Source organism: Arachis stenosperma, chromosome 2, assembly GCF_014773155.1.
Source record: "Arachis stenosperma cultivar V10309 chromosome 2, arast.V10309.gnm1.PFL2, whole genome shotgun sequence".
Lineage (NCBI taxonomy): Eukaryota > Viridiplantae > Streptophyta > Magnoliopsida > Fabales > Fabaceae > Arachis > Arachis stenosperma.
Genome location: NC_080378.1, coordinates 10,475,636 through 10,547,724, shown reverse-complemented (window position 1 = coordinate 10,547,724; position 72,089 = coordinate 10,475,636). Strand labels below are relative to the sequence as shown.

General features: G+C 32.2%; 4 protein-coding genes and 2 long non-coding RNA genes across 12 annotated transcripts in view; 4 read left to right on the top strand and 2 right to left on the bottom strand.

Annotated features, from left to right (window-relative positions):
* LOC130960918 (uncharacterized) overlaps nt 1–1,620 on the bottom strand; it is a 5,231-nt gene extending 3,611 nt beyond the window's left edge. For all 5 annotated transcript variants that reach the window (XM_057886452.1, XM_057886454.1, XM_057886453.1 and 2 more), the window contains exon 1: nt 1,001–1,620. The gene's annotated coding sequence lies outside the window, so the exon portion shown is untranslated. The remainder of the gene's footprint in view (nt 1–1,000) is intronic.
* A 23,839-nt stretch (nt 1,621–25,459) lies between these two features.
* Nucleotides 25,460–49,441, top strand: LOC130961774 (uncharacterized). Of its 3 annotated transcripts, none has more exons than XM_057887779.1 (13): nt 25,460–25,786; nt 31,080–31,854; nt 33,135–33,440; nt 33,625–33,836; nt 35,599–37,422; nt 37,584–37,832; nt 40,301–41,038; nt 41,751–42,587; nt 42,718–43,470; nt 44,797–45,630; nt 46,311–47,696; nt 48,082–49,021; nt 49,243–49,441. In XM_057887779.1, the coding sequence occupies exons 2-12, from the start codon at nt 31,131–31,133 to the stop codon at nt 48,982–48,984; spliced, it is 8,766 nt and encodes a 2,921-aa protein (XP_057743762.1). In that variant the 5' UTR covers nt 25,460–25,786; nt 31,080–31,130; the 3' UTR covers nt 48,985–49,021; nt 49,243–49,441. The 3 variants fall into 3 exon arrangements, with proteins under 3 accessions (XP_057743762.1, XP_057743761.1, XP_057743760.1); XM_057887778.1 differs by having other exon boundaries at nt 40,298–41,038; nt 48,082–49,002; XM_057887777.1 differs by having other exon boundaries at nt 40,298–41,038.
* A 1,853-nt stretch (nt 49,442–51,294) lies between these two features.
* On the top strand, nt 51,295–52,782 carry LOC130963675 (uncharacterized). The gene is made up of 3 exons (XR_009079820.1): nt 51,295–51,452; nt 51,927–52,201; nt 52,314–52,782. It is a non-coding gene; the product is annotated as an uncharacterized LOC130963675 (long non-coding RNA).
* Nucleotides 52,783–53,510: 728 nt separating this feature from the next.
* On the top strand, nt 53,511–53,980 carry LOC130960551 (uncharacterized). Its single transcript, XR_009079158.1, has 4 exons — nt 53,511–53,525; nt 53,604–53,672; nt 53,748–53,822; nt 53,896–53,980. It is a non-coding gene; the product is annotated as an uncharacterized LOC130960551 (long non-coding RNA).
* Nucleotides 53,981–60,626: 6,646 nt separating this feature from the next.
* On the top strand, nt 60,627–63,440 carry LOC130960675 (elongation factor 1-gamma-like). Its single transcript, XM_057886123.1, has 8 exons — nt 60,627–60,832; nt 60,933–60,999; nt 61,252–61,401; nt 61,479–61,539; nt 61,640–61,692; nt 61,807–61,908; nt 62,302–62,821; nt 62,930–63,440. Exons 2-8 carry the CDS (start codon nt 60,991–60,993, stop codon nt 63,307–63,309), a joined length of 1,275 nt encoding a protein of 424 aa, XP_057742106.1. The 5' UTR covers nt 60,627–60,832; nt 60,933–60,990; the 3' UTR covers nt 63,310–63,440.
* Nucleotides 63,441–67,811: 4,371 nt separating this feature from the next.
* On the bottom strand, nt 67,812–70,607 carry LOC130960676 (F-box protein PP2-A13-like). Its single transcript, XM_057886124.1, has 3 exons — nt 69,828–70,607; nt 69,351–69,469; nt 67,812–68,554 (listed from the first exon to the last, which is right to left on the bottom strand). Exons 1-3 carry the CDS (start codon nt 70,158–70,160, stop codon nt 68,131–68,133), a joined length of 876 nt encoding a protein of 291 aa, XP_057742107.1. The 5' UTR covers nt 70,161–70,607; the 3' UTR covers nt 67,812–68,130.
* Nucleotides 70,608–72,089: the final 1,482 nt, after the last annotated feature.

The window sequence follows — 72,089 nt, the reverse complement described above, 5'->3', positions numbered from 1 at the left end:
TTTTCAAAAAATAAATAAATAAAAATCAGACTGTAAAAAAAAGTAGGTTCATCATACATTTCAAGGCTTAAACAGAAATAACGGATTTAGGTTGAATAAACACAGATGTATTATAATCGGCAAATGCTTCTTGATTAATACCATCATCCATAACTAAAATCGATAAATCATCAAGATAATCACAATCTAAGCACAATTAAATCACAAAACACTAAAACACAACACAGCAAAACCAGCAGCACATCACCAATCATAATCAATAATCAAAAGACATTCAATAATCAATTATCACAAGACCTTCAATAAACACTAATTAGTTCTTTATGTTCTAACTTTCTTTTTTTCTTTTAGTTCCTTATTTTTTTTTAATCCAAACAAGATTCAACAACAATAAAAATTCCATCATTCATTTTAATCAGTTCAAAACAAGATACAGCTTAGCAAAAGTCAATAAATAAATTCAGTTCAATGCAGCAAAGAAGACTCAATCATCCAAATAAAAGCTCATACTTTTATATTGAACAAATAAAAGCCCATGTTTTACGATGCAGCAAAGAAGACTCAATCATCCAAATAAAAGCTCATACTTTTATATTGAACAAATAAAAGCCCATGTTTTAGCCTAATTTTAACAAAGATTAGCAATATTTTCAACATACAACTGATCATAATTTTAACAAAATTTCAGCATAATTTTAACAAACTTTTCCAAAGATTAACAAATATTATCAAGATTTCAGCACAATTTTTTTCAACACAGCACAAGAAAAAGCAACAAAACAGAGTACAGCATAGCACAGCGGCAGAGAGCAGAGGTAGTCATTCAACAACTCAATCTGGCACTAGCAGTAGCAGAATCCTAAACGGAAGAACAAAGAAACACACATAAACATTCAAAAAAAAATCTGAGTAGCACTAGTAGAATCCTAAACCTTCGTTCTCACTTTGGAACAGAGCATTAAAAAAAAACGAAGAACAAGCCCTAGCAGGGAGCACTGACCTTCGATCTTAGCAGTCTGGGCAGACAATGACGGAGAGCAGTTGAGCGCGACTGTGACCAGACAACGGCAAGCAGACGAAGACCAGACCACGACCACTATTATTCCTTCTTCTTTACTTCATCACTGACGACTCACGAGTCAGCTTCCAAGGGCGGAGACCGAACAGACATATTCAGAAGACGACGGCGGCAGCGGTGGAAGTTCAAGGTCGTCCTCCTCGGCGCAGCGACGGCAGAGTTCCGCAACTAGTGCTCTGTGATGCAGTTAGCAGAACGGATTGGGGGTGAAAAGTGAGCACTCTGCCAGATCGAACGAGAAGCAAGGGGGAAGAACTTCAATCCGCGAAGAAGAAGGGATTCAATGGCTTGGGTGGCGGAAGTGCGGATGAGCAGACGAAGACGACGGACGCCGAGCTGACCTCGAGGAAGAAGCTGCGATCGGTGAGAGCGAACAGGGGTTGGAGACTTGGAGCAAGAGGGAAGCTAGACGGACGGGCGGACGGACGGACGGACGGCTTTTAGTGCACGGACGGCGGCGATGTGCCACTGCTTGCAGCGGTAGTGATGGCTAGGGTTTTTTTGGGCTCAATTTGTTTCTGAATGAAAGAAAGAAAGGGAGATAGAGGCTGGAGGAGAAGAAACAAAGCAATTAGGAATTAGGTTTTCACCGTGTCTGACCCATTTTGTGAAAACCGGTCAGGGTCCGGTTCGATCCAACCGTCCAATTTCTCGCGGTTTTTGGCGGTTTTTTAGGATGGATTGAACCGCAAAGCCATTTGGTTCCCGGTCGAACTAGTTTGATCAATCAATCTAGTCCGATTTTCAGAACCATGGGTTAAAATGAATCGTTCCCAGAAGTTCACGTCTATGAGAGTTTTGAGTGATGGTGAAGCTCGGAGGGTTGCGCAATGGAGAAGACACCTTCTACAGCGGGCAACAGTAACTTTGACCGTTGAACACAGAGCGGTGGATGGTGGAGAGGAGACAAAACCTGCGAAGTTGCTGCAACCGTTAGAGGTGATGGGTTGGCGAAAATTACATAAGACAGAATACTAGTCAAATTTGTTTGTTAACTTCCAGGAAAAAATTGGAAGCATAATTGTTATAATCGAACCGATAATCAAATCTATCATATTACTGGTCATCGCTTGAATCGGTAGGTCACTAATTGAACCGATTGACCCAATCCTACTTAAATAAAAATATAAATAGTCAAAAACTTAAAATTAAATTTTGAACTATATATCTTCATTAATACTTTAATAACAAATAAATCTCAATTTCTAAAATAACTAATACAAAAATATACATAAAATTAGTCAATACTACAATAATATCTTAATTTGACACAATAATAATAACAATTTGTTAGGTAATTTGCAATAAATTTCAATTAGGCAATTAATAATCACACTGCAGCAACGATAGAGTCTATTAACAATTAATTAATTAGGCAATTAACAATCAATTCTAACAGAGTTTAATATCTAATTTTAATCACATTATCACATTGATAATCAATTAGACAATTAGCAATCAATTCTAACTAAAAAATTAACAATCACATTCTAACAACAGAGCCTATTAACAATTAACAATCGATTAGGCAATTAACCATCAATTCTAACTATAGTAATTTCAGGCCCTCAAAATTGAAATTGAAAATAAGGTGCATCTGTATTAGTCTTATTAGCAGAATCATAATACCATGACCACAAAGTAAAACTAAATTACTAAATACCAATCTTCAAACATTTTCTTTTCAAATTCAAAATTAGCAAACAAATTGGTAATTAACAAGCTTTCTATTCAACAAATTCAAGTCTTCTATAATTAAATTGACAAAGTCAAATCTCATCATAAATTCATAACCAAACAATTAGCTAATTACATTGCATATATAACATCACAAGAGATTAGAGTAGACACAAAATTAACTTATTATTTTTAACTAAATTATTTTAAACACATCAAAAATTAAATTAAACAAATCACATTTTTGTACGAACAACATATTAAAAATGAAAAGACTAAGCAAGAAAATTACATAATCAAACATCAGAATTGCTACATATATAAGTTATTTTAGTTTACAAGTCATACAAGTTGGGTCAAACCCAACAAAAAGGACGCTCTCCAATATGAGCGTGTTAACACGTGTGCTACTCAATGGCATCCATAGCGCACTTCACATCCCTCCTCCTCCTCATCTTGACATCTTCTTTCTTCTTCTCTTTCTTCTTTGTGTTTTTCCTCCTTTTTCTTCGCGTATTTCATCTTCATTGTCCTTTTTTATGCAAATTTATCAGCACACATACATAAAAAATTCTTAAAGAATACACCCAGATATCTTTTTGTTACACCCAAATTTACTGCAAATACAGAAAATTATTTTTTTAAGGCATAACTTTTATATTATATTCAATTCAAACCATCAATGATGAATAATAATTTTTACAAACAAAAATAACATTATTCACTTACAGAATTATAAACTACTAATGAAAACATTCACTAAAATCGAACCACACCTCAGCCACTTGATTGAATTCAAAATAATCAATTTTGTTTTGGTTCAATTGACAATCTGAACTTGAATTATTCATTATCTTCAACAACGAGATAACTAATGATGGAGGGAGAAAGAGGAAAAGGAAGGAGGAGAAGAAATTTCAACAAAAAAAAAATAGAAAGAAAAGGAGGAGGAGGTGGTGTTGGTGAGAGAGTAAAACAAGAAGAAAATTGAAAAGGTAAAATAAAAAGGAAAAGATGAATAAGAAAAAAGAAGAAGAAGATGGAAATGATGATGAAAAAAAGAAGAAGAGGAAGAAGAGGAAAAATTTTGAATTATGTAAAACTTATCAGCACACATACACCGAAAATTTTTAAATAATACACCAAAATATCTTCGTATTACAACCAAATTTGTTGTAAATACAAAAAAAGGTTCTCTGCATTTTTTTCTTCTTTTTTCTTATTTCTTTTTTTCTTTTAATTGAACGAATGTGAGTTCATCTTCTTCCAAGTAATTTGTACCATTATGTATTTTTTTCTTTATTTGATTTTTTTTTGTTTTTATTCTTGTTAAAAGAGTCAAAAAAGAAGAAACTTGAGAAGATAAAATAAGAAAAAAACATGAATGAGAAAAATAAAAGAATATGATGATGATGACGAAAAAGCAGAAGAAGAAGTAACAGAAGATGAGGAAGAGGGAGAAGAAGAGTTTTAAATTATGCAAAATTTATCAGCACATATACACCGAAAATTCTTAAAGAATACATCCAAATATCTTCGTGTTACACTCAAATATCTTCTGTTATATTCAAATTTGCTGCAAATACAGAAAAATATTTTCTTTAATTCAGAACTTTTACATTACATTCAATTCAAATCATCAACGATGAAACATTATTTACTTATAGAATCATAAACTATTAATAAAAAAATTAACTTGAATCGAAACACACGTTAGCTACTTGATTAGATTCAAAACAATAATCAATTTCATTTTTGTTCTGACAATTTAAACTTGAATTATTCATTATCTTCAAGAACGAGATAAGGAGGAAAAGGAGGAAAAGGAAGAATGAGAAGAAATTCGAATTAAAAAAAGAAGGAGGAAGAAGAGGTATTGGTGATGACGATAACGAAAGAGAAGAAGAAGAACGTGCAGCAAGAAGAAGACATGCGCGTTTTGATTGACATCTGTTAAAGTGAGACGCGTGAAATGTGCGTGTGCACGCGTGAGGGTAATTTAGGAAAAAATGGACTCTATAGACTTGTATTTAGAGAATAATTGATCAAATATAATATTTCAAAACATTAAATTTTATAACCAAATATAAGAATCTTATATGTCAAATAATCTCATTTCTAAACATTATATTCCTAATAATGATATTTTTAGTATAACGAAAACTAATCCTTAAACCACCAACACCTTAATATTTTTCATTTCTCGAAAAAAAAGTCTTTTAGTATTTTGAAGTGTTGATGATTATTGTGAAATGAAAGACTTTGAATTTAGGATATTTTACGCTTTGAGAAAACTCCTCAGTGTTGACATCACAATGATAAAAAAGAATATAATGTACATTTTTTGTCAATACAAACACATTCTTTCTCCAATGCTATTAACAAAGGGCATTGCCAGTAAAGTTTTGCATTGTGGAACGATCATTTGAGAAACTGTTACACAACAAACTTGACTCTTTTAAATGTATAAGCAACATTTGCACTTTGTCTCTGACTTTCCTTACTGTGTAGACGCCTTCAAAAAAATTCAAACCAATGCATAGTCTCACTAAGTTTGAAACAAATGCATCTAGACCCTTACAAGCACAAAGCAAAAAGATAAGCTTGAGCTCCTCATTTTCTAAAAGTTGATAACTCAACTTTGTAGAGTACTTTGGTATTCTTGTATGTTTTTGCCTTTCAAGCGTTTTAATAAGGATCTCCTCTCAAATTGATTGCATTGTGCCCTAGGATATAAGCTTTTTCTTATTTAATCTATTAGTACTTTGGTAGTATTATCTAATCGAGTGAATTTTACAAAGTAATAAAGGTATTTTTTTATTCAATTAGATTGGCATGGTAATACAATCGATTGAATTGTGTTGTTGAATGAATTTTTTCAAAATTCAATCGATTGATTGTGTCATAATTGAATTTTGTACGTGATTGAAAGTATTTTCGTATTCAATCGATTGGTATGATAATACATTAATTGAAATTTGTACATAATTAAAGTTTTTTATGTATTCAATCGATTTATATGATACTATATATATTTAAAAAACTCATATTTTTATGATAAAGTAATATCATTTTCATTTATTATTTCAACAACTATGTCATACAAATATTATGTCTTGTTAATTATATTTTATTTCATACAATTAATTTGTTTTTAAAAAATATTTTATATTTTTTATTTGTTTGCATATATTAATTTTTTTATTTTTTAGATGTTTGTAACGTAAATTGATATTTTTTTATGACTCTAACTTGATATTTTTTAATTCTTATTTAGATTTTTTTTAATTTCCTATTATTTTTTAGAATAATGTATTTTGCATTGATTAACTCTTGGAATAGAATTCTCTAGAGAATTGAAATTCTATTTCATGTTTTGGTATCAAATAGACTGATTCCCATTTTCATGCTAAGGCTATATACAAATCAAATTAAAATAGGTCTGATTTCTAATTCCATTTGATTTGTTTCTTTTCGTATCCCATTTTGTGTAACCGTTCAAGCACCCACACTTTAACAAAGTAAAAAAAAAAAAAGGAATTCCTTAAAAAAATTGAAAAAAAAAGAACAGAGAACAAAAATAACGGAATACAAAGTGTGAAAGCAAACAATTGAAGAAGAAAAACGCAGTAACGACCAAGATTATTCTAAATAATGAACTACCAAGAAAGAAAAGCAAACAAGCACAATTGAATTTTTTTATTTTTGTTTTGAAAATTTGTAATCTTTACTATTATTTATAAGTGGCTAATTGAACAGTTTTAATATATTAAAATTATACTTTAAATAATATCTATATACTTTTAATACATAACAAAGACTGTTATAACTAATAAAACAAAATTTTATATATACAAATTAGATACATTATTTTTGCATAATTATAACATTTCAAAAAAAAGGACGCAATACTAAAACAATCTATTATTTATATTGATAAACAAAAACAATACAAAATATCAATTTAGCTCTAAACTTCTTTATAATAACAAATAAAATTTATTCTAAAGATTGAATTAATAGTTATAAAATGCACCAACTAAGTGTGTGGCATTTTCTCAAAGATAGTAGGCATGCACTTCTCATGATCATGCTGGAAGATTATCAGAAAGAACTTTGTGATACATCTTCCCTTTCATTTTCAACTTTCTCCGAATTGCAGGCTCCAAATTCTGACACAAATGAACAAGAAAAGATTGTTTAGTAACACCCAATTTCATATGATGCATTGTATTTGAATCAATATATAGGAAACTGAAAATTTGAAACTATGTAAAGTTACAATTGATCAAACAATTCATTTAAGGTTCATATATTTGAAGACCATCAACTTGATGCAACTTCTCTTGCTACTTTCTAAGTCAATTTATGTTAATAATGAAAGAGACAAGAAACCCCACCTGAATAAAACTTTAGACAGTAACATTAAGCATTTTTGGGAGTAATGACTGCACAACACCAGCAATCGTAATTATCTAAGCAAATAAAATAACAGAACTAAAATTTAATATACTAAGATATGATATACTATCGGATATTCTCCTTATTTCTAACACTACATTTCTAAAAAAATGAAATCATATTGGAAAAAATAAATTAAGCAAATTACAAAATGAATGTATATAAAATCTACCAACCTTTATTAGTCCTTCTTGAAATAAAATCTCAATCACTTCCTTTAGAATTGGAATTAAACCAGAACGATGCACTCCTATTCTCCGTTTCAGCAAGACCAGCATGTTTGAAACCTAATCAAATCCATAAGAATGGAGGTGAAAAACTTAAATAGCTTCAAAATGATGAGCCCCACAATATTCGATCAAAATAAAATGATCAAATTCAAGACAAAAGCAAAAACAAAACCAACTTAAGAGAAAAGAGGTAAGCAGCCAGACATACTAAAGGAAGAAAACCTTTATTAGTTCTTTATGCACTAACTTTTTTTCTTTTAGTTCGTTATTTCTTTTTTTTTTAATCCAAACAAAAGTTCATAAATTGGTGGGGTATTTAATTTAAGTATTGTTTCAGAAGATTAGTTGAGTACATAAAGATCTTAAATTGGTAGGAGATCCAATATGATTCACTCTTGATCATGAAAAGAGTTAAAAAAAGAATACCCAAGTTTCTTATTAAGTTGGTGATGATCTAATCTGAATCACTTTATAGACTTGAGAAGGATTAAGGAAAGAATATTAATCTAACATTCTTAGGCTAGTAAAAAGTATAAGGAGCCAATGGAATGTTTGGAATGTTTGTACAATATGTACAATAGAGGTTTAAGAAGTATTAGAGATATAATCATTAATGTTACCTTTTTTCATTAGCTGAAACTTTTGGGATGAGTGATATCATGACATGGTATTAGAACTTTAGGTTTAAAAAGTGAATATTTCAATCCTTGGTAAATTCCAAAATGAATTAAAATTTTTTGGATGAGGACCTGAGATGGTTATCTATAACTAGGGTTTACATAAGAAAATTATAAGAATATCTAAAATTCTTAAATTATATTACGATCCAATCTGAGTCAAAATTTAATTTGAGAAGATTTGAAACAAAAATATTCATTGTACATCATTTTAGAAATAAAACTCCCAAATTATTTAAAGACTAGACATAGACATTTTAATCCGAATCAATATATATCACTTGTGTAGTTGTGTATATCTTCTAAACCTTTATCTCTTTGTTTTAAAGCTTTAGCTTATTTTACAAGTTTTAACTTTGCTTATGATATACCTCAAAAAATATTTTTAAAAGTTTTCTAAAATTACTTTATACCTCAGAAGATGTGTCTTTAAATCTAAGTACCTCAGGTCTACTCTAAAGAACTTGTATAAAACTTTTGAACTTACGTTCTAATATTTTTGCTGCGTACAAATCTTAATTTTATTTTTAAGTTTTTGTTTCAGATGTAGAAAAGTTTAGAAGTACGATTTAATATTCTTCCCATGTAGTTTTAACGACTACCAGTAATGATGTGAAAGAAGAGGGACAAAAAAAAAAGGGAGGAAATGAGGTAAAATAGAAAAAAGAATTGACTAAAAAAATAATTAACAAAATGATAAAATTGAAATGTTTTAAATATTTGGTATGAAATTAAATTAAAATAAAATAAAATTAAGGAATCCAATTAAAATTAAGTTTAATTATTCTGCTAGTCTCTATAATTTTATTAAATTTATAATTAGATTTTTATATTTTTTCTTTCAATTGAGTTTTTATATTATTTTTAATTTTATAATTAAATATTTTTTAGTGTAAAAAATGTTAGAGTAAATTGAATATTTTTTTACAAATTGAAAGTATTCATAATTAAAAACTTAATTAGATCTTTAACTGCATGTATTTTGGAAGAAATATTCTATTAATTTAGATTTTTTAATATAAAAATTACTTAATTACAAAATTAAAAATAATATAAAAATTCAATTAAAAATAAAAATATAAAAACCTAATTAAAATTTTAATAAAATTAGAAGGACCAACGAAATAATTAAATTTTAAAATTACGTAAAAACATTGGGGTATAATGCATATTTTTTCTTAATATTTTTTATGTTACTCTTGTTGATACTATTTTTCGTTGTCAATAATTGTTAAGAGTTTGACTAAAAAATTAATATTTTTCAGTTAATTTTTTAAAAATATTTTTATTTTAAATTTTTTATTTTTTTAATTTTAAATTTTAAATTTTAATTCTAAATTTTAACTCTTCTAAAATAAAAATTTTAAAAATTAATTTTTCGTACTCAATTATAAAAGTCCAATACAAAGCAGAAAAGAAACTAATGCAATACCTAAAAACTCGCAACAAGGGATAGGCAGAGGGTGTAATAGCAAAAAATAAGGAAAGATTCTTGTAATTTACTCAAGATTTTATTATTTATTATTTGTTTATTTAGAAACTTGTATACTTTCTTGAATATATAAAATCACTTCTGAAGTCGTTGTACAAATTTTGGTTGGTCTATTTTTATAATTTTCTCAACCGTTACATATGCATAAATATATAATTGCGGATATGAAAATAATACCCTTGATAAAATAAAAAAAATGAAGATAACGCTTGAACTAAAAAATGACGAGAAGCAAGAAGTCTTGATCATTATTGATGTTATATATTTCCTTTTCTTTTTTTTTTATAAAAAATAATCTTATTCGAATTCACTCTTAACGACTACCTCTTATGTCTTAATTATAAATATTATATTAATATAAAAACTACTTTCTTAATAGGTCTATAAATGTTGTTTTATTTATAAAAAAATATGTTTTATATTCTAACAATAGAAAAGAGTTTTATATAAGGGTAAGATGTATTTTTTGTCTTTAAAATTTGATAAAAGTATTAAAAATATTCAAAATTTTATTTTGTTTTAATTTTATCTTAAAATTTTCGATTTGTATCAAATATACCCTGGAAGCTAATTTTTCACAAAATTAGGACCAACTCGATAATAATTTCATAAGAACAACTTTTAAAATAAGCAAATCAAGCATAATTTTCATGCATTATTATTGTATTAGTCTTAAATTTTTTAAAAATTTAACTGTCAAAGATATATTTGATTCAAATAAAAAAAATTTGAGACAAAATTGAAATAAAATAAAATTTAATGATATTTTTAAAACTTTTACTAAACTTTAATAACAAAAAATATACTTTACCTTTGTATAAATATTAAATCATATATTATTTTCACATTTGTAAAAATAATTAATTCTTAAATCCACTACTTAAAACTCAGTTAAATGTATGAATTCAGTTAAATAACTACGTAAAATTATTTATAGTGTGAATTTATTAAAATTAATTTTTTTGTGTTAAATGAAAATAATAATGATGAATAAAAAAACAGTTATTATGGTAAATATTTTGCACTCTGAATAAGAAATTTTGAATTCAAATTTTAGACAAAACCCCTCTTAATTTTTTTGCATTCTGAATAAGAAATCTTGAATAAGAGTATTTTATTCAAAAAATTAAAATTTGTAGAAATCCCTCTCAATAAACATGACATCTTTTTAAATAAATTAGAATAATATTTCAATAATCTAGATGAATATCCCTAAAAAGATTTTATCATCTAAATTTTAATAATTATATCATGCCTGCAATCTTTTACTCTACTACTTATTGACTAATTTATTAATTAAAATTTGCATAAAAGTATAAAACTAAGGTACTTATTAACTGTAAATTTCTTAAAAAGGTAGTCAGAATATTAATCAATAAATTAAATAAATTTTAACAAGCAACATCTTTCAGTTAAGCAAAAGTATTAAAAACAAGACAGGATATTTGTTTTAAAATAAAAATATATTACTTTCAGCAATATACACCAAAAATAAGTTTTGGAGATGATAATGTCACTTCTTTTGTAATAGTATTATTTCTTTTCTTTTTTATAAATTCATATAAAATACAATAAAAATAATATTATCAAAAATAAAAGTTGCATTATCAGTTTTCTTAAGTTTACTTAATTGTCATGACAATATAACATGATCCAAATTCCAATGATTACATTAATAAAATTCATCCCACTTGAAAATTATTTAATAATATAAATTAAGAAGACTTATACATATAACAGATGAGAAAAATATAAAAATAGACCAATCAAAATTTCTACGACGACCTCAGAAGTAGCTTGAGCGAAATCCACGTGAACAATAAGCAAAGTCAACGTGTGGATCTATATATATAGAATAAAATATTTTTTTGTCATTAAAATTTGTTAAAAATTTTAAAATATTTTATTTTAATTTTTTCTAAAAATTTTTAATTTACATTAAATATATTTTTGACAACTAAATTTTGAAAAAATTTAAAATTAATTATTTAACAATAATTTATAATAAATATGTTTGATTTGTTTGTGTTAAAAATTATTTTTATAAAATTATTTTTAAATTAGTCATAATTTTTTTAAAAAATTTAGTCATTAGAAATAAATTTGATACAAATAAAAAAATTTTACGATAAAATTAAAATAAAATAAAATTTAAATTTTTTTTTTAATTTTTAATAAATTTTAAGGACAAAAACATATTTCACCTTAAATTATATAATTCTTTATGTTGTCCGAAAGAAACAGTACACAATAAAATCATCGTTAACAAAATATGTCTTAAAAGTCTTTTAATTAATATTACACTGCGGCCTTCTTATTGCGAGTTTTTAAATATAACACTTGCTTCTTTTCTGTCCAACCGGTTTACTTGCTTAATTAATTAATAACTCTTACCTTAATTAATTAATAACTCTTAATTGTAACAATGCAAATCACGGCACTTTAAAGAAAAGATTTAGTGACAGGCTGGTGATGAGATAGAAAATGTAATTGACAAAGCAATGGTGCAAGAAGAATAATAATATATTTTGAGTCGATTATTATCTAATAAATAAGTAATTGAAGGCGATTTAAAAAAGAAAGTAAAAGTCATTTTTTTAAATGTTTGTGCCAAAAACCATTCTAGAAATTCAACCAAATTTTAAAAGTATTTTTTAAAACAATGAGAGGAGACATAAGATTGATACACAATTTGTTAGATAGATTTTAGATTGTAAAATTTCTTTCAATATAATTATATCGCTATTTTTTTCAAGAGGCCTGCTACACATACAAGCTTTTTTGACTTATAAGTTATACAAATTGGTCCAAGTCCAAGAAAAAAATACGCGCACCACTCCTTTAAAATCGAGCGTCCAACGCACGCGTTCATTATGCCGCACTCTTCCTCTTCTTCCTCAATCAAAACGCAAAGCGACATTCCAAACAAACTACGATTCTGAAGACAGCGTTCCAACTCCTCGCAAAGAGTAGAAGAAATCAAGAAGAAAAGATACAAATCTCCATAAAAAATCACCAGAAAAAGCAAAGAAACATTATTCAATGTACTGTTTTACTGTTCTTCTAGGTTTTTTTTCTAGATTGTCTCTGCCATGTGCCTCATCCTTAACCAGCAAAAGATTAAAAGATTTCAAGAAGAAATATACTGTCTCCCCCATGTTTTGGGTGTATTTCTTAAATGCTTTGGGTATATTTCTATAATCTTTTGGGTGTATTTCTGTAACCGTTTAGGTGTATTTCTGTAATCCTTTCTGTAACTATTTTGATGTATTTCTATAAACGTTTGGGTGTATTTTTATAATCGTTTGGGTATATTTCTGAAGTTCCATTATCTTCAAAACAATTTCAAAGCTTAATTTCAGAAATCATGGAAATCGAAAAAAAAAAGGAAGCAAGAAGGAGATCCAACAAATTTGGCAAGAAATTTGAAAAAGAAACGAAATCTTTTAAAAAATGAAAGTTATATATTTGCGCGTTAATTGTTTTGAATTGATTTAAAAGTCTGTTAAAGAGGCACGTAACATAAGCAGCGCGTTTAGTGGGTTTCGTTCTCTTCAAGCTTGTAAAGCTTATAAGAGAAAAACACTTGTATATAGAGATTAATCCTTTTTTCAAATATGATGGATGGTGTTGTTGGTATTGGATTTAGTTATAGGGATCCTTCTAATGATAATTTAAGAGTTTATTTATTGGTTCATCTTAAAAGAAAATGTTAAATACTGGTTGATTAGTTATAGAAGTGTTTGGGGAGAAATCAAATGCATTTTTATGACTGATGATTCAACAGATCAAAGACAAAAAATATTGATTAATTTTTTGGTGTATTATTCTAAAAGTTTGTGCTTTATAAAATTTGTAGCTACTTTAAATATAGTTCAAAATACTTTAATGTTGTGTAATTTGTTTTCTAGGGTGATTGAATAGATTGACCATAATTATATTGTGCATGTTATAACTGATAATGTTGCCAATGGGTAATGATAAGGAGACAAAAAAAATAGATAGAACTTGTCTTATTTATTATTTATTAATTGTCACGATAATTAATGAATATAAAATAAGATAAGTTATGGCTATTTTTGCCTAATTTTCTTTGGTTACCAAACATTTCTGGTTACCAATTATGTTCCTGCTAGTAAGTATTAATAAAAAAATATGAGAATATCTATTGGTCACCATGTGCTGCTCATTACCTTAATCTTATTTTAAAAGATATAAGTAGCATAACAAATATTTCTAACCTTGCATCATGTGCTTCCAAAATTATAGTATTTGTGTACAATCATATGATTTTCTTATTTCGACTTAGAAAAAGATCTACTTAAAAAAAATTGTCCATCTTGGTACAATTTGTTCTACTATTGTATCACATTAAAGAGATGTTTAATCAAAACAAAATTACATATCAATCATATATAGATATTATCAATTCAAAATGGAACAAGCATTTGAAGAAATTAAGATCTTCTTGTAGAAGCCACTACAAAAAATTCTTTGAAAACCGTCGGATTTATCAAAAAAATCTACCGGTAATATGTTTACCGTCGGATTTAGCGTTGGAATAAATCCAACGGTATAAATCTCGTCGATAATTGTTTACAGGCAAATTTTTTCGTTTGTTATTAATTACCGTCGAAAAATTTTTGCCGGTAATTTTTACCATTAGATTTATCCTTCGATTAATTCGACAGTAATATATTATTAATAATTAAATTAATAACTATCGGCGGATTTAACTGACGGTAAAAATTTAATATATAATTTTAAATATTTAAATTTAATTATTTCTAAACTAATAAGTTAAAAAATATAACACTAATTAACTCAAAAAATAATTAATTTAGATAATAATAAACTTAGAAATTAATAATAATAAACAATAAGTCAATCATTTATTCAAAAAATAAATAAATTAAGATTAATTCAGAGAATTAAATCAAATTTAAAGCTACTACCACTGCTCACAAATTAGCCGTTAATGATCATCGACTTCCACTGTCAAGCTAATTCGAACTATATAGATTTATTTATTGGTTGATTCATTGATTCGAATTAGTGGATGTGTACGTATGTGTAGTTCGAATCACATTGATTCGAATTACATGTAGATGAAGTTCGAAACAACCTAATTCGAACTATATAGGTTTGTCCATTGATTAATTCATGAACCGGTTTTTGATTTGGCTAATTTGTATAAATTTCTCTTCCCCTTAGCTTAATTAAATAATTTGCCCTTAAAACTAAATAAATAATTATATAAGTCTCATTAATATTTTATCAAAACACAATTCTTTTCACTAATATTTTCACATTCAAAAATTAGAGAATGTATTAATATTAATTTAAATATAAAATAAATAATAAAATAGTAATTACATAATATTTCTCTTGTATAATTACCTAAAATATTGAGAAGACGTCACCAATTTTGGTTGTCCATTGCGATCAGTAACAGCAGTAGATGTGCCATACCGCCATTAGCTTCTTTTATGTGATGTCCCATATCATTACTACCATTTTCATTTGCAATCCTTTCGAATTACAACAGAAAATTCTATCAGTAAGAAAACATAACTAAAATTAAGAATAAAAAATAAGAACCAAAAATCAAGAACAAATTAAAATAAAAATCATAACATGATTAAGAAACAGAAAAAATTAAGAACAAACTAGAAAAAAATCAGAATAAAAAATAATGAATTCATAAATAAAAAATTTTAAAATTAAAATAAAACAATGAACCTAGAATAAATCCTAAAATTCAAATCAGAATAAAAAAATCAAAATTAAAACAAACCCTAAAATTCAATAAAAATAGAACAAAATCAAAATTAAATAAGAACAGAGACATACACCATAAATTAGAATTTAGGGTTTAACTACTCTAAACTAACTAATGAATGAGTTACCAAGAGATAATGGTGGTGCAGAAGACTTTCTAGCATAGTAACAGCACGGACGACGCAGTGGTGGCCGTAGTGACCAACCACCAGGTTACATTAGGTTTTTTTTTAATAAACAGCAAAAAAATATAGGGAGAGGGAGGAGGACAACCTACCTGAAGAGAGGAAGGGAGGAAAGAGTTCCGGTAACACAGGGAGTAGTGGCGGCGGCGGTAGCAATGGCAGGAGCGACAGAAACGGCGGTGACAGAGCAACCAACGCGACGCAAGGAGTCCATGCGGTCTTTGGAGACTGTTGGTGGCAACGGTGCAAGCAGACGGGGCTGCCGGAGGTGGTTTGGGGGAGAGATTAGATGCACAGAGAGAGAGAGAGAGAGAGAGAGAGAGAGAGAGAGAGAGAGAGAGAGAGAGAGAGAGAGAGAGAGAGAGAGAGAGAGAGAGAGAGAGAGAGTATCGTCTTTCAAAATGATGGGTGAGGCGCGCGATTCCAATAATGCATTTCACGTGACCAAAATGCAGCGTTCCATTAATTGAGTTTTACCAGTGGATATATCCGTTGGTAATTCTAATGGTAATGCTCGCGCCAAATTTTTTCCCTCCAAATATTACCGGCGGATTTACCATCGGAAAATTGAATATGACGATAACTTTTTTACCCGACAAATTTATTATCAAATTCGCTAGTAAACCTGTCGTTAACGTTCAATACTAAATTCGACAGTATTCAACATTTTTTTGTAGTGAACTTATTTTCTGAATCCTGCTTTCTTTTCTTATGAAAATTATATAAAGCACCTGATGTCATTTACTTGATCTTGTTACATTGCATTGTAAGTGTAACGATTTGAATTCAGTTGAGGCAATGAAAGAAATACACTTATATAAAAATCGGAAGAAAAGCTTGGATAAACTAGAAGCTATTCGAGTTGTAAAAAAACCTAAGTTTGGTAAGAATATTTGTTTAACAGAAACTTATTTTATGCCTTCATTTTCTCAATATATAGATAACTAATAGTATGTTATGGATTTATAATTGGTAGTAGATAATAGTAAAGGTTGTTCGGTAGTTCTGCTCCATGTTTAACAAAAGATGGTTGTTCGCATTCTTAGTCAAGCATTTGCTTCCTCCAAATGTGAGAGGAATTAGAATCTTTTTTTTTTATCAAATTCATATAAAAAGAAGAAATAAATTAAAGCATGATAGACTAAATTATATTGTGTTTGTTACTTATAATTTGCGTCTTAAATCGAAGTAATATATGTTTCATTTTATATAATTTTATATGCAAATTTTATGATAACAAATTTGTAAATCATTAATATTTTCTTATTGTATTTAATTTTTTAGAAAAAAAAATAAAAAAGGAAACAAAATGTGCAATATAATTCAATTGATTATGAAAGTATTAATTTGGTTGACTTTTAGATGACTGAACATGTTGTAGAGAAAGAGTTTGATCTTTCTAGTAATGTTGAAGACTTACTATGTGAGTATTATAGTTTATTTTGTGATGATGTATAAGAATGTTAGTTTTTAATACATTGATAACATATCAACATGTGTATTTTGTTAAGTGATATTAATGTTCATTTTCATCTGGTGGTGGTGGTAGTAATAGTCTTTGTGTTGCATCTTTTGATTCTTCTGCTCAAAATGGTGGAAATAAAGGTGAAGATAATCTCAACGCAGTAAATCTGTAACAAATTTTTGTGAATTTTGATAATTGATGATAAATTTTCATGTTGGCATCTCATATTTGGATATTTTCTTTTATGAGTAAATGAATATATATATATATATATATATATATATATATATATATATATATATATATATATATATTTGTACCCACAAAAGATACAAACGCTGACAAATGTACACATAGAAGAAGGAAACTCATCTTGTAACCATGGAAGATGACGACCTCTTCGTGTGCCAGAAGTACCTTGACGTTGGTTATGCACTTGGTCCATTAATATCCAAACCTACGTGGCAACAAAATCACTACAAACCTATCTACGTGTAATCCAACGTATACCTCTACGAGAGTAGAGGTATACGTTGGATTACATGTAGATAGGTTTGGAGTGGTTTTGTTGCCACAGAGGTTCGGATATTAACGGACCAAGGGCGTAACCAACGTCAGGGTACTTTTACCGCACAGAGATCATCTTCCGTGGTTACGAAGTGAGTTTCCTTCTTCCATGAGTACATTTGTCAGCGTTTGTATCTTTCATGAGTACAAATAGTCGTTTACTCTTTCTTTTATTATTTAACTTTTGAGATTGTAATTTGATAACATCATAATATTTTAGTTGATGTAATATTTTAAATTTGTATGATATTTTAAAGTTGATATTAGACTATAATTATATTTTAATAATGTATTTTTTATATTTTATTTATTATTTTATTATAAAATAATTATTCCAATTGAACTATAATTAAACTGATTAGACCAATAAACTAATAAATCAGTAATTAAAATAATTTTATAATTGATCTAATTTTCAAAATCTTAAAATCTTATTAATTTTTTTTAAATAAAATATAACTTTATCACTAAATAACTCATTACTCTGTATGCTATGTATATATCTGCTATGTATGTGAGTATTGCCCTTCACAAAAATGATTTTTGTTAACAAACAAGTGCTTAAAACGTATTTTAGTATCAACTATTATTTTAGTTTCTAAAAGATTCTTCTTAACCAAAAAACTCTGAAAAAAAAAATATATGATTTGACACTAAAAAAATATTTCAGAATAACAAAATATATTATTTTTTATAAGTGATAAATAATTCATGCACTAGATCTATCTAATTTTTTTTGAAAAACATTGGCATAATTTTATAAGGTGCATACAAAAAATACAAAATTCAGTCATGCATAAATCCTTTTTCATTTTATTTTTAATTTTTCATATAATAAAAAAATCTACTTAACGTAATTACCAAATTTAAAATATAGAAAAATCTTATTTTTCTAAACAAATTTATAAAATACTATACTAAAATTTAATCTCTAAAGATTTTTTAGAATATAATTTTTGTGTATAATTATTATTGAGTTTTGACTACTTTGATTGAACTTGATTAAAAGAAAAAACGTTTGTGTATGTTGTAGTAAGATTTTTCTAAATAAATAAAATAAATATTTTATTTACAGAAATAGGTAATTTAAAACGTTTTTACCGATTTGCATTGCGTTACTTATCTCGTTTGTAGTGTAAAGGAAATAAGTGTGTGTATATCTCGTTTATACCGTAAACGAGATAATACATGTTTGCCGTGTTATGACACCTAGCTTAACTTGTTTAAAGTGTAAACGATATATATACACACTTATTTCGTTTATACTGTAATCGAGATAAAACTTAAACGCGCCTACATAAATAACTCGTTCACAGCGCCTCAAGTGCCACTCTTATTGCCCATTACCTTCATTTCTCCTTTTCTCGGACGTTTTTTTTTTATATTTTTTAGATACTCAGACTTTATGGCGCGTACAGATGTACGAAACGGAGACATCAACCGCTTGAATGCGACTTGACACATTGCGGGAGCAATCGACTTCTGGGTTAGTATTGTTATTTTTCACTTCTAAGTAAATGAGCATGTAATTATAGTTTATAGTTAGAGTACTTTTATAGATTCAGTGTTGTTAGACATGTAAAATAAGTTGGCATGTTATTAGAATTTGTTAGGCTGTGAAATGTAGAAATTAGTAAATGTTAATTAATTAATTTAACAAAATTATTAGTTAAGTTAATTTGTTTATTAAATGTTTATTCCATTTCTGTATTTCTTTAAATCGAGTTTTATATTTTTAATTTTAATTTTGTATATGTTGCAATGACGTTGGATAAATTTTTTAAACGTTTGATTTTTTAAGTTAATTAGGGGATGGATCTTCTCAATTGTTAAAAAAAAATTGAGGGAGTAAAGTGTGATCTCTAATCCTTGATTGTTCTTTCTTTCATGTTTTTTTATCTCACTTATAAAATTAATGGTGAGATATCACATTTACTCCATCAATTGTTAAAAAAATTGAGAGGATCTATTTCCTTTTATTCTAAAATGTTAAATAATTGTTTATTATTATTTTTATCTTTTTATCTTGAAATAAAAATCTTTACAATTGAAATAGATTTGTTATTGAAATATATTTTTTTTAATAGAGGCCTCGCATACTACTCCCTAGATGAGTGAGCCACATTTTTTGCATCACCAGATGCCATTCTCCTGTACTTGAGAGAGGTTGGGGTTGGCGACACGGTATGGCTTATGCACTTTGTCTTTGACAACTCCTTGATTATTGCATTTGTGAAGTACTAACGTCTGGAGATACACACTTTTTACCTGCCTTGGGGTGAGTGCACCACATCACCCTGCAGAACGTTGTGTACCACCTTGGGTTACGCACTCGCAGAGAGCCAGTGGGTGGGTGCTTGTGTGATTTTCACACATGGTACCATCACCCAACCTAAGAGTGGGTAGAGGAGCTCCTCAATGTCAGGTCTCCTCATGCTCAGCAGCAGGGTGCGCAGAGAAAGGAGTCATTCTCCATCAAGCTCATATGGCTTCAGGACCGAGTCTGTTATACACCAGTTACTACAGATGCAGCCACCCTCTGACAGTACATGTGGTGTTATATCCTATTGTTAATCGGGAATTACCTGATGACCCACAAATCAAACAATTAGGTACACATCAGGTGGCTACTATTATTGGATGACTTCGAGAGGTGCCGCGATCTGTTGTGGGGATCCGTTGTGCTCTAAAACACATGGAGATACCATTAACATTGCTGGATGCACCCCACTTCTCATCTTGTGGATCTACCATAAATTTTCTCAGTGGTGTCGATCCGAGAGACAGGTACTGAGGTTTCCACTGGTCGTGAGGTAACTATTTTTCGTGTCGGGCACTTCTTATTTCTACATATTTAATTCAAAAGTTTGTTTCCTAAATTGAGAGATTGTTATTGTTGCATATGTCCACAGGTTGATAGGAATGGCACAGCAGAGTAAAGATTAGTTTGACCAGCAAGTCCTCCAATAGTGTCTTACGTTGGACCAATTACAATTGGATGGGGTACATGAATATGGTTTAGTTAGTTGTCTCTAAACCATTATCAACTCCCAACATAATGAATTGAGAATGAGAGTTGTGTCAACCATTATTTTACATTTTCTATGGACGTTGTACAACGATCCAACTTTGCAGGCCATCAGTCTCGACTGGTTGAGAGAAGAGGCAGAGTAGGGGATATGGAGGAGTGTTGTTCCCCTTGTCTGCTTCAATATCGGTAAGTTTCACCATGTTGACTGGGTAAAATGCCAATTCGGGGGTGAGTAGTCGGTGCCTGGAGACTCGGTCAATGTCGACCGATTCCTGACCACTATAGGCCACCACACGTCATTAGCAGTGGTATGATGCATGGAGGACTCAATTTCAAGAAGGCCACAGGATCTCTATTCAGCTATTCACTGACTACCAGCCTTCGTAGGAGTATTGGGACTCGTTCCAACATACTTGCCACGTCAGACACCTGTCAGGCCAGCACATGTTAATGATCCCAGACTTTTTACTCTCCCAGATGACGTGCGGCTTAACTGCCAGTCAGCCTAACGACGTGCTTCACCTTCACCAAGATGTCCCTAATGGACGTAGGTGTGCCAAGGAGGTACGAGCTGATACCCAGAGGTTGACTAGGAGAGAGAGGGGTGATAGGGATTGTAGAGGAGCTGCGGGGCCTTGGATAGAGCAGGTCAAGCCTCGGAGGGAGTAGTTGAATGTGGAGTCTAAGGAGGAGGAAGAGTATAACCGATAGGAGGAGCATGGTGACATACCAGCCGCCGAGGATGATTCACACCACCAGGATCACAAACATGGTATGTTCGAGATGATCCATTTTTGGTCCCACTTGACTGGGTGGATCTTGGAGCATCGAGCACTCATTATAAGGCCTTAATGGTTCATGAGATTCAATTCGACGAGGCATTTCAGATCTATACCACTAACCAGCATACCATGTAGCGTATTATGGATCAATTTCGCATAGGTAACGAGCAGAATCTCAGACATGGTCTTCATCATTCATCTACTCCTGCATCTACCTCAGTGTGGGTTTCTTACTCATCATCAAGGCTTAGCACCTCATATGGCACAGATGTCCACCCAGATGCTCAGTATCAACACCTCCATCAGTCGACTATACGTGGTTGATGACTGTATCCTAGCCACCTCTACCACTACAACTGTATCCACCTGTACAACCTCACTACCAGACACAACCATATCGATATGTGCAGTACTATGACCAGCATGTGTCACCACATCCTCCGTCCCTTGTACCAGTTCCACCACCGCACACACAAGCTCCTCTGGCTCCATGACCTGGCAGACCATCTCGAATGATCCAGCCTCCATTCTGTGGCATTGGGCACCACTTGCATTACCTACCTGATCAGCACCGTTGATGTACTTTACATGTTTTTTGTATGATTCAGTTTGTATCATGTACTTTATTTATTTTATGTAAGATACGTTATGTAGTTTGTGTTTTAAAATTTATTTAGTTTGTTTATCGACTTTTTAAATAGCTTGCTCATAGTTAAACTTTATCATCGTTGCATATTATCCAACAGAAGTTACTTTATTAAATATGACATAACTTAAACTGAATAAAGTAAGTCAATAACACTTTAGATTTTGCATTCAATTTCAAATAAACGAGATAAACATAACAAACAAGATAACGAAGCCATAGAAATACACGATGGCTCTACAACACACTGAATACAACAACGAACATGATGTAGCTAAGTGTCCTCTATTGGTTGATTGGGACAGCCTCTTCAAGTATGGTCAGTTTGCCTGCATAGCCCACACTGTTTCTCTTCATGCTCAACCTCATCCATATCATTACGAAACTTCGTGAAAACTGGTCTCCCGATGGCTTTCTTATGCATTGCGGGATTATGACGCAAACATGTCCTGTACCACTACGGTCATAGCTTCTTGTCGGGTATCGTGGGGAACTCAACCTCGTACACTTTGAACATAACCTCTTGGTGTACATTGGATCAACATATGCTCCCCACTCGACACTTGCTGCAGCATAAGCAGCAAGTGCATGTCGACACGGGAAATGAAATGAGTGGAAAAGGCCACAATCACATGTGTCCGCACTCAACCGAACACGGAATAAACCTTGAGACCAACCCTCAAAAGGCACTAACTCCTCCACCACAAACACTAAGGCCCTCCTGTCATCATGTGTAACACACATCTTGGGAATTCCTCCTTGTTTTTCTCAATAGCAACTAGCAACCACTGAGAAAACCGATTACCGGCTGCCATTTTTGCATGTGCCTCCCTGCCTTTTCTGTCGAACAACTGTTGTAGCCTCTCTTAAGTGCATCTAATGATGACTGAAATCGGTAAATATTGCATACCCTTTAGAACAACATTCATGCACTCATAGAGGTTAGTAGTAATGTGGCCAAACCTGCGATCGCTATCATAATGTTGTAATCATATTTCCATGTTGAATCTACTGGCCCAGTCTGTCATCTGCCTGGATAAACCTCTCAAAGCATCCATGTACCACTCGTACCTAGCCTTGTTTGAACTATAAGCAGCATTCATGAGATATCACTTCTCCTCGACAAATTTAAAACGAGACATGAAGTTCACTGCCATGTGCCTGACACAATAAGCATGGTATGCGTTAGGAGGCTTCCAACCATTATCATCAACTCTAAGTGCGGCCTTGATTGCCTGAGATCTATCAGATATAATCAAAAGACCTTCTTGTAGTGTCATATGTTGTCGCAAGTTGGTAACGAAGAACGACCAAAACTCCTTAGTCTCAGAATCGACAATTACAAATGCCACAGGAAGGATGTTACTGTTATCGTCTTATGCTACTACAATTTGCAAGACACCACTGTATTTTTCATACAGATGCGAGCCATCAACGGAGAGGAACGACTTGCAATGCTTGAAAGCCTCCACACAGGGAGGAAAAGTCCATAATACCTTATCAAATTGGTTGTAGTCGCATACCACCAAGTGCCCATCATAATACGGTGCCGCCCTGAAATCACATATTGTTCCTGGACAACAAATCTGCAATGCTTGCAGCAACCTTGACACCTTATTATATGACTCCTACCAGTCATTGTATAATCACACAATTGCCTTTTGCTTCGCCATCTAACTTGTTCTATACGAGGATTTGAAGTGATAGCTTTGCCTAACTGCACCTTATAGAACAGGGATAGTGATTGATGGGCTGGACTATATGAAGGGTAGGATAACACTACAAATGAGGTTGATGTCCAACTATCGATGGTCCTGAGACATGGTGGGTGCTAAACAGGTATGCATACCGCCACATTTACACACCTCCCTAACAAAATAAAGTATAATCGGTAGGCAATTATAACCAAAATAGTCATGATAAATAAAAATATATAGTACAACTAAACATGAGTTACCAATATCAGAGATTCTGTCGTAAGACAACACAGAGACTCCAAGGACATCCTGCTGCAAATTGCTTGCAATGCACATGGCACTTTGATCAGTTTGACTCCATGACTCGGTACTTGGCACGCACTTCTTTGAATGATGTAATTCTTCACACCTTGCATGATTGCCTCTCTGCTTTTGAATATGTGTCCAATGCGAAACTCCATACCATCGTTTATGTTGTAATCGATCCCACCCATGTTGAAAAATGGAGTTTCCTTGTGCATCGCATCCAGATCCAATGTATGATAGTGACTAGGAACAACTGATAAGACCGAAATTGGTTGTGTGACAGGCAAAAGATATCGCACTACTAAAGAACCAACTGGAGTCTTTAGTACAAACTCCTCCTCCTCTTCCTCCTCCTCATCATCATCATCATCATCATCAGAATCGCTGTTGTTGCTATCGGCAACATACTTGTCATCGAACTCCTCACTGTCCATGTCCATGTCTATCGTTGGTGGTGCAAGAGGTGGGTCATCTTGAACGAAATTCGAGTGGCTAGATCCACCACCACCAACATTCGCAAAAATTTCCATGACTTGTTTAGCATGATTCTCTCGATATCAAATATGAGACGCACATGCTCGTCGCTATGGAGTCAAAATAGACGAAACCGAAAAACTCCATTTTTCATCTGTGCTAGCAACCTCTCCCAACCTCTCCCAACCTCTTTTGTGTCGTTAACACCGACGTGAGTCAATATTAGACTCTTCATCTCATACAAAGAATTTACTCTTTGAGTGTATAACATAATAGGATTATCACACTCAAATATAACTCCAGTGTCATTGTTTCTCATGTGACAGTTGGGATACACATTTACAACCACATATCTACTACCGTTAGACATTTTTGCTTAATGTTTGGAAGAAAAAATGAGGAAACGAGAAGTGAAATGTTTGTGGAGAATACAAATGGTTGTAGATCTTTTTATAGCTACCCAAAATTTGTCGTACTTTATCTCGTTTATAGTGCAAACGTTATAACTTTTTCCATATCTCGTTTATAATGTAAACGAAATAAGTGTTTGTATATCTCTGTGTTGATCATTCTCTCTCATGTATCACGTGTACAAACGTGGTACGTAAAACAGCAAATATATCTTATCTCGTTTACAGTATAAATAAGATATACACACATTTATTTCATTTACACTGTAAACGAAATAAATAATACAATGCAAATCGATAAAAATACTCCAAATTATCTATTGTCATAAATAAAATATTTATTTTGTTTATTTAAAAAAATATAATATTTTTAAATCTCAACAGCTATTTCCTTTTTTTTTTAATTCTTCCTTAACAAATAGTCAAATACTCTTCCTCGGGCAATATTTAAATATGCATAACAACCGGAACCACTTTGTTAATAATAAGAGCGCGCTCTATATATCTCCACTTGGTAGTGAATTGCTGATTAAAACATGAATACATGATTCCACCTTTGATTTTCTATTTTCCGAAACTCAATTTTCAAGCGATCTCAACGCTTTGAAGTGACTGTAGGAATGCCTCTGTAGCCTCTCTCTTTTCACATCTCCTTTAGTCTTTTATAAAGCCTTCTGTTATATATATTCATATCAAAAAGAAAAAAGAAAAAAGAAAAAAAAATACCTTCTTTTGGATCAGATGATCAGGACTTCTATGGTTGGCTGTTGTCTTCGGCTTGGTTAAGGATTAATTACAACATGTGATACATTCTGGTTGAAGTGGAGGTTTGTCTCATCATTCTTAGCCTAGTAACTTTCTAATATTTTTTTGGTGTCTAGTAACTTTCTAATATAATAGTAAACTATTATTTTGACTCCTTACATCTTTTAAAAAATAAAATGAACTAAACTGAAAAAAAAAACATTTTAACCATCCAACAATTATCTTTATCTGATAAATTATATTAAATATAGGCAGATATATATCTTTTAAAAGACTCTAGAAATTAAATTTTGATGTAGTTCTTTTATTAGTGTATGTTTGTTTTTAAGAATTCTAATTTATTCCTTGAAAATATCGTATTCCAATAATTTTTTAAAATTTAACTCCTAGAAATATTTTATTTCAAGGAAAAATTTATGGCCATAAATTTAAAATTTTATTTTTATCCAAAAACGTCGTAGATATATATATTTGATATTCTCATGTCAAAAGAACAAAAATTAATTAACATATAAAATTACTATTCTATCTTTCAATTAGAAAAATAATAATGTCAACGTGATATTTTTATATTGTATGTCGGTATGAATTTAAGGAAAAAAAAATAATATTAAAATAAGAGTATTAATTCCTATTCTCCTCGATTATTATATTTTTGTCAAGGAGATTCTCTTTCTATTGATTAGAGTATTTGAAAATTAAGAATCAATTTCAGGTATAATAAAACAAACATATTGATAATATATTTTTTAAAATATTAAAATGAATCTGCAATAATTTATAATACTAAACGAACAAGAATTTTATAATATTGGAATATAATATTTCTAAGTATAATGCTTTTGGGAATATAATTTTTTGGAATATATTTTTAAAACTTGTTGAAAAAAAATACTAACTATGTGATCTTTCAATTTTCCAAATTTGATCATTTTATCCTAAGTGGACATTTGTTTTAAGAAATTCTTATTTACTCCTGGAAATTGTTCACGGATATTTATTATTCATATGCTTGTTTGAAGTTTTAAAACCTAATTCATAAGAATAACTTATGAATTTAATTTTCAGGCATGCATCCACGATATAAAAAGTTTTACAGTAGTCGTGTGTAGTCACATAAGTAAAAATAATCCATTTTTAAATTTATTACTTAAAAAAATATTTTAATATATAAATATGATTAGATAACCGTATAAAATTCTTTACATTATTAATAGTAGAGTAATTCACCTTAATAAAAAGTTTAAAATTTAAAATTATACAAATGCCCTAAATATAATTTAATTACACATCTGTTTTATTTATATATATGATTTGATTCTATTTATGCTATTTATTACATATAAATTAAATTAACTTAATTCAAGTTACTGCTAGTACATTATATATATAGTAAATCGAATCAGATTTATTTGATTTGTTATTTATACAACTTACTGTTATTTTTTACTTTTAAGTTAGTTTTTTAGTGCTTAAGAAAAATTAATACATAAATCAATTTTTAACGTTTTTTTCTATCAGACATAATAGTCCTCAACAAAAATTAAAACACAAATCAATTTTCAACATTTTTCTCACATAATAGTCCTCAACAAAAATTAAAACACAAATCAATTTTTAACATTTTTCTCACATAACAATTTTCGTACATTTTACTTTTACTATATGTCGAACTTTATTATTATTAACTTAGTTTTGTGCACATGGACGATGACACTATAGCATATATTAATACACTCTTTTATTAGAAACAAGTAAAGTGAATAATGATGCTTTAAAATCTAAATTAATTTTTTTTAATACAAACATATTTTTTAAAATAAGACATCTTTTAATTATATTAAATACAAAAATATTAAATAATTTCAATTTTAAATTTTTTATAGAATAATCTCTAATAATTTTATTGAATATTATTATTATTATTATTATTATATATATATATATATATACACACACACAAATCTAATGAATAAATTTATCATTATTTTTGTCTAAAAAATACAAAAAAATCATGGTACAATATCATTATGTAATTAATAATAATAATAATAATAATAATAATAATTTTATTTTTTTTGACGAAGAACTATTATGTCTGACGGAGAAAAACGTTGGAGATTGATCTGTATATTAATTTTTTTGGGATTAAAATATCCGCTTTTAAAATTTTTGGAGACTGATATGGGTAATTACTCTGCCGAAAAATAAATTGGGGACTGATCTGTCTATCGGAATAAAATCTTGGGAATTGATCTATGTATTAATTTTTTTTGGGGACTAAAATATCCGCTTTTAAAATTTTTGGAGACTAATTTAGATAGTTACTCATTCTATATTAACTTTAAAATATAAATGTCACTATTAAAATAATAATAAATAGTTGAGAATTAATACTTAGTAAATAAATATTTATAAAATTAGTTGATATATATATATATATATATATATATATATATATATATAGCTCTTGTATCAAACAACAACAAAATATATAATATTAATTTCAATCCCGCTAAGGAACTAACAAGTGTCTAGCCAACAACAAGCTAAAAAGTATTTTTAAACTGTACTCTATACTAATTAATTATCATTAATTAGTGATTATTTAAATTTTATTTTTTAAAAGATACAAAATTAATGATTATTAATTATCTCTTCTAGTCACCAAAAAAAAAAAATTAATTATCTCTTCTTATTCTAATTAATCTTTTACCATTTGTTACGCAAATCCTAATTTCTCTTTTCAAAAAAGAAATTCGAAACTCCAAAAAAAGCCCACCCAACATAAGATAAAGAATCATCCAAATTCTAAGAAAAAAATATACATAACATAGGAAAAAGAATCATCCAAAACTAATAAAAAGAATCATCCAAAATTTAAAAAAAAAAAGAAACATAAAAAACTAGTTAAAACAATCATTCAAAACCAAATAGGAGGAGGAGAAGAAGAGTCGCAGGGTGACCATTGACAATGTCTTGGACGGCGTTGTGTCGACAGTGGGGACTTGTTGTGGCGCATTGCAAGGAGGAAGCCATGGAAGCCACGCATCGCAAGCGGAGGAGTCGCCATGGATCGGAATATTTGATCATGTGTTACGAATAGGGGCCTGGCAATGGCTGCATTGCAACGGATGGAGAGCCGTGGGTTGCAGATTCTGCATTGTCAGGCTTGACGGATGGAGGCAACGATGGTGTTTGGCGGTGCAGATGCGTCGGGATTATGATCCCGTGGCGGTGGAGGCGGCTATGTCCAACGAAAAAGGATGGTGGCGGAACGTGAGGAAGAGGCCGTGCAACGCGACGAAAGACGCGACAGTGGTCGGTGGGTGGCGGCACCAAAAATTGCATGGAGATGGCGGATTTGTGGAGGAAGAGATTTGACTGTTTCCAAGTGAATGGAAAAGGATTAGATTTCTTATGGATTGTTTTTATTGTGTACTATAAATGTGATTAGGATAAATGTAGATAGAATCTTTTTTGAATTTTGAATTTTGATTTTTAAATTTTTATTTATTTATAAAATTCTAATTATAATAGAGTTAGTTTATGTTGGCTTGTAAGGGAGTTGTTTTCTTATACTTTTCCTATCAATTCTTCTATTCTCTTTTCAAAGATTTAACATGGAATTAGAACTATGGTATCCTCTTTGAGGAGGATACGATATCATTTTTCCAGTGAAAAATCACCGTGTGAGTGTTTTCCATTAAACCCATATTTATCCCAAAACCACCGTGTGAGTGTTTTCCATTAAACCCATATTTATCCCATCAAAACAGTAGCTACTCTACTTTCTCTCAAACATCACCTTCATCATCGAACTTCACCAAACAACTTCCACCCCGAAATGACCCCTCCTTTTTTTTCTTCTTCTTCTGACCAAACAAAAACCACGAAGTCATATCTCTTTCCCTACTTTCTTATTTGCCGTCAGCAATTTCAGCACTGCTATGGCTACTTTCTCTTCCTTTCTTCTTCTCCTCACAATCTCTCTCTCTCTCTCTCTCTCTAGCTCGCTTTCATCTGTCACCAGATGCGCCTTCACACGCCGGTCAAAGTCCACCTACATCCATCATCTCCATCATCTTTCCAAATTCAATCTTCAGCAGTTTGTTCGGCCTCCTCGAGTTTCCCGTGTCGTCACCACGCCGCACGCGTCCTCCTCTGCGTCGCTGCGCTGCACATCTCTTATTTATTCCTCTACGTTTTGAGTCACCGCACCATACATGTCGTCCTTTGTGTTTTGAAACGTCATCTCTCTTTTAGTTTGTCACTCTTTTAACAGTTTTATCTGCGTGTTTCTTTCAGCAGTTCTATATGCGCTTCAATAGTTTTGTTTGTCTTATTTTTGGCAATTTCTTTCAGTTTCTGTTCTCTTATTATGTTATTTTTTAATAAGTTTCAAACTCAAGTTGACACTTGAGTTTGACGGGGCATATTAAAGTAATAATAAGTAGTTGAGAGTTAGTAGTTAGTAGATAAATATAAGTAAATAGCCAAAATTATTCCTGAAAGATACCCTGATCTCCATTTTGGTTCTCGAAAAATAAAGTTAATCAAAGTCGTCCCCAAAAGATACACGATTGGTCACGTTAGTCCTTCCGTCAGTTGGATGATGACGTGGAGGGCTAATGCCACGTGTCACAAGATGATTGGTTGACGTGTCAGATCAGTGACACGTGGCATGCCACGTGGCACTTGAGATGTAAAAAAAGTTATTTATAATTAAAATAGTCATTGAAAGTTCAGACGTAAGTCATTTTCATCTCTAAAATTTTAAAAATTAATCAAATTAGTCCTTATATAATTTTTTTATTTTATCTTGATAAAATTAAATTTAAAATATTTTTTGATACTACTAATTTTAATAGAAATGTAATTGACAATCAAAAAATTAGTAATTATATCTTTTCTTCTTAAAATTTTTTTCAATAAAATTATCTCTTTCATTTAATTCTTGTCAAAATCTCTCTTATTCTTTTCTATTCTAAAACATTTTTCTTACATTATTATATTTTGCTAGAATATATATATAATAGTCCTTAGCCTGTCGAGTTGGGAGATATTCGTAGCAAACAAAAAAAAATAAAAAATAAAAGAAGGTTGTATTATTAATTGGATATCTAATAGAGTTTTGTCGAATTTTGTAGTATCTAACTATCTATGAATAATATAACTTTTACCAAAGTTTTTTGAATGATGTTAACATGACTTTCTCATTCCAAATATATTTTGTTTATTTTATCTTTGTATCTGTATATTCGACTTCATCTTGTTATATGTTAAGTTAAATTAATTTTACATTTCATCATATACGTATTCTCAATATCTCATTGAATCTTGCATCATATGTAGCATAAAGATGTAGCAAACCAAGATCATCAAGATAAAGGATGAAATAGAAGCATGTCGATCCCCTTTGTACCTGACTTTTTGCAAGAACGTGCATTCGATGCAGTATCTACTTTCTTAACAAGGCAACTAGGCTACGTGTGGGATTACGAGAAAAGATTCGTCGATGTAAGCAAAGAAGTCGAGGCTCTCAAGAATGACAGAGATGGGGTGCGTGATAAAGCCGAAGAAGATGAAGGACGATATGGAAGAGCAATATATGATAATGTTGAAGAATGGTTGGGTCGTGTGGATGCAATTGTTGCTGAATATGAAAAATTCAAACAAGAACATGATGATAATGGAGAGTATGCACTTGCTTTTCCATTTCAAAATCTAGACATAAGATATCATCGCAGCAAAAAAGCAGTAGATATCAAAGAAAGGGTTGAAGGATTGCAAAATGAGAAGCATGATAGTATATCTCGGTGGCAGGGCCCACCTTCTTCAATGGGTTATGCGCTTCCTTCTGTTGAATATGAAGACCTTGATTCAAGAAAACAAAATATGGAAGATGTTAAAAAAGCCTTGGAAGATTCGAGTGCTACAATGGTTGGTGTTCACGGCCTAGCTGGTATGGGAAAGACTACTTTGATCATAAAAGCTATTAACACACTTCAAAGTCGAGAACCTAAGTTATTTGATATGGTGATTATGGCAAATGTGGGCAAAAATCCAGACATCAGAAAAATTCAAGGGCAGATTGCTGACATGCTCGGGATGACATTGCAAGAGGAGAGTGAGTATCTATCTATCTATATTTTATACCTATATAATAAATAGAATTTTTGTAATTATTTTTTGTTACTTTTTTCTCAATTTAATAAATATTTTGGACTTATTTAAAACTAATTTCAAATCCTCACGTATGCACTGCAAATCGTGCCCCTTTTAAAAGAACATGTTTTTCTCTACTTCTATTTCATTAATGAGAAAGTATAGGGAGTCAATTGGTCTAAGTGTACAATGTATACAATAGAGGTTTATGCACTATTAGAGATATGATAATTAGTGTTATATTGTCCTATCAAGTTATGCTTTTGGAATGAGTGAATTCATGACATGAGATTAGAGTTCTAGATTCGAAAGGTCAAGAGTTCGATCTGAATAGTTATTTTGGATAGTATAGGTGATATTCATTTTATTCATGGACTAAAGATGTAGCCCATTGTACACATCATACGTTTAGGCCATTGGCTCCTAGCAATACTCTTCGTTAATATATCATAGATGATAAGGCTTAATAACCGATTTCACATAGTTGAATAAAGTTATGTGAAATAAAGTTTTGTTCTTATTGTTGTTTTTTATTTTTTATTTTCTAATTTACTTAAATAATTATGAATTAAAACAAAAAAAATTGAATATAAACATATATATTTGGTGCATGTTATGGTACATATAATTATAGCGGCTGCAATGACTATATAATTTTAGAAATTCTTAATAAATATTACTAAAATTAAAATAATATTTTTTACTAGTTAATAACTCTTTTTAATTTTAAAAAATAAAAATTAAAAGTGTTACCAAAATATAAGTGACTTTAATTTTAATCATATTTTTTAAGTATTACAAAAATTATTGTAAATATACTATGTTAGCCCCTCAATTTTTTTTATCCCCTAATTCATTATATTATTAGGGATTAATGTAGTATATTTTTGTTAATTTCAAAATTTAATCATGGATTATATTCCTTTTACTATATTATATCAGAAGAAAAAAGATATAAATAGTTGTATACATAGACACTGTAATTGAGTAACCCACTCTTTAGCTAGTTCTGTAAAAAATATTGAATTAGGAATTCGGCACAAATATACAAACATGGATATCTAGAATATTGTTGTTCTTAATAATAATTCTTTATATTAATATTGTTCGTCTTCTTTGTTCCTGATGGCTTTGTCCTAAGGGAATTGTTGGGTTGATATCTTTCTTTTTTTTTTTCTAAAAAAACCATCTTTTATTGTGTTGTATTTGTATTTTACATCTATGAATACTTGTACAATGTAGGTGAGTATGCGAGGGCAATTCGCATAAGAGAGAAATTGAAGAAAGGAAAAAACACCCTTATTATCCTAGATGATATGTATGCAAAAGTGGACTTGGATATGTTGGGAATTTTATCAGAGAGTGGCGATGAGAAAAAGAAGAATCTCATTCTCAAAGAAGGAATAAAATCTTCCAATCCTTCTGGGTCAGCTCAAACTAAGGTAGAAACAAAGAATGTTGCTAGTGCTGGACAAAATTTGACAAGACAAAAATCGAGAATAGATGGTGCTGGACAAAATTTGACAAGACAAAAATCAGATATAGATGGTAGTAAACTATAATGCATAAATATTTTAATTTTTATTTGCATACACATCTCATATACATATTTATATCAGATAGTACCTTAAATTTCTTAAATTTGTAAGCAACTTTTTTGTGGTTATATTTATATATTATACGTACACTGTATCGTATTGTATTCAATACTTATATCCATTTTTTTGTTTAGCTAACAGGACGAGAACAGAGAAAAAAGTTGAGGACATTTCTAGTGGTTCTAGTAAAGTAGGGAAAGCAGCACAGGAGCATCACAAAGGGTGCAAGGTTTTGCTAATTACTGAGGCAAAACGAGTGTTGAGCCAAATGGATGTGAAGGCGAATTTAATTATCTCTATGGATATCATAAACTCTGATGACGCTAAGAAATTGTTCAAAAAAAAGGTTAGAATGTGTTATTAGTCAACTATTCACTACTTATATATATCTAACATCAGATATTGTGGCACAAATTTTATGATATTTTTAGCCACCTATTCGTTACGATATTAGTTTACCTTGAGAATCAATTTTAACGGCACAAATTTAATGAAAATGTTTTTGTAAATAGTATCGTATTTTTTTTTTTTGGTGACTTGTAAATAGTACCGTATAAATCAATGTTTATGTATAATTATAATATCAAATATCATATATACTATCAGTTTATATACATAAGGGGAAATAGCATGGATAAAGTATTATTTTGATTTCAATATTTGGACTAAATTTTTTAATATTTTAGATGTTTTATTTTTGTCCTAAAAAGTTTTAAATAGATTCAATGTGACTGTTAAATTTGATATTAATAATTAACAGAGAATGCGTAGACGTTAGTAACGTTACTATAGTTAAGTCATATATTTTTTTACGTATTAGAAAAAGATAACCAAAACCTTCTTATAACATTTTTTCTTCTCAATTTTCTTTTTATACAAAACTCTAAATCCTAACAATCAATCATCAACACTTTAAAATCAAACGAAGCACTTTTATATTAGTGATTATTAGCGGATTGATTTTACATTACATATTGAAATCAAATACTATTAGTTCTTCAAGATGCGAATTATTTGTATCAAATTTAATGATAGGACAATATTGAACCAACTTAAAATTTTTTTGGGATTGAAATATGACGTTTTAAAGTTTTTGGGACTGAAATAAGACATTTGAAACTATAGAGACAAAATTAAAATTCGACTTAAATATTAAAGACCAAAATAATATTTTACCCTAAATAATAGTGTATATAAGAATGATTACACAAATAGTATCTTGCACTAATATTTAATATAAAAAAATTTAAAACCGTATAAAAATCATGACATAAAAATAATTCTCATAACAGTATCCATTAACATATCTGTTAATTTTTGAGAATAATTCTTATACTAAAAATTAATAGATATGTTATTCTCAAAATAATTCTCAATATGCATACTCATTATTTTGAACACTAGTCATCCCTCTTTCATAGAAGAAAAACCTGTATCTCTATGTAATTTAACCACTACATCTCTCTCTGTCATCCTCCAAAATAGTTATTGTACATTTGAAATGTATAACAATTTAAATTACATTTTGTATAATGTATAAGATGAATATTAGAGAACTAACAGAATTTATTATTTTTTGCTATCAATGTTTTAAAGTGCATTCTAAAAATATATCAAATGAATTACCAGACTAAAAGAATCGGGTTGATGGCTAAAAATGATGACAAAAAATAATAAATTCTGCTAGCTCTTGAATGTTTCTTGGAAATAGATCCTCTCCAGTGAAAAAAATACTTGAAAAAATAAAGTGTGATCTTTCACCTTTAATTCCATAAGTGAGATCAAAATTTAATAGAAAAGAGAAAGCAATGAAGGATTAGATTAAACACCGGACACCATCCAATTTTTTTTCCGCTGGAGATGATCCACTCTGATGTTTCTCAATGCAAAATAACCTTGAAAAACACATTATTTCTTTACTCCTTTGATTTCAAATATTTTCAGCCACTATTTACAAAGTGATTAAAACCCATATGTATTAACAGATTATAGTATACATCAGAATCCAAATATTGTTACTTTAAACATGTTAAAGTTTCATGACAATTTTCTTTTCTCATATCATATCATATTGTATTCAATACTTGTATTTTTCTTGTGCAAAATAGGTAGGAATAACAGAAGACAAAAACTCAGATCTTGAACCGCTAGCCATTGACATTGCCAAGAAGTGTCATGGATTGCCCATGTCAATAGTTACAACTGCGAAGGCATTGAAAAATCAAAGCCGCGCAGTTTGGGAGGAGACCCTTAAAACACTTGAAAGGCAAAAACTTACAGGAACCCCGGAGTATTCTACAAAGTTGAGTTATCAACTTTTAGAAAATGAGGAGCTCAAGCATATCTTCTTGCTTTGTGCTTGTATGGGTCAAGATGCATTTGTTTCAGACTTAGTGAGACTATGCATTGGTTTGGGTTTTCTTGAAGGCGTCTACACAGTAAGAGAAGCCAGAGATAAAGTGCAAATGTTGCTCATGCATTTAAAAGAGTCAGGTTTGTTGTCTAACAGTTATTCAAATGATCGTTTCACGATGCAAAACCTTGTTCGCAATGCAGCTTTATTAATAGCATTGGAGGAAAAAGATGTGTTCGTATTGACAAAAAGAAAGCTAGATGAATGGCCTGATGATGATAAACTTAAAAGGTACACTAGCATTTTCTTGCATCATTGTGATGTCAACGCCGAAGAGTTTCCTCAAAGTGTAAAATGTCCTAAACTCAAAGTCTTTCACTTCCACAATAACCATCAACACTTCAAAATACCAAAAGACTTTTTCCAAGAAATGAAAGAACTTAGAGTGTTGGTTCTGATTGGCATTGATCTCTCTGCACTGTCTTCATCAATGGAATGCCTAACAAAACTCCGAAAGCTTTGTTTGGAGCAATGCATTAACCTAGATGAGGAATTGTGCATCAATATTGGCAAGTTGATGAAGAATCTAAGAATTCTAAGCTTTTCTGGATCTGATATTAAAAGCTTGCCTATTGAATTGAAGCATTTATCAAAGCTACAAATTCTTGACTTAAGTAATTGCTCGGAGCTAAAAAAAATTCCTCCACTTCTAATATCAAGCCTCACTAGTTTGGAGGAGCTGTACATGAGAAACACTTCGGTTGAATGGAGAATTGATAACAGACAGAACAACAAAAACAAAAATGCCAGTCTTTCAGAGTTGGGACATCTAAATCAAATAACAAATGTTGACTTACAAATCCCAAGTGTTGCCCATTTGCCAAAAAACTTATTCTTTGATAAGCTGTACAGCTACAAAATTGTGATCGGCTCGTCGAGCACACATTTGGAGCCAGATTTCAAGATGCCAGAGAAGTACGAACTGCTGAGGTATTTGGCAATACAGGAGAAAGGCGGTGCCTTTGACATTCATTCTCAGAAAGGGATCAAAATGTTGTTCGAAAGAGTTGAGAATTTGTTGCTTGAAGAACTCAACGGTGTCCAAGACATCTTTTATGCACTGAATTTGAAAGGATTTCCATGTCTGAAGACTTTGTCCATTGCAAGTAGTTCTGGCATTCGATCTCTGATTAAGCCGCAGGAGAGGAAGCATTCAGAGAATGCTTTTCCAAAACTGGAGACGTTGCACCTCTATAAGCTTAATAACATGGAGCAATTATCCTTTTGTGAGTCACTTTCACCATCCTCATTTCGTAAACTAAAAGTAGTCAAGATTAAGCTCTGTGGTCTCTTAAAGAACGTCTTCCTAATTTCTATGGTCAAGCATCTGGTTGTTCTTGAAACAATTGAAGTTTCAGAGTGTAACTCTCTAAAGGAGATTGTCTGTGTGGAAAAGAACGCATCTGAGAACCTTGTGTTTCAAGAATTGCGCACTTTGACTTTAAAATCATTACCTGAGTTCCATGGATTCTATCGGATTTCATCTACAGCGCAACAAAAGATATTATTCGACGAAAAAGTAAGTTTCATGTGCAAAATTTAATCTTTTTTTTTTTTTTTGTATACATTTTGAATTCATATTATATATGTACTTATATTATATATGTACTTATTTTATGAATTGTAAAAAATTCAAAGATAAATTTTCTTTTTATTTACAATTATCTATTTTCTTAATAGGTTGGATTTTCAAAATTAGAGAGATTGGAGTTGTCCTCCATCCAAATCCACCAAATATGGAAGGGTCAAAATCCTCCTTTTGCAAAATTAGTACACTTGGAGGTGAATGGATGTGGGAATTTAGAAAATTTGTTGTCATTATCTATGGCAAGAAATATGCTGAATCTCCAAAGCATTTCTGTCAGCGAATGTGACAAGATGAGATATATATTTTTCAAAGAGCAAGGCAGCAGTGATACTAAAAAAAAGGTATGTATAATTTGGTCCGAGCATAGAGAGTTATAGACTTCGATTTTTCATTATGTGAGGCGCAGCCACGATATTTTCTTAAATTCAAAAGAAAATAGTTTTTTTTTTTTCTGTGTCTAAAGAAAATAGTTTATTCCTGAAAAAACTACCATTTTATTCTCTAAAAAATTCAGTTTCAAAGTGTGATTTTAAATATTAGTTGTCTTCAACTACTGTACAAAAGAATAATGCTTAGTTTAGAGTGATTTATTTAAATAAAAATATGTTTTTTAAAACATAAAATATTTTTATTAAAATTTAAATACATTTGAATATTTTTTATAAAAAATAAATTATTTTTTTAAAAATCCAATAATACTTTATTTTTTAAAAAATTAAAAACAAAAGATATTTTTAATATTTAAAAATTCTTTTAAAAATATTTATCTAAACGTGAAATAAATTTTTTGTACTTTTTAAAAAATAAAAAATAAATATTTTTCTCAAAAAAAATTATTTTAATTTGGTAAATTTTATTAAAGTTAGTTTTTTGAAAAATAGATTTTAAAACGTCTTAACACCTATATTTATTAAATCAAAATAAAAATATTTTTAATAATTACAAACAATAATTATGCTTACTAAGAATTTTTAAAATTTTAAAAAAATTATAAAATACATAAATATAAAAATAACTTTAGTTATTTAATAACAAAAAAATGCTAAAGAACTAATTTAATTTATTATTTTTAGTCAATAATTAAATAATAATATTTAAAAATATAAACTAAAAATATATTATTAAATTAAAAAATTAAATTAATAATTAAAAATATTAATTAAAAATAATAAATTTTATTAATCCTAATTAATTTAAATTAGTCAAATAAACAAATTAATTCATCCACTAAAAGTCTAAAACAAGTGTGAACGTTTGATGCAACAATCATTGCTCCCAGCGGCAGTTCCATGAACTGACAAAGTTTCTTCCAACCCTCCAACTTTTTTCTTTATCACCAGGACTTATATTTAATTTTGATAAAAAAAAATATTATCTACTAATGTTAATTTTATTTTTTTTATTAACATTATTCATAAAAAAATAAAAAATAAGTTTTGTTCGAGAAAGTATCAAAATTCGAATTTTTAGTTGACTCTGTTAAAAAAAGCCCCTAAAATTCCCATAGTACCCTCGTTATCTACAGTCATCCCGCCCTCTTCTCTCACCAGCAATCTACTTCACCACCGTCTCCATCATCAACGTCGTTAACTTCGTTATAAATCAACACCATTCCTCCCCACCCCACCACCGCCACTCCTCACCACCACTGCCTCTTCCACCCTCCTAACCATTCCCATTCTGCCAGCCACTGTTCCAACCCCCAGCCTCATCCTTCTCCTTCCTCCTTTAACTTTCACTTCGATTCGGTTATTCTGAGTCTGTGCCTTGCAATGCCGCGTCCGGAGAAATCAATGAGGCCATCGCACGAACGAGGCGGCGCCTCCAGGGATTTGGACGAGCCCTCTAACAATCTATGGGTTGGGAATCTAGCGCCGGACGTAACCGACGCCGATCTGATGACCTGTTCGCGCAATACGGCGCCATGGGAAGTGTTACCTCTTACTCGGCGCGTAGCTACGCGTTCGTGCACTTCAACAAGGCTACGAAGAACGCTCTCCAAGGGTTCTCCCTGCGCGGCAATTCCTTGAAGATCGAGTTTGGCAGTCCGGTTTCTTCTCATCTTCTTTTCTTTGTGCTCTGTTAGGGTTCATGTATTCTTATTCTTATTGTTTCTATTGTTGCAATTTGAACCGTTTTATTATTGTTAAATTCCTATTTTCGACTCTTCAAATTGCTCGATTAATGTTTTTGTTCTATTTTTTGGCGTGCATTTAATGATGTCTCAAATGGAATCCCTATCTTTTAACAATGATCCTATTTTACGTGCATGACTAGAAGTCAAATCTGCGTTGAGGCAAATCGCCATTGCAATAGATTCAATTGCGTTAGGCTATGGATGAGTTGTAATTATTATAATACAGGTGGGATAGCATTGGAGATAATAAGGGTACTATGGGAATTTCATGGTATTTTTTAAACGGAGTCAACCAAACTTTGGGGTTTTGGACTTTTGGTACTTTTGTCAACCGAAACCCATCTTTTATGGTACAATGTTAGTTTTTTTTTTTTTTTTTTGTAAGAACATTCATGAGTATAAATGGTTGTTTTTCCTTTTGAGAAACAAGTTAACTTTAAAATGCACGCCTAACTTTTAAAAAGTGCAAATACAAAACAAGTCCAAAAAACTTTACTAAACTAAGCCAAAGTCTCTTGGATAACAACCAATTTAGCGACGAAATTACATTTTTACATCTTGATGTAGTTACTTATATTAATTTACTATTTGTTATCTCTCTTTGTTGGTTTGATTTGTATGACATTTGGTTTAATTTGAGTTTCTTGTTATTGCATTGTGAACACACAGCAGGTTACCATCTTTCCAAATTTGAAGAATATTAAAGTTAGTAGCATGAAGACTTTGAGTGGGATATGTAATGGTTTTGAATTCCCCATAGATTCCTTTGTCAAGTTGGAGACCCTAGTCATTGATGAGTGTGATAAATTGGGCTATGTTTTCACTTCTCATGTGGGAATATTTCAGCACGTAAGCAACTTAAGGGTTACTAATTGCAAGTCAATCAAAGCTATATTTGACCCAGCTTGGGAAAATAAGCCAGCATCTTCTAAGGATGCAACAACCAACTTGCAAGATGTTCATTTAGAATCACTTCCAAAATTAGAGCATGTGTTCAAGTTCAACAGGAAGAAAAACCAGCTTGATGGGATTCTTAGCTTAAACAATTTGCGTAAGATATGGGTTCAGGATTGTGAAAGGTTGGAAAACATATTTTCAGTTCCTGTCGCCAAAACACTTGAAAATAATCTTGAAGACCTTGTGGTGTCGGATTGCTCTCAATTGAGGGAAATTGTTGCCAAGGAAGAAGACTTCGACAGGAAAATAAGTAGTCTTACCGCATTTAACTTTCTAAAACTGGCAACCATCAAATTTTTAAGACTACCAAAATTCAAGAGTTTCTATCCAGGAACTGAAGAAATAAAATTTCCAGCACTGAACAACTTGTCTATTGAAGAATGTGAAAAATTGGAACCATTCAGAGAAGAAATCATAGATACACAAACAAAGCCTATCCTCTTTCCTGATATGGTAATAACAATGCCTTTAAAGTTTAAACTCTTGAGTATTTCTATTAGTATTTCATAATAGCAGAAGAAAAACAACTTAGAATAAAATAAAGTTAATTAGATTACCCGTTTGCATTATCATCAAATAAAAATATGTCAGGATTGATGGTTATTGCAATGATGGTTGTAACGGTGTGCTATTATTATAGGCATATTTTGTTAGAAATTAGAGAATGTGTAATTTTTTGTTTTATGCTCTGTGTTCTACCAGGGAATTTTTTGGTCATCATCTCTTTCAGGATTTAGGTTCATCTTTTTAAAAAAGATCTTTTTTTCTTAACACACAAAAACTATTTCACATTTGAATAGGCTTTTTAAAAAGGGTTTTTAAGTATTAGAAACGTCAAAAGCAAGGTATTGTTAGCTTTTAGAAAAAACAAATAATTTATTTTTTTAATAAAAATATATTTTTTAAAAGACATATCTAAATAAGTTTCAAATTGAATAAAAGTCCTTTATTTAAATATATATATATATATATATATTTTTTTTTTTTTTTTCACTCAAAAAAGCCAATTCAAACCAACACTTAACCTTCAAACCTGTAAAAGAATCAAATAAAAATGTTTTCATGAGCCAATTGAAATGGCATAGAGAATATATATGCATTTTGATATGTTTAACTTTATGCATGCTACATTAATTTTTCTGTTCATGATTTATTAAATATGTAGGTAATCAACAATTTGAAGTCAATTCAAATTGAGTCGAGACATGCAACGTCATCGACTAACTATGATTATCGAAGGGACAATCTAGAAGAGCTTCACTTATCTAAATTGAAGGATACTAAAATTCTATATTCTTTCCTTCATAGCAATCCTAATATGAAGAATCTATGGTTGAATGATTGTTCTTTTGAAGAACTGGTGCCACTTGAAAGGCTTGCAAAGATTGAAAGCTTAGGAGTCGTTCCACAGTTAAAAAGCTTGAAGTTAACAGATCTACCAAATCTTCGAAGGATTGGCTTCGAACGAGACCCAATTCTTCAAAGGATAGAGTCATTGGTTTTTCAAAATTGTTCAATATTGAAAACCATAGCACCTTGTAATGTATTTCTCTCACACTTGACAAAGCTTGAAGTGGTTGACTGTGAAAGATTAGAATATTTAATGTCACCATCAACTGCTAGAAGCTTGGGTCAACTCAACACCATGAAGGTAATTAATTGTGAATCTCTTAAGGAAATTGTGTCGGAGAAAGGACAAGGAAGAAAAGAAGAAGATAATAAAGACAACGGTGACATCATTTTCAAACAACTGGGAACAATTGAGCTCGTGTCTCTGAAGCACCTCAAAAGCTTTTGCAGCTCCAAGAATTGTGCCTTTCAGTTCCCAACATTAGAGAAATTTGTGGTGAGTGCTTGTCCCAAATTGAAAAGTTTCTCCCAACAAGAAGGTATGAACACGCCAATGTTGCAAAAGATCTATGTTGTTCATGAAAAAGAGAAGATGAGATCGTACTGGACTAACAATTTACAACAAACGATACAATATCTGTTCAAGAAGAAGGTACACAAAAATAGATGTGTAGCCCATTGTCTGAATTTCATTCTTTTCTTTTGGTAGTTCTCAAAGAATTAAGATTTGGAATAAGAAATATACATAATTTTTAATTTAATATATTCAAACAAATTCACAGATGTTTTTTGAAGGCATGGAAGAAGTAAGTGTTTCTGATCATCTTGCTCATCTACAACAACTATGGCAAAGCAAAGGAGTTGGCCAACAAGAAAATGTGTTCAAAAAAGGGCTACGGGAAGAATTGTTTAACAATTTGAAAACTTTGAAGCTGAGTGGTTGTGAGTTTGAACCATACGCAATTCCATCAAATGTTCTTTTTACTTTCAAGAACTTAAAAGAATTGGAAGTGGATAACTGCGAAAAAATAACAGGCATTTTTGAAATGAATGATACTAAGATGATGGGAACATCGTTCCAACTGAAGAAACTAACTTTGGAAGCGCTACCGAATGTGAAACATGTGTGGCCACCCAAAAAAAAAGGAATTCTCAGCTTCAAAAATCTACAAATAGTGACTGTCAATGAGTGTAAGGATTTGAGAACTCTATTTCCTATAGCCTTGGCCAGAGATCTTAAGACGCTTGAGGAACTTGATGTTAGAGATTGTGATGAGTTATCCAATATCGTTGAAGCAGAAGAAGCTGGAACTGTTGATGAACATCTTGTGTTTCCTTGTTTAACTACATTGGCATTGTGCTATTTGCGAAGTCTTACTGACTTCTGCTCTCAGAAGTTCACTCTGGAATGCCCTGAGTTAAATTGCTTTGACGTATATGATTGCAATGATCAACTGGAGCTATTTCAGAGTCATCCAGAAGAAAATCAAAACAACACTTCAACTACTAAGCAACCACTTTTCATGAATACAAAGGTAAGTAATTTATATTGTAATTTGTTATGAGTAAATGCTAGGGAGAGACAATCACTCAAAATTACTTTATTTAACTTAGCATTTATAATTTTATGTATGTAATATTTATAATTACACACTTATTATATCTAATATTATTCAGTTATTCTGATGGTAATAAAGGAATTCAAAATAAAGTAATTGAATGCAAAACAAAATAACTTTAGGCTGTTTTAAGCTTGGTTTGATAAAGCTTTTTTAAGAGGTACACAAGCTTCTCATTTTGTGTTTTGTAAATCAAAATTATCATTTACTTGTACTTATAACTTTTAGAAGATAGAGGTGCTTGCTTTTGAAAGCACCTAAGGTGGAGTTTTTTAAAATTGACTTATATTTATAAAAAATTACAAAAGTCTAATATAATTTCATACATTAATTAATTTCCAAATTTAACTCTTATATTTATGTCTATTATAGTACTTGTAAATTTTAAAAGTTAATTTACCAAACACAATTAGTGTTACTTGTATTTATTAAAAACTATTTTTAAATTGATTTGTCAAACATAGATGCACTTTTAAAATGATCTTTTAAAAGCTAACTTTCATAAACTAATTTTAAAAATTAAAAGTTTTCTTAAACCAAGACTTAGAATGATTTTATATTGTCTTCCAAATATTTTTTTATTTATTATATACATCTTCCAAAGTGAATGTAATAATTATAACTTCTATCGAGTTCCATTATCCTATTCTAAATTTTTCATTTTATATTTATAACTATTTTATTTTATAGGATTCAAATCTCATATTTACATTCTCAATCTTACTTGTACATCCAAAAAATAAAGTCATCTAAAAACCATTTATATCAATTACGTTGAATGAGATACATACTTTCGAATTTGTTAAGGGTATTGTATAGATACCCGTTTGTTATATTTTCTGATGTGGAAAAAACATTATTATATGTTCTTCATTCTCAATTTTTTTCTCTGTTTTCTTAGTAACTCTAATGAGGAAGTCTGCAAATTAAATTTATTTTCAAATGATTATTTATTTATATAATGAGTCATATAAAAAATAATATATGCGTGTTTAGAGTATTTAATTAAAAAGTTCTTTCTATTTATTTGAGCAATACGCAAAAATTTACTTAGAAAACCTAAAAAACTATTTGATAAAGTTATTTTTAAAAACTATACAATAATTGTCTATATTTAAAATAATTGATAATTATTAGAGTCAATTCGCTAACAATTTCATAATTTTGAAATAATTACTTGTTACATTTTATAATCATAAGCTTCAAACAGTTATTTATACTTATAAACCCTTTCTGTCATAGGATATTTCCAAGATGGAAAATTTGACTCTGAATTGGAGACACACTCAAGCATTAGGTTTATGGTTGAGAAAATTTAAGGATGAAAATCTTGAGAGTTTGAATGAACTTTACCTTCTTGATGATGATGGGAAGAGTAACTGTAATGTGCCGGTTGAATTATTTGAGAAGACACCCAACTTGGAAACACTTGAGGTAAGCTATTACTGTGATGAAACTCTCAAAAATATATTGCCCTCCCATGATGATGAAGCTAATAATAATAAGGAAATTCTTGGAAAGTTAAAAGAATTGTACCTATTCAAATTAAGTGAGTTGCAATCCATGAGTGGGGTAGAAAACTTGTCGAAGCAGCTGCGTCTATTAGATGTTTCTGATTGTCCAAAATTGACAACAATAGTGCTACAATCTTCCTCCAATCTGAAAGAACTGCACATAGAATCATGTGAGGCATTGCTACGTCTATTCACATCTTCAACAGCGAGAATGCTAATACACCTTGAGGAGTTGGAAGTTGAGAATTGTGAATCATTGGAAGAAATTGTGGGGGAAGAACAGCAGAATGCTACGACGGAAGACGACGTTATTGAATTTAAGCAGCTAGAGAGGATAACCCTTCGATCTTTGGAAAGCCTGGAATGCTTTTATTCAGGGAATGCCACTTTGAAGTTACCTTCTCTCATTCAACTGGACATAGTGGATTGCTCCAAGATGAAAGTTTTCTCTCATGGAAATGTCAGCGTTTCTAGAAGAATTCAAGTTTCGTACAACTCGAGTGATGATTTGTTCTTCCACCATCATCTTAATGCTGCTGCAGTATGGCAGTTTCTTAGTGAGGTAATAAATAAATAAATAAAGACCCTTCTCCAAATAAAATTTTATTATGTCCAAATTTGAAATATTTTCTACACTTGGTTATATTAACTGAACTGATGAACAGTGTAATTTATTCAATAGGATGGAAGAGAAATCATTTAATCTTTTAAGCTGATTGATCAGATTCTTAGTAACAGATTACTTTATGGTTAATAAAAGCTTAATTTAACCATATATGTGTGTGTTTTTAATTGTTAATCACAGGGACACCAAAAGGACTTCATTTCGTTACAAGACTAGAATAATACATAATTAAAAAACGTTACACTATTATAATTTTTAATTTTGATTACCTTATATATTTTGTTACTCTACAATATCTTGGTAGTTTATTGAAATACTCAATTATAAACTAGTTAAATTATTATGTTTTTCAATACAAAAGAGATATTTAAATAATTTTAGCTTGGGAAACCAAAAAATGATTTTTTAAAATATTATTTATTTTTTATTATTGAGTTATGAACATTTGCCTCATAATCATAATTTACAATGTTAGGGTCTATCTTTTTATTTTTATTTTACATTTGAATTAGTATTAGTCAACTCTGATTTTTCAACTAAAAGTATTATGGTGGCCTTGCATTCGCCCTTAATAATTTTCATGTTTCTTTTTTTTTTTTTGGGAAAAATATTTTCAGGAACGTATAGTTCTTAGTGATGTTCCTGATCTACAAGAAATATGGGCTGGTAAGGTGCCAATCCCAGTTAACTGCCCCAGTTGCAAGTTCCAATACTTAGAGGTGGATGGGTGTGATTTTTTATCTGATGCAATAATTCCATCTCATTTACTTCCTCTTTTAACTAATCTAGAAGAGTTGGTGGTGCGAAATTGTGATTCTGTTGAGGCAATATTTGATGTCAGAGTCAAAGATACTCCAACATCTGATTCAAGCACAGTGGTTATTCCATTGAAGAAATTGACTTTGGAGAAATTGCCAATTCTGAAGCATGTTTGGAACAATGATCCTATTAAAGGAGGTCTCAACTTTCCTTATCTGGAAGAAGTTACTATTGATGAATGTAAGAGAATAAAGAATCTGTTTCCAGCTTCAATTGCCGGAGATAACCTAAGAGAATTAGATGTGGGAAACTGTGAAGAGATGGAGGAGATTGTTGCTAAAGATGCAAATAAAGAGCTCATAAAGTTCCACAAGCTAGTCAAGTTAATGCTGTTTAATTTACCAAAATTGAGGAGCGTTATTAGTTCCATGATGCATATTCCAGAAGGGTGTGATATTTCATCAAATGCATTACTACCATCTCATTTACTTTCTTCCCTGAATGATTTGAAAGAGTTGCTGGTGATAGACTGTGATTCTATTGAGGCAATATTTGATGTAAAATATTCATCACCAACACAAGATACAAACATGATTGACATTCCCTTGAAGACAATAATTTTGGAAAACCTGCCAACTTTAAGGCATGTGTGGAACGAGGATCCTAAAGGTGGTTTCAGGCTTCCGTTGCTAAATGAAGTCATTGTGAAGGAATGTAAATGCATAACAAGTTTGTTTCCGGCATCAGTTTTCAAAAATAAGGTACGAAAATTAGATGTGAGAAACTGTGTGAAGCTAGAGGAAATTGTTGGAAAAAATGAAGCCATAACTGCAGGGAAAGAAAATGATGAGGAACTTCTAATGTTCCCTTGCTTAACCACCTTGACACTTTGGGAATTGCCTGCTCTAAGGTGCATTTGGTCTGGGAGGCAAATTCTAGATTGGCCCGAGTTAAAAGAGTTGGATGTTTATCGTTGTCCAGAGCTGAAGATGTTTGCAGCTGATTCAGAAAATTCTCCATATTCAAAAGCAGAGGATCAAGATGGCATTGCAACAAATGACAGGAATGACGATGCCAATGAAGGTGACAATGATGATGCTAATGATGGTGACAATGATGATGATGATGATGATGATGATGATGATGATGATGATGATGATGATGATGATGATGATGATGATGACGACGACGATGGTGATGGTGACAACAATGACAACGATGACAGTGTGGTGTCACCTTCAAAGGTATTAAACTGCTTGCCTCAACTATTTGCATCATGAGTTTATTTGTTCAGAAAAGTTTAGTGCAACTATTTCTATTAGTTCTCATTTTCTACAAGTGATTCTTTACAATAAAAAAGGGTCTATTGCAAATTTTAGGGCCAATTATTTTCAATCGACAGTTGACTAACATTTTTTTGACATTTTATTAATTTCTGCACATATATATGTAAATGACATAAATTGATAAAATTATTTTATTTTGCACGTTTTTATAACTTTAGTATCTTAGTATTGGTGCTTTCAAGTCATTCCATGTGTGTAGGTTACATATTTGGAAAGAAAAAAAATTATTTAAGACTCTTAATTTCTTATTACTATCCTTGTCATTTTGGATTTTGTATCCTAGATTGTTGCTCCCCGTTTGCAACGACTCTCGCTCAACAAGGAAGACATCATAATGATTGAGCAAGGACAACTTCAAGTGGACCTCCAAAAAATCTTATTCCTCAAATTGCATAGTTTCCATGATGACTTACATTCATTTCCAGATGATGTCATCTCAAAGATTCAACTAACTGCTATAGAACAGATCGCGGTGGTCGATAGTGGCTTCAAACAGATATTCAACTCACAAAGGCCTGAGAATGACACAGAAAATTATACCAAAATTCTTTCACAGCTTAAAGGCTTGGTTCTTAGGGATTTATACAAGCTTGAATCCATAGGCTTCGAGCAAACCTGGATGGCCCCACTTCTTGAAAATCTTGAATACTTGAAAATTTTGGCATGTAATTGTTTGATGAACTTGGCACCATCCACTGTCTCATTCTCCAAACTGACTCAGTTGAATGTAAAGGATTGTGCAAGATTGGAATATTTGTTTACATCCTCAACTGCTAACAGTTTTGCTGAACTGAAAAGGATGTCCATATCAAACTGTGAGTTGTTAGAGACAGTAATGGTTGGAGATGGAGACAATGATAACGAAGATGTGACGTTCCCCAAGCTCTCATTTATTTATCTTGGCAACTTGCCAAAGCTTGAAAGTTTTTTCAAGGGGAAGCCAAACTTGAATTTTCCACAGTTGCATAAAATTTTCATAACTGAATGCAAGGGTATGCAAACTTTCTATCAAGGTAATGTGGTATCACCCGAGCTACAAGGGGTGAAAGATACAGAGGGAGAATTTTGCCAGTGTGATGATCTGAATACTGCCATCAAACATTATTTGAGAGGCGAAGAAGACGACAATGACTCAACCAAGCAGGAGGAAGAAGGCGAAGAAGAAGAAGAAGAAGGCTCGAATTAACATAATCAATGAATCAAGGTATCAGATAACATTCTTTGTAAGTGTTTCTTGACGAGCTATGTTAATGTTAATTATCATGTGAATCACATATCTTGTGCAATAATAAAAGATGTAGTTTAAGGGGTATCTAATGAAAACGAGTACAAACAATATATTTTAACTTTAAAGCTATTTTAACATTTACCAAATGACAAACATAGTAGACACAAAAAAAAAAAAAAATGACTAACATAGTTGTTCATGAAATTTGTTTGCAAGGTTTCATGGAATTCCAAATACAGCAAGAGAGGACAAGTGGATCACATCATGGCAACAAATATTAATTCTTTTCTGTTAAGAGTGTGTTGTGATGAATAAGTTTTCTGTATTCCTACAGGAAGAAGTGTGAATTGCTTTCAAGTGACATTAATGTGTCTTATGAATAAAATTGTATATAATGTACTTATTTTTTAGAGTATATGAGAGGTGGGTGTGTATGATTTTAAGTTATTGAATGTTCTTATAAATAAGAGTGATTTGTAATTATACAGGAGTAGGGGTGTCAAAAATCCCCAACAGACGGGGATCCCCGCGGGGACCGCCCCAAATGGGGCCTCGATGGTGGGGAATTTTCTCCGTGGGGATGGGGATGGGGAGCAAAATTCCGCCGAGACAGGCGCGGGGACCCGAGCGGGGATCCCCGCCCCATCCCCGATAATTCCCCGAATTGTTAAACTTACTTAAATACTCTTACTTTATTTCTAACATAGGGGGTATTTTAGTAATTTCACCAATTAAAAAACCTTAACCCTATATTCCCTTCTCACATTTGTTGCTGCGCCCTTTCTAACTCTCTAGCACTCTCCACTTTGTTCAAACTTCAAAACCCTCACAGCTAGCCACCGGCCACTCTTGCGCCGTCACCCTAGCAGCTTCACCGCGTCGTTCTCTCTCCTCAGGTACGGCGTCCTTCTCCTCTCCACTTCTGCGTCTGCGTGTTTGCTTCCATTCTCGTCACTGTATGTTAACATATTTGTCTCTATTGTTTTAACAGAGAACATGGAGATGTTTGTTAGAAGTTTTATGCCGACAATGAAAGAATATTTGATGTTAAAGACTTTGTTTTATTGCTTTCTTTATAATGGAAGTTTCATTTTAAGATTTTATTTTATGGACTATGATTTGCTATGTTGTATTTCTGGACTTATAATCTTAAATAAGATATGTTTGTGTGTTTGTAATAATATTTTTTAGTTTGTTTTTTTATTTTTTTGATATTTTTTACTATAATTTTCATATGAATGTTAAACATAGGGAGATGGGGAATGGGGCCCCGCGGGGAACGCGGGGAATACGGGGAACGGGGATGGGGACAATTATCCCCCCATGACGGGGAATGGAGCGAGGACGGGAATTAATTCTGGGGGCGGGGACGGGGAGTAGGGAAGCATCCCCCGCCCCCACCCCGCCCCATTGACATCCCTATATAGGAGTGTGATTTTCTTTGAAGTTACAACTTACAAGTGTTGTAAGAACAGAGTTGACCATAGCAGTAAAAGTGTTTTTACTGCATAAGATTGTTTTATGAATAAGGTTGACTTATATTTCTATGAAAAGACATGTATGGTTTTTAAAAATTATAATTATTTAGTTGTTATCAAATTTTCATTTATTCATGATAAAAACAATAATATCTTTAAAATAGAAAACTTATATAATAAAACGTGAGAAAATACATATAATTTAAAATGATATTTGTCTATGTAGCTTTTTAATCTCATCACAATGTCATTATTTACTATTAAGAGGTGCATCTTTTTCATTCTTACAAAAATATGAGCTTTTCGTTTATTAAGCATAGTTAAAGTTTGGTTAATCACATTTGTTTAGTATCGATTTTGATCACAACAAGCAGAGTTTTTTCACTTTTTTTTTTTTCTCTTTTCGACAATATTAAATTTAAAAATAAAAATCAAACAGAAACTGATCCAAAACGGAAAATTTTTTAGCATGTTTAGGACATAAATTTTATATTTATTTTATTTATATAAAAAATTCGTATTATTTGATAAATTATAATATAATATTATTATTGACTATTATTTGGGAACCCTTTATTCAAGATCTAATGGTTATCACTTATCAACGAGTGAGAGATTAACTTTGGTTTAAAATGTACGGGCCTGCTACACATACACGCTTACAAGCATACAAGTTGGCCCAGCCCAAAGAGAAATCACGCGCACCAAAAGAGATAACATGGCGCGTCAAAGTCACGCGCTCAACACTCAAACGATTACGTATGGCAGACTCTTCCACTTCTTCCACTTTTTCCATTTCTCAAGGCACTTCGAAAACAAGGAAACCCTCCCATTTTCGAGCGAAAATCAAAGTTCAAAATATACAAATCGTTCTTCGAAACCTCCATCAAAACACCATCAAACTCTCCGTGAAGAATCTGAACAGAAAACAAAGCAACAATACTCAACGTAAGTTCATTAAGATTCCTGTATATTTTACTTTTCTTCTACGTCGTTCTTCTAGGGTTTACTATTATTCTTGCTTCTTTGTTACAATGTTCTAAGTTCTACGTCGTTCTTCTAAGTTCTACGTCGTTCTACGTTGTTGTTCTAAGTTCTCCTGTTATTGTTGTTGATTTTTGGGGTTTATTCCGTATATTCGGGGGTGTATACTGCTTAACCTTGTAATGTGGCTTGATATTGAAGCATGGTTGAGTGATCTGACTAATATCTATACGCATGTATCTGAATAATATCTATGGGTGTATCTCACTGTTATCAATGGGTGTATCTTGCTGATATCTTTGGGTGTATCTGAATCATATATATGGGTGTATCTTACTGTTATCAATGGGTGTATCTTATTGTTATTAATGGGTGTATCTGACTCATATATATATGGGTGTATCTTACTGTTATCTTTGGGTGTATTGTTCGTTTCAGAGAAAATGGCAGCAAGAAACCAAACAAAAGACCTTAAGTGTGCCACACATCTCCTGAGTGATAAGTTCAGAAACATGACTGAGGAGAAGAAGGCAATTGTGAGGATCTTGGATTCGGTGGGTTGATGCACATCCCACCACTAAGGGTGGATCACCAACTCTTAAGGGAGCTGGCAAACAACTTCAAACTTGGGGAGAACAAACTGAAGACAGGATATGGTTCTTTCCAAATAACACCAAGAAAAATAGGTCATGCACTTGGCATCAATGCAATAGGTAACTAGCTTAAAATTATAGGTGTATATTAAGTTGTTGCTTGGGTCTATATAAGTTGATGCTTGGGTGTTTTTGAACCGACTTGGATACTTTGTTGTCTTCCTTTTTGTAGGAGATCTATTTCCTGAGAAAGTTGAGTATAAGAAACTTTCTGATGATGACAAAATAATTTATAGAAGATTCCAGGGTAAGACCCTCAAAAGTCTTACTGATGAAATGATGGAAATCGGCGTTGGCAACGAAGAGGAACGCCTGATGTTCAAGAGGATATTCATCCTCTACATACAGATGGCGTTCCTTTTGCCAACGACGATAAACAAAATATCGCCCGTGCACCTGGCCCCAATTTTTAAGATGGACGGCATATCAGAGAGAAACTGGGGGGGGGGCATGTTTTGACCTTCATGGTCAAGGGCATCACAGACTACCAGGAGAAGAAGAAGAAATCAATTAATGGCTGCCTCTTCGCCCTCATGATAATCTACTTTCATCTTTCAAAAAACAAAGGCAAAAACAGGACTCAAAGACCACCAAAGCCCTGGATTGCCAACTGGACTAAGGAGCAGTTGGTGGAAAGAATGTCTGCAGAAAGACAGGAAATTTTGGTAAGTAAACATAATAAGTTGGGTGTATTTTATTTACCTGAATGCTGCTAACTAAAATATCTCATGTTTCAGGGGATTTTGAAGATCGCAGAGACAAGAGAAAAAATGAAAAAAAAAAAAGAAAAAAAAGAAAAAAAACAAGAAATAAAAAAAACAAAAAAAGGAAGGCGAGTCCAACTTCGTCTTCGGAGACAGAAACTACTGACAGTGACACTTCTACCTCTGAGTCTGAGGCTAAAGAAGACTCAGAGGATTCAGGAAGAAAACACCCAGCAAAAAGGGGAAAAAGTAAGAACCATACTTGGGTGTAATTTCTTTTTCGAGTTGGGTGTATTTTGTTTGATCACGTTAGGTGTATGTAGTTTATTAAGCAGCGTGTGTTTCGTTTGCTGCGTTGGGTGTATATTTAATATTCAGTTGGGTGTATCTTGTGAATTCATTTGGGTGTATTTTTAGTATGTTCTAAATGATGATTGTTTGCCTTCCAGAATGGACTCCAGAAAAAGAAAGCAGAGGCAAGAGGAGTCAGATTTTGATTCAGAATCTGAATCTGAACCAAGTGATGAGTAATGTCCTGAAATTATTACTCCTTTCTTTTGGCTTCATTATAAAGATTTCGTGTATTAATTGAAGTGTCTATTATTAACTTATAGGAGTGAAGAATTATCACCTGCGGAGAGGGAGAAGAAAAAGAAAAAACCAAAAACAACACCAAAAGAGTAAGAACTTCTTTCATTAATATTCTGTGATAAAATTAATTTTTTATTTCTGATTGGTATTCTTTTTTTTCCACTCAGAACACAACAAGAAAAGAAAAAAGTTGTTGTGGAGGATTCACCTCCTGAAGAAGATCAATACTTTGACGGGTACAGTACCTCGTAAGCTATATTACGGTCTATCATCGTAATTATTTTTGTTAACATCTTATTTTATGAATGTAGTGAGAGATATGAAATATCAAGTGACGAAATCGATGAATGGCTAAGGGGAAACGTTGATAAATCTGCTGCGGAGGGGTATGTCTTGCGGGGCTGTGTATTTGAGATTTTTGTCTGTTTTGTTTGCTAATAATTGTATCTTGTTTCGCAGGGAGAACCTAGCTGACCTGCGATCGACAGAAGGTCGCTATGTGTCCTCTGAAACGTAAGAACCTTTATTATTTAATAAAATCTTGTTATCATGATTTGGATGTATTTTCTGGAAACATTTGGGTTTATTTTGTGGATCAAGTTGGGTGTATGTTGTTTACTAGGGATATTTCGTTTGTTTTGTTGGGTGTATATTGTCCATTCGGTTGGTTGTATCTTGTGCATTCATTTGGGTGTATTTTATACCTGTATCTTATTTTGTCTGAATAACATGAAATCTGTTTAGACTACCGGCTGTGAACTTGGGAAGTGATGATCCTTCCTCTCAAGGACGCACAAAACAGAGTAGCGTAAACCAGCCATCGCAGAGCATGTAATTTCTCTTTCAAATAACTGTTACTTTTGTTCTTCTATTACCTTCTACTTCTAATTCTGTATATATTTTTTTTAGAAAAAAAAAAGCCCTTTATTATTTTATTCAAGAAAAAAAAGGCAGCAAAAAAAAGCAAAAACTGCAACTATGTAAGTTCTCAAAAAACAAAGCATGTCTTCTTTTTGAATTGTTCGGGTGTATTTTTTACCTTTTTTGGGTTATTTTAGGTTGAGTCTGACTGACTCGAATATGATGGTTGTGAGGGAACAAACACCATCAGAAGCGCTTGCAATGTGAGTTTTCCAAGAATATTTCAACCTTATAACCTTATTATTTTCAAAGGCGTTGTTAACCTTTCATTTTTCTTCTTGTTTAGAGTCCCGATCCAGGTTTTTGTGCCGGCATCCCAAACAACCCCTGAGACAGATTTCGAACCAACCCCTATGCTACGGATTGAAGGGACTACAGAAAAGTAAGAAATAGTATTGGGTGTATATTTGTTTAGGGTTTGGGTGTATATTTGCATACAGTTTGGGTGTATATTGTTCCTGATCAATTTTTTCTTTACGCCATGATTAATTTTGTGTTACTGTGCAGCACTCCTGAATCCCCCAAGAAACTTCAAGAAACCACACCCACGCTTCCCCCAACTCCAACTAAAATGTAAGTTCATCAGACTAAAATCAATCTTTGCTTATCATCCGTATATTATTATTCTTACTCTTATTCTTATACATCATGACACAGTCATCCAGCCGCAGAAGACGCTGCTGCCCTGTTGATGATGGCACGGACAGCAACCTATGTTCCTAAAACAGATTCAGGGATGCCATCATTCAGCCTTGGACTGACTGATTCAAGCCAGGAGGGGGCGTCAACGCAGGAGACAGAAAGTGAAAAATCTCCAGAAACTGCAAGTATGCTAGAACAATTAGACACTTTGGTCAAAAAATTAGCAAGCAATGCGGCGAAGGGAACAAACGAAAGTCCACAAATTCAGAGGGAGACTGGGGGAGAAAGTTCTGCAAAGTTTGAAACTCCAGGAGGAATAAATCAAATTACAGATGATATGAAACAAAAGTGCTACATCTGGGGGACGAGACTGAAGGAAGACGCAAATGGCAATACTGACGAGTATGAGGAGATTTGCAATCTGATTGGCAAAGGAGAATACATTTTGATCAGATCGCACCTTGCATCCCTCCAGGCAAAAAGTGATATAGAATCTCAGGTAATATTAGACTAACATTAATATTTTTACACCAAAGTAAACTGCAATGTTTATTAATGTAAAATTGATTTCAGCATATATTTCTAGATTGTATCTGCCATCTGCCTCATCCTAAACCAGAAAAATGAAAAGAGGTTTCAGGAACAAATATACTGTCTCCCCCCAATATTGTGGTAAGTGTTACTTCTACGAACTTTGGGTGTATTTTCTGCAATGATTTGGGTGTATTTTTTGGGTTCGATTGGGTGTAAGTTGTGTATTTTCAGTATTTCATTTCTTGTTTCGCAATTCTTGCAGAGCATGGCACTTTTGGATCACCCAAAGGGGGAATTCATATCCCCGAAAACGGAAAAGGAATTCAGGGTGGAAGCCTACCCGAGTTTCATTCACTTCATAGATAGAAAAAAATTAAGTTCGCATCCATATGTAAGTTTTCGTTTGCTAAATTTGTTAGTACGCTTATTTATTTAATTATATGCCAAATAAAATAACACACTGTTGAAATGTGGCAAGCCTTCAGATTTTTGCTCCTGTTTGCCACTCGGGACATTGGTGGTTATGGCTAATAAATACAACAAAGCGGAAATGTCAAATACTTGACCCGCTACACAAAAAAGCTCCAAGCGATGAGAGAAAGGACATTAATAAATTCACTGTAAGTTGCCTCTGTCTTCTTTACTTTAATAGATAGGTCTATTTCGAAGGTTGTGTTGGGTGTATATTTCATATTCAGTTGGGTGTATTCTGTGCATTCATTCGGGTGTATTACTGATTTGTTTTGGTATTTAAGGGATATGTATTTTCAAGATTGATAACATATGCCGGCGGGAAACCTCTGGAGAAAGGCGAGAAGGAAAAGGAAATTAAAGCATCATATGTTAAAATATCAGGGCAAAAAACAAGGTATAAATTTGTGAGTCTGAACATTAAACTTTCCTAAATGAGATTTGTAATTTATTTTCTTCGTTTTCAGCTATGACTGCGCTATCTACGTTATGAAGTGGCTTGAGTTAATTGAGCCGGAAAACATCAAAAAGGGGAAGTATGAATGGGATAATTGGCCACAGGTAACTGTCTTTAGAACTATATAACTCTGTATTACTTTACTGAATTAATATTGCTGTTTAAAGAGAATATACTTTTTAATTGTAGGAGGAGGTGGACCACTATAGAGTGGAGTATGCTTCCCGGATACTATTCAGTGAGATGAATAAACAGAGAGATCGGGCAATTAGAGAGAGTAGTGCTATAAGGCTGTCGAAGCCATCCTCTGTATTATTGAGTCCGTTTTGTCAGATTAATTCTGCTGATATAGAAACTGGGTGATCCAACTGCTGCGTAGTTTGTAATTTAAACAAATGATGTAAATATTTGCCAATTATCAACAACTTCTATTCCATGTATATTTTTTCCCATAGTTAAACTATCTGTGCTGGTAAACTGTCTGTGATGTATTTAAAAACTGTATTACAGGTGGTGAACGCAAATTATAAACTGTTACACCCAACGCAAGTCTAATAATACACCCAAGATTGCGTAAACTATACACCCAACTGTCTGTGCTGTACTCAAAATGTATGAATTACATGTACTAAAATATGAAGAAAAACATCAAATGAAATATACACCCATAACCTGCGAATTTTTACAGCTTTTGTTCTATATGTATCTATATATGTGTCTATATGTAAATTGTGAATTAACAAAAATACACCCAAAAGAAACAGAGCTTTTACACCCATATTCTATAAAACTATACACCCAAAAAATTATCCCCTGCCGCTGGTACCCTGAGCTGATAATTCATAACGTGTCCTTGATATTGGTTGGAATTTGAATGCGCCGCTGATGCAGCATCAAACACGTTTATCTGAATATAACACTCACACATTAGCTAAACTATTAACGACAAAAATAAACTCAATTGCCACAAATTTAAAGAACATTTCCTTGTACCTCGCTTAAAACTTTCGTCTTCTTCTTCTTTGTGGCATTTGCAATCTGTTTCTCTAGCTTTGAACCTAGCCTGTTTTTTGGACGTCCTCTTGTTCGAATCCTTGGCGGGCTTTGAAGCTCGTTAACGGATTCCAAGTTGGCGTCTTCGTGGGATAAAGAAGATCTCCCCTTCCTTTTGGCTTTTAATGCTTCCATCTCGGCCATGACGTTATCGTACGTACGGTGTAGAATTGCAGTCAGCTCCTCCGATTCGGAGGCAAATTCGCAAATATTTTGCGAACGAAAAACCAATTGGTCGAACCTCTTGCTTCTTGGCTCCATTAGTGGCTCGTCGTGGCTGCTCTTGATGTGTGTGTGTCGCCTCTTTACCTTCTTGCTCCATCGTTCCAGTATATATCTAAGGGACACTTGGCTTACTTGTTCGAAGCTTAACACGCTTAGTGCGTGACGGCACAGTATCCCTCTTGACTCGAATAATAAGCATTGGCATTTTACCTCGGCTGCGACTGAGTCGTAGGTAACAGCGAACTTGTTGAATATTGAGGTGGAAACTTGTTCTCCGACTTCGTATATTGAATAGCCTAGAGCGGAATTCTTTAATCTGGTGATGCAATTCGCCTTTCCTTTGAATTGCTCTTGGACTTCCCTAAACTTTGCATGAGTGTACGCATCTTGAAACTGAGCTTCAATGGAGGATTTGGTTGCACACGGTATGACCGTATGAAAATCTGCAGCGTCTGATTCTCTCTCTGCTTGCTCCCTGCTTCCGAGGCAATTATCGTATTGTTTGACGAACTGAATAAGCGAGCTGTTCCGGGTGATGTACTTGTTAAAAAATGAATGCATGCTCTCGCTCCTTTGTGTGCTTCTCATCCCTGCCCAGAAGTGGTGATCCAGATAGATATGAACCCATATGTGACGATCTTCGTACAGATCTGCATAAAACACCCAAACACAAACTGTAAAATACACCCGAGAGAACATACAATTTACACCTCTGCTGCAGATTTTAAAAACACATTACCTGAAAGCCACTTGTTGTCCGCAAGACCAAAATTTAGCAGAAAATCGTTCCAATTCCTATCGAATGAGTCTTTGCTATGAGAGTTCCAAACAACATGGCTTATTTCTTGTTCGATATCCGCATGTCCCTTGTACCCGTTTAATTTGCTTGGAATCTTCTTCATGATGTGCCAAATACACCAGCGGTGAACTGTTGTTGGCATACATGCCTCTAAAGCCCTTTTCATTGATGCGCACTGATCGGTGAGAAACCCTTTCGGAGCGTTTCCTCCCATGCAACGAAGCCAGCATTGAAATAACCATTTGAATGATTCAATTTTTTCGTTCTTCATCAAAGAGCATCCGAGAAGTGTTGACTGACCGTGGTGATTCACCCCGACAAAAGAACCACAGACCAAATTATACCTGAAACAAATTACCATGGTCCAGAATGCAAAATCATTAGGTACACCCTAACAAATGCTTCGAATACACCCAATGAAACAGCCAATATACACCTCTGCTGCGGATTCGTAAAAATAAATTAATTTAGCATCATAAACAGGGACAGTTTGTTACTTGTTTGTATTGTAGGTGGTGTCGAATGAAATGACGTCTCCGAAATACTCAAAGGCGGCTCTGCTTCTGGCATCGGCCCAAAAAGCCAGCTTAATCGATTGATCCTCCTCAAGTTCGAGCTCAAAAAAGAAATTCGGATTCTTCTCTTTCATTCTTAAGAAATATTTCCCAAATTCCTTTGCATCTTCTTGTTCGGAAACATTCCGCACTTCCCTGGTAATGTAATTCCTCACGTCCTTTTCGATAAAGTTTAACTCGCGGTGACCCCCGGCAGCAGCAACAAATGATTGGTAGGTTTTGCTTGGTCTGATACCAGCCTCCTCGTTATTCTCTATCGAACGACGAATGGACATGCTTAGTTCCCTGTGCTGTTTGAGCATCTCTGCTTTGCTTGGACAGCAGGGGTGTGAATGATTCAGCACAACCTTTGAAATGATCCAAGCACCGACATCCTTCAATGTGTGTATATAAATTCTTGCAGGACAGTTTAGACCGGCTGTCGGATTGGTCTTCTCGGTCGGAGATATTTTAGATTTCCATTTTCCCTCTCTGCTACATGTAATCAATTGATTCTTAATCTCGTTTCCCTTCCTATTTGTGCACCGAACTCTTGTAGAGAAACCTGCAGCCTTGGCGTAGTCCCTGTAAAATTTTCCAGCATCTTCAAGGGTGGCAAAGGTCATTCCGACCTTCGGAACAAGCTCGTCATCAACAACCGAGAGAGGCTGCACAATACACCGTGTCAGACTGTAAATACACCCATAGATATGATTCAAATACACCCAATTATGTCTAATATGATACACCCGAGCCGCAACAACTCAACTACAGAATGACCTTTAAAGCCATAAACTGTAAATACTCAGGCTGCAGAATACACCATGTCAAAAACTAAAAACACACCCAATCGTGTCTGATATAATACACCTGAACAACAACAACTCAATTAAAATAACAAAAAACCAGTAAAGTGTAGATACACCCACACTTCTAGCTAAAATACACCCAAAGAAGAATTGATCTACACCCGAGCGTCTGCTATAAATTCCAGGTAATTAGTCACAACTAATACATTGAATGGACAGATTCATGTTAACGTGTTACTTTCACAGTCAATGTTCAGCAATTTTTCAACTACACAATGCTATACCAATTACTGAAAGAAAAATCATACTAATCTTATGTAAATCAAACCTCAGGAAATTCGTTAAATTCAAACTCATAATCCACTTCGCCTGGATTCAGCTGACAATCAGAGGTTGAATGATCCATTATCTTCAAAACGAGTTCAAACTTTGATTTCAGAAAACAACAAATCAAAATAGAGAGAGAGAAAAAGGTAACGTAAACGAAGAACATACCAGTGAGAAAAGAACAGCAAAAGAACGATGGAGAAGAAGGAAGGAAGACGCGCGAGAAGAAGTCTCAAAATATCGAAAACGAAGAAGGAAACAAATATTTTAAATTTGGTAGTTAGATATACACGGGATATTATATAGCGCGTGTAATCGACGTACGTGGAGCAGCACGTATTTATTTAATGTACTTGTAGAGCATACAAACCCTGATGGCTTGTATGCAGAGCTTTTCCGTAAAACGTAACACTGCTCAATTCTCAATTTCTCATTATTAAATTCTCTGGTGTACTGCGATATTGTGATTATTGTCCACAGGATATTCCATTTTCCGTATTCGACTCTACAAAACCCTAATAAAGTTGGCTACTTGGCCTTGCCGCCTATCTCTATCTACTAGTTTTGGATCTCATCATCTCAGAGGGGCGTCACTTGGGAGCTGGTAACATCGATCTCTTCACGTTTTCTCTCTGTTCTCTTTTTCATTCTTTCATGTCACGTTTTTTGAGTTCCTCTGTTTCTTGGTTGAACTGAACTAACAGGTAGTCCACGTCATCATCGAGAGCTTCACGGTTTTCTTCTTTGAAGCGAACCGAAGCCATGGCCTTAGTGAGTCCCTCCCTTATTCTCTCTCATAATCACAATCTCTTGCCTAACCATTTCTCTTATTATTCTTATTATTTAGGCTTTAGGGTTTTATTCTGAATTGGGGTTTTTGAAATAGTAAGCAAATTTCATAGATGAGTTTTTTATTTGAAAATTTACATAATGAGTTCTTGATTGATAAATGTGTTAAGTTTTATACTTGTGTTAATCTAATCTATAGTTCAGGTTCTCTTGATCTAACTCATAGTTGCGCAGATCCTGCATGCAGGTAAATCAAACAAAAATGCTTACAAGGCACTCATTGCAGCTGAGTATGCCGGCGTGCAGGTTCAGTTGGCCCCCAACTTTGAGATGGGTGTGTCTAATAAAACCCCTGAATTTCTCAAGATGAATCCTATTGGCAAGGTATCGATATTTGTCCACTCATTAATCGCTTTGATTTGGTTTGACTTTGGTACTTACATTGCATAGTATTCTTCCAGGTTCCTGTGTTAGAGACATCGGAGGGTCCTGTATTTGAGAGCAATGCAATTGCTCGTTATGGTAGGATTTTACAATCATTGTTCATTATTTGATTTATTTTTGTAGAAATCCCAACATTATGATATGTTCTTATACATCTTATACATGATTTATTTTGCAGTTGCTCGGGTAAAGGGGGACAACACTTTGTATGGTTCTTCCTCCATTGATTATGTAAGGGTTTGAAACCTGTGTTCGTTTCTTCCATGTTTTGGTTCATAATACTTGTGATTGTTCCACTATTCTTTTGTATTTTTTGCTCATATTTTTAATTCTTTTATGTTGAAGGGCCACATCGAGCAATGGATTGATTTTTCATCATTGGAGATTGATGCTAATATTGGCAGGTGGTTCGCCCCAAGAAAGGGATTTGGACCTTACCTTCCTCCGGTTAGTAGTGTACAAAATATTTTGTTAATGTTAATGTTAATTTCACCTTTTTGAAACTGATTTGAAGTTTGCAATGTGGATTGTAATCTCTCTGTGGTTGCTATTCCATCCCCAAACAGAAGTATGAAAAATGATGACCGAGAACTAATGAACACAAATGTTTGTGCGTAGTTTTTTAGTCATGTTTCAAAATTTGTTAACTGTTATTGGCATAAAGAGCTGGAGAATGTTTTGCAGTTGAATGGTATTATGTGATGAATGAGTGGTATATATGTTCATTTCATAAAGTTGAAATCACTTGATTATGTTCAGGATTTTTCTATTTTCTTTCTATATTATGTTGCTAGTGCCACTAATGGTTAGCTTCAATTTTATTTTCTTTTTGGAATGAAGGCCGAGGAGGCTGCAATTTCTTCCCTAAAGAGAGCTTTGGGTGCGTTGAACACTCATCTTGCCACTAATACTTACCTGGTTGGACACACTGTGACCCTGGCTGACATCATAACAACATGCAACTTGTATTTGGGTTTCACTAATATCATGATCAAGAGTTTCACCTCAGAGTTTCCTCACGTCGAGAGATACTTCTGGACCTTGGTTAATCAGCCAAACTTCCGCAAGATACTCGGTCAAGTCAAGCAGGCGGACGCTGTCCCCCCGGTTCCATCTGCTAAGAAGCCTGCCCAGCCAAAAGAATCTAAGCCCAAGGCGAAGGATGAGCCAAAGAAAGAGGCAAAGAAAGAGGCGAAAAAAGAACCGGAAAAGCCCAAAGAAGAAGAAGAGGAGGAAGAAGCTCCCAAGCCAAAACCCAAGAATCCTCTTGATCTTCTCCCCCCAAGTAAGATGATATTGGATGAATGGAAAAGGCTCTATTCGAACACCAAAACTAATTTCCGTGAGGTTGCAATCAAAGGTATTTTCATTGTATCTGTGTAGCTTGATCCGTTGCAAGATTTATGGTTACTTGTCATTTCAAATTATGTCTTAAGAAATGGATTCCAATTTTTTTCATATAATGCAGGATTTTGGGACATGTATGATCCGGAAGGATATTCTTTGTGGTTTTGTGATTACAAGTACAATGATGAGAACACTGTTTCGTTTGTGACAATGAACAAAGTTGGTGGGTTTCTTCAGCGGATGGATTTGGCCCGTAAGTATGCATTTGGAAAGATGCTCGTGATTGGATCCCAGCCACCATTCAAGGTGAAGGGGTTGTGGCTTTTCCGTGGTCCAGAAATCCCCAAGTTTGTGATGGATGAATGCTATGACATGGAGCTTTATGAGTGGAGTAAGGTTGACATATCTGATGAAAATCAAAAGGAACGCGTCAATCAGATGATTGAAGATCATGAACCATTTGAGGGAGAGTCTCTTTTGGATGCCAAGTGCTTTAAGTAAACATGTGATTTTGTTTCACGAATGGTATGTTCTTTGTTTGTCTTCGATTTTGGTAGAGTTTTGATTAAGGTTGCTACATTTTGAATGGACGTAAGCATTTATAAAATTACCACTATTGAGTTTTATTTTTATCTTTTGGGGGATCAATTGGATAGACTGAAACTGCGGAAAAGCTTTATATAAAGAAATGGCAGAACTAATGTTCAAACGACACAACACAACTGCTTTTAACATCCTGTTTAAATCTGAACAAAATTATAAGCTGTTAGCCAGGAAATTTTGGATTAGAAATAGACACAAACATGATAGTAAATTTGTTCCATTTTGATTCTTTCTCCACTATTTTAAGTTCTTAGGACGGAAAACTAGGTGAATTTGTGAGCGGTGTTATTATTATTATTATTATTATTATTATTATTTTCATAGGTTGAGGTTTTTATTTTCCTTTTGGGTAACCTTTTGAGGTTTATATTCTCTTTTACGGAAAGGGTATTTTTATCAATGTTCTGAAAACCGGTTCGAACCGGCTAGTTGAACCGGTCGAATCGTGAACCGACAAGAAAAACGGTTCGGAGTTCGGACAAATAGTATAACCGCTCATTTTAAAAATCGGAATTGAACCGTCGGACTGGCCGGGAACCGGTCGATCTGACCGAACCGGGACCCGATTGGTTTTCACATTTCAACTCACCGTTTTGAATTTTAAATTAAAAAAAAAAAGAAAATTAAAAAAAAATAAAAAGAGCCTCACCATTCACCAAGTCACCGTCTCCCTCTTTGTCTCCCGCTCATCTTCTCACTCATCTTCTCTATGCATCCCTCTCTCAAAAGAAAAACCCCTATCCTCCATCGCTACTCTCTTCTTCAAGCTATCACTGTCGCTATTCTACCGCCGCCGTCGAATCTGGTCTAGCCGTTGTCCTACTGCTTTAGCGTTGTCTCCGCTCGTCTCAGCCGTCGCGTCGCATCGCATTGCATATGCTTGAAGTCGCCGTCCCACTGCAACTCGTCTCGTGTCGTTTCTCTGTGGAGCAGTCGCTGTTTCGCCGCGTTGGTTTTGGTCCACCGCGCTCCATCCCTCCTTTGCTCCAGATCTGCCCCACTCCATCCCTCCTTTGCTCCAGATTTGCCTCGCTCCACCCCTCCTCTGCTCCAGTTTCGCCGCGTTCCACCCTCCACGGCTCCAGTTACGCGACGGTCTAGCCACCCTTTCTCCAGTTCCGCGACGGTCCAACCACTCCTTCTCCAGTTCTGCAACGGTCCAGCCACCTCTTCTCCAGGAACCCTATGTCTATACCTTCATCATATAACTGTTTCAGTTTAGAAGATTCATATGCTTCACCCTTTTACTTCTGTTATGTTGTTGCTTTGTTTACTTTAATATTTTTTGTTTTATTGTGATTTTTTGTTATTGAAATTATTAAGTTGATAATTTGCTAAATTATTGGGCTGCTGTTGTCTTAATTTGCTAAATTGTTGGGTTGCTGTGATTGAATTTGTTGGATTTTTCTATTCAAGTTTTGTTGTTGTTTTTTGTTTCATATACCTATTATTGTTCTTCAAATTATTGGGTTGCTGTGTTTTTTTTTTTATTGTTAATTTGTTGATTTTTTAAATTGTTATTGTGATTCTTGGGATATAGATTGCTTTTGTTTTTTGTTATTAGGTTGGTTTTTTTATTTCAATATTGCTCTTGTTAATTCATTAAATTATTGTTATTGTGATTCTTGCTGAGATTGTTCTTGCTAGTGAGTATATTAATTTGGATTTGTTGAAATTTGTTAGACTATAACTATATTTGGTGTGTTTATAATAGAGGAATAGAGAAAGGGGCAGCTAGCATTGTTTGATTTGTTTCATTGATTGTTGTTTCAATTCACCCTCTTTTCTGCTGCAAGAAGCTCACCCTCTCAATAATTCAATCTTCCTTCTTAATGTGAATTTGCTTGTTTTATTGATGGTTGTATTATTCACACTATACCATATACTTTTCCTAGTTCAATATAATTGTTGAGTTTGCCTGCATGGTTATATGATATGAGTTTATTTATATTTATTATTTTATTATAAAACGATTTTTTCAGTTCAACCACGATCGAATCGGTTGAACCTATAAACCAGTAACTAGAACGGTTTGATGACCGGTTCGATTGTCAGAACCTTGATTTTTATTGTGAATAAAAGTGACCAATAATTTATGAGTGATGTCAAAGATTTTTTGGCAATTAAATTCAACCAAAGTTAGTTTAAATCCAACGAAAGCTTTATTATTAGTGTTTTTTCTTTGTGTTTTTCTTTTTTTCTGTGTTCTTTTTTCTTCTTTTACATATTTTTATGTCATCGGCGTTTTTTTATTGTTGTTATTGCTGTATTTTTTTTTTCTTCGTCCTCTTGGTGGTTTTTGCATTATGTCTATCTTTTTTTTTGTTTGATTTTTTTGTTGTTGAGATTTAAACAAAAGAATTATGAGAAGTTGAAATAAAAAAATAAGATAATGATGATAAGGAATGAGAGGAGTTGAAATAAAAAAAATAAGATAATGATGATAAAGAATGAGAGGAGTTTTGAGTTATGTAAATTTTATTAGAAAATAATACTGAATTTTTTTACTATGACAAAAATAGCATCGAAATTTCATGATTTTAATATCGAAATTTTGTTATAAATATAGAAATATTTTTTTAATGTTGCATTTTTTTTTGCTTCTTATTCTTCTTTTGATTTTTCTTTCTTTTCTTTTACTCTTACATCTTCTTTTAGGAGTATTATTCTCATATTAAACTTGAATAAATATGTATTGCAATTTTATTTAATTGAATGAATAGATTCACACTTATTAGATTAAATTCTTGTTAAAAACAAAAATAACACCGAAATTTATTTAAAATTTTCGGTGTCAAAACTAAGATATCTATATGTTATTGTTAAAAAATTTTGATATTTTTTTTATAAATTTTACATAATTTTAAACTTTTTCTTATCTTTTGTTATTTTTTAATTATTTTTTTATTTTATTTTTTTATAATTTTTTTTGTTTTTTTACTACGATATGATGATGGAAGAGGAAAAGAAAGAAGAAAAAATTTAAAGAAAAAGCAAGGAAGAAAAAGAAGATGAGGTGGTAGCAGTGGTGATGGTGAAACAATGACAATAACAAAAAAGAAAGATGAAAAAAAAAAGATTTTTCATAGTTTATATGGCTGCGTGTATGTTGAAGTTAAAAGAGTTCTAAATAATTGAGTTGGCGATGGAATGTATTGTTTCGTGAATAAAATTGAAAATGATCTAGATTCACCTAAACACCAATAAAATAAAGATACATAAGAGGTAAGAACTTTTATTAACAATCGCAATCAAAAAGAGAGATATAAATCATGTAATTTAGAAATTGCAGAAGGGCAATTAGTTTTGGCTAATAGTTTATAAGACTAATTCTGTTTTTGGCATGCTTTCTTTTCTATTCACTCCCTTTCTCACTTCTTCACTCTCGTCTTTCACCTTCACTCCTTTACTTCTTTTTCTTGCTCAATTCATCATTCACTTCAAATCCACATCAATGGCAAAACTGTTTTCAGATTTTGATAAGACGTTTTCCCTCTTTAATTTTGTGATTTTCGTTTTGAATACTAAAGTTGGGGAGCAGAACATTCTTCTATCAATCTCTGGAGTACCAGCATTGTTTCATGGGTTCTTAGTTTTTTAGTTTTTACAGGCACAAAAAGAGTCTGGTATAATTTGCATCTTTATTACAAATTTATGAACAATTTGAAAAAAATATATATATACACACATAAATATTATATTTTGTATCTTTTTATATCAAAATAAAACATGCTACTATACGAAATTTTTGTTGCATTTTCTTTTTTGTTTATGTGGTTGGGTTTTCTGTTTGAAATTTACCTAAGATTTTGTAAATGTTAGACCAAAAATATTGTTGAACACTTGACTAGAATTTTCTTTGTAAGAGAATTAAAGCAATCCACAACAATATCTAATCTAACAATTTACACCAAAAATAGAAGCGCGACACGGCTTCAAAGAAGACCCTGGCTTTACTCTTAAAAAGAAGAACAACTAAAAAAATATAAATAAAAAAACTGATTACCCTCAAAATTAAAAGAGCTTAATTTTCTTTTCTGCTAACACTCATAAAAAAATAAAGAAAAAATAGTTTCATATACAATATGACTAATAAATATTATTATTTTTTACTAATATTTAACCAATAATAATTTATACCTATATTTATATAGATTTTACACAAAAAATATATATAATTTACATGTATACAGTTTGTATTTATATTTTTTAAAATTTGCGTACATAAATTAATAAAATTTATTTATAAAAAATAATTTAATATTTATACTAGCCAAATTATAACCAAAAATATTAAAACTTTCTGACTCCTAAGAGTTTCCCAGCTGAAATAGAACACCAACCACTAAAGATCTCTCAACTAAACAAAGCAATCAAATCACAATATTAACCAAGAAAAATATACACAAAAGCCACACATATATTCTGGCTAAAGAGGGAAGGAAAAACGTACAAAAATGTATGTGCAATATTGTCCTACTAACAAAACCAAACACCTAAAGGAAAACTAACTTTTGAACTTTGAAGCATGTTTGGAAGCATCAAAATCTACTTTAACTCCCCTTAGTATGCTACAACTCAAAACTCATAAAACTACTAAACTCAAATGCCTCAACCCATTCCTCATTTATATACACATAGGTTGTGTTTGCTAAGTATCTTAACATAACAATTCAAGAACAGTCTCATAAGATGATTACCAAACAAAGCCTTAATTCCCTATCTACAAAAACAACCTACACCCTTTCCTACTCCACTATTGCATATGAACACAGAATCTACACACAACCCACCTTTTGTGTGAGTGCAATCAATCTGAGTCAATGAAAATTTGATCTTCATCAAGTCATTGGAATCCTTAGAAACAAAGGTTCCGGCATGGTAGAGGATCCATTGCCCTTGATTATCCAAATGGCTTTGCGACACGACGTGGCCACCCGAAGTTGTTAGCTGGAATTTTACAGGTTTGATGTCCCAACCATGGATGTGCTCGGAGTTACAAACTCGACGGCCGAGCCTCTTGGATGACTTGCCGAGCATAAGCCTGAAGAACACATTGTATGACCCGGGTGGAAATCGGAATTCAATATCTCCTTCCACTTCAAGCCACCAAATTTGATGAAGATATGCAATTGTATGGAATCTGTTTGGAGAAAAAAGAAAATATATATTAATGGTGTTTCAATGTTGTCTTATATTCTTTCAACACATGCAAGTAATAACATAACCAAATAAATGAACACATAATATAAATGCAAATCATAGTTGAATTTTTATATATGACAAGGCCAATTTTTTTGTGCCTTTAATTCAGTGCTGAATTTTGCGAAACTTACCTTTTAAGTTAAACAGTAAATATTTAAGAATTTATTTTTATATTTTTAAATTAAATATTGACTTCTTTTTTCTTTTTTTAACAAATTAGACAACAAATTTTAGGCACTATAGCAATCACTATATGACAATTCATTTAGTCGATACAAAAGGTGGCAACACATAATTAAATAATAAAAAAAAGAGCCTAGTGCATAAACATCCCGCATTAACGCTAGATGCAAATTAAATTCTCAACTAAAAAAGGGGTTCGTGCAAGATTATAGACCCGGATTTCATGTGTTCTAGATTGAGCCTGTGGGAAAGTAGGTAGGACCAAAATTCTGAGGTGATCGTTCCAACTTTAGACATGTACTAGATTTTGACTTTGGATATTCTTAGATCTTAGTAAATTGGAGTTTGGGAAAGTGCCAATTTCTGAATCCTTGAACTTTTAGAGCCAGAAAGCGGGCCTAACACAGTGTAAAATGTGTGAAACCAATCCAGTAGTGAAAATTTTTCATACCATAAAATTTTTCATACCAAGACCAAAAAAAAAAGAAGCTAAAATGACCAATGAACAAAATCAAAGAATAAAAGGAGTTTCACTTACAATAATCTCTCACCTTGACTCCTCTGTAGAAATGTGACTCCAATATCTCCGATCATCTATTCCTGTAATCCTCAATGCTTTGGAAGAAATTGCCAAACAAACCCCACCGGTTTTCTTATCTAGCCAAATTTCCTACACCAAATAAACACCAATCACTCATTAAAAAGCATGATGAAGTGGATCAAACAACCCCATAATCTCCTCCATCCTTTTTTGAGGTTAGATTAAGTGTTTATCATTAGGTCAAAAATTACATAGCTTCTCAAAACTCCATCTAATCAAAACCTATTCCTCATAAATTTATTACAAGATTCAACCATATAACTTCAATCCCATGCTACTTGTCAAATTAAACACTTATCATTAGTCATAACTCATAACTCAACCGTTGACTATTGACCTAACTTTATTTTCTTGTGATTTCCCAAACCTACATCCAACATAAGAAACTGCACATCAAACATAGTACTAAAACTTAAAAAAATCTAACCTTTGTTCCATTGTCAAACAAACTAGGCTTGCAGAGTCTTGCATACACATCCCTCTTCCCCAAATCCTCCATTGAAAAAGCATCATCATCATCATCTTCCAAAGCCTTCTCCATGATGAACCTATAATTCAAAGGCAACTTAGATTCCCATATGAAATCTGCCAAGGAAGCACCACGAAACGCTCTATTCAACCGTGCAAGCTTGCATATATCAAGAGGGTCCAAATACATTAACACCAATGCCACACAACTCTCTGGTATGTCCCCAAGTCTTGGCTTCAACGAACCACCATCACCATCATCACAAACACACGATGACAAATTAGAACCCATACCAACACACAATCAAATATTCTCTTAGATCTCAATGACCCAGAAGCTGAATTCGCCTCAAAATTTGAGCTTGAACTTGAATTTGTAAACTTTGACATAAAGGGGTAGAGAGAGAAGAGTCAATAGACAAACAACTCCAACATCATGAGACAAATACATGGGATTATTTTGACCAAGATATATACCAAATAAAGGGAAGAAGAATAAAGCAAGGAATTTTCAAAGGGTCATGAAAATTTTCACAGCTTGTAGAATTGAAATGGAAAAAAATAGAAAAGAGGCCGGGTGTGTCCTAGTTGTAGTTGGAGAATGGATAGGGAAACGACACGAACACACGATGATTCCTATGAACGACACGCATGTGTGTCAGAGTGGGTGCCGTTTTATGTTTACAGCTGATGATCTGGGACACTTTTGAGATCTAAGAATGGAAACATGAGAATTTGGTGTTCTTATCCAAAGTACAAGCAATACTCGCGACTTTTACGCAGCTTTGTCAGATAACTTGTCGCTGTCATTATCAATCATTATCACATTAATTACTCTATAGCATTAGTTTTAACAATAAATAATTATATTAAAATTAATTTATAAATAAATTATTTTATATTTAAATTTTTAGTTTTAAAAATACTTATTTATATAAATATAATAAAAGGTAGTAATATTATGAGTTAGATATTTTTTTAACTTTTTTATAAATTCTTAAATAATTTTTTTGAAAGTTACAATTTAATTTTAAAAATTGCATCAAATATTAATACTATTATTTTTTATAAGTTAAAAGCTCAAAAAAATTACTTTTAAAGTTCTCAAACAGACCCTTAATAATGTTATACTAAGTGCATGTTTGGGTGTCATTATTTTGTTAAAAAAAGATCTTTTTTCAATAAAAAAAGATTTTTTTATTTTTTAACATGTTTGGCAAACTTCTAGTAATAAAAGTAAAAACACTAGTAAAATAAAAAAAAAGATCTTTTTTGAGAAGCTGTAATTTACATCTTTTTTTAAAAGATCTTTTTTCCTTAAAAAAAAAGATGTTTTTCATGTAATAAATAAACAAAAAAGTACTTTTATATTATTATACCCAAACATAATTGATAGATAAAAAGACCTTTTTACATGAGATATCCAAACATAAAATTACTTTTGCTTTTCAATAAGATCTTTTAAAAAAAGATAACTCAAAAAAAGATCTTTTCTTAGAAGTTCACCCAAACAAGCCCTAAGTCATCGCTAGATAGTGAAGTAAATATCTATTTTATAAAAAGAGTTTTGAGTCTCTTAAAAAAATAGCAAAAGATAATTAATTATTGAAAAAAATTTATATTTAAAATGGTAAAAATTCGAATTAAGTATGATTTTGGTCTCCAACATAGAGTTCGAAAATCGATTTCATCCCCGACCTTTTTTCACTACAAAATAGTCCTTAAAGTTTCAATTTATTTTAAAATCATTTTTTTTTACCAATTTTATTTTTTTATTACTAAATTATTCTTCATTAAAAAATTATAAAATAAAAAAAAGAAAGAAAGAAAGCCACGGGAGGGAGAAAGAGAATCAGGGGTAGGGGAGGGAGAAAGAGAATCGAGGGGGGAGGGAGAATCGGGGGGAAGGGGAGGCCGCACTACCGCACCGTTGTATCGCTGCACCGTCGCCTGTTATCGGAAAGGAAAACAGAGAGCAAGAGAGGAGAAAGCTAAGGGAGAAGAGAGAGATCGGAAGGGAGAAAGTTAAGGGCCACCACCGCTGCTCTTCGCCGTCGCTGCCGCCGCTCCTGCTCCTCGTAGTTCAGTCCTTGCCGCTCGCTCTACTACCCGCGTCCTCGCCGCTGCTCCACGACCCTCACCGCCCGCCGCTTCTTCTTCTTCTTCTTCTCTGTGAACTATATTTTTTGTGTAATTTTTGAATTTTTTGTGAAATTTATTG

Bases quoted from the DNA above. Each gene is read 5' to 3' on its own strand.
- LOC130961774 (XM_057887778.1), top strand. From the start codon at position 31,131: ATGTCGATCCCCTTTGTACCTGACTTTTTGCAAGAACGTGCATTCGAT. The intron at 31,855-33,134 runs GTGAGTATCTAT...TGTACAATGTAG, and splicing joins GATGACATTGCAAGAGGAGA to GTGAGTATGCGAGGGCAATT. The intron at 37,833-40,297 runs GTATGTATAATT...GTGAACACACAG, and splicing joins GCAGTGATACTAAAAAAAAG to CAGGTTACCATCTTTCCAAA.
- LOC130960675 (XM_057886123.1), top strand. The intron at 61,402-61,478 runs GTATCGATATTT...GTATTCTTCCAG, and splicing joins AGATGAATCCTATTGGCAAG to GTTCCTGTGTTAGAGACATC. The intron at 61,540-61,639 runs GTAGGATTTTAC...TTTATTTTGCAG, and splicing joins CAATGCAATTGCTCGTTATG to TTGCTCGGGTAAAGGGGGAC.
- LOC130960676 (XM_057886124.1), bottom strand. From the start codon at position 70,160: ATGGGTTCTAATTTGTCATCGTGTGTTTGTGATGATGGTGATGGTGGT. The intron at 69,470-69,827 runs GTTAGATTTTTT...TATTTGGTGTAG, and splicing joins TGTTTGACAATGGAACAAAG to GAAATTTGGCTAGATAAGAA. The intron at 68,555-69,350 runs GTGAGAGATTAT...TTCTCCAAACAG, and splicing joins ATTTCTACAGAGGAGTCAAG to ATTCCATACAATTGCATATC.